General features: G+C 42.7%; 1 protein-coding gene across 1 annotated transcript; it reads left to right on the top strand.

Moving 5' to 3' along the window:
• Positions 1-20390: 20390 nt before the first annotated feature.
• On the top strand, positions 20391-52107 carry APCDD1 (APC down-regulated 1). The gene is made up of 5 exons (XM_075084685.1): positions 20391-20811; positions 29993-30176; positions 31517-32048; positions 45389-45710; positions 47707-52107. The coding sequence occupies exons 1-5, from the start codon at positions 20754-20756 to the stop codon at positions 48156-48158; spliced, it is 1548 nt and encodes a 515-aa protein (XP_074940786.1). The 5' UTR covers positions 20391-20753; the 3' UTR covers positions 48159-52107.
• The last annotated feature ends 10166 nt before the right edge of the window (positions 52108-62273 follow it).

Below are 62273 nucleotides of genomic sequence, written 5' to 3' on the forward strand. Positions count from 1 at the left end.
TAAGGGGACATTGTTAATAGGTAGAGATAAGGGTCTTATTGCACATTCAGGAAAACATTCCTAATAAAATGTAAACTATATGGCCATAAATATTGTGCAGTAAAAGGACTATCATATAAAAATATTATCTTGCATGCATAGAAAAATGCACCATCTCCCTTTCTAATGCTTTAATATTAATTAAACATCTCACCACCGTTTTTACATGCTTTACATTAGCTTCTCTATTAACACAGTTCCAAAGGAAAATATGAGAGATTATTTTACTTTCTCTTTATTTAGACTGAAAAACTAGCTGCTTTCTGGATTCATGAGAACGGCACATATAAACAAAATAGCTATTAACTCTCATTTCTTATGCATGACCATTCTCACAGAGAAGCTGGTCTGGTGCTACAAGACTGATTTCTAAGCTCCACTGGTTGGTGTGTGTATATGATTATAGCTTTGCTGAGGCAAGTTCTATTCTTTGACTCTAAATGTCTCTCCTGTGGCTCAACCCTTTCCTGTTGCTTTCATGAAAATGAGAAATAGTCCTTGATCACAAAGTTCCCAGGTTTTTCCTCACATTGACAAAGGAGATTGTTGTTAGCCTGCTGGCAAGTGTTTTGAACTGTACGAAAGCAACGGGATTCAAGTGAATATTCTCATGGATCAGGAAGAGTTTTTTCAAGCGTCTGTAGAAGCATTAAGGACACAGTGATGGGAGCATGTAAGAGAGGCCAAGGGTGACTTTGCACTAAACCCAGATCTTAGAGCAGTTTCTTGAATTTTTCTACTCATGACCTCACTTCCCAGTGCACTTCCCCACTCATAACCCCACTTCTGACTGCAAGCCCAACTCCTGCAGCCAAGTTCCCATCAAGCGACCTCTTAAGGACCTCTTGTTTGTAAACCAGTGTACAAAGGGACTGGTAAGCAGGTAACTCCCTTGTGATTCCCCCAGCACAGCTACTGCCAGCAAACCACAGAGATCTCAGGCTGCCTCCTCCTATACTCTATTTGCTAACACCAGAGATGAAGATATTCCCACCAAGATTTTTTCTTGGAGAGTAATGGTCCTGACATCATGCACCCCTGCCCTAAAACTATAGAAAGAAGACATTTAAAGCCTCAAAATACATGTGGACCAAACACCCACACAGCCTCCCCCTGGCCAGACTGCATCTATGGCCCGTGATTGCTCAGAATCAAGAGGACATTTCTGTGGACCAGCCAGACCTCCATGTAGGATGCTGCAGGGCTGAGTGCAGCCACAAAGAGGATGTGAAACCACACCTTGCCACGACTCATTCACTATCACTTCACCCACAGTTTACAATGTCCCTTGTGTCACTAATGGCTGGTAGGGGAGACTAAGCCACCCTGGTAAACCTCCCTTCATTTTTGATCCTCCTCATAAATCAGTTCCTTTTCCCCTGACTCTGTGACTGTTTATCTCTGGCTTCCCTCCATTTTACCCTTGAAGTGGGAGATTTTTCAGTTGTGTGATCTTTTTCAGAGGCAGCCTTTAAAGGAGAATACACAGCTAATTGCAGAAGAACTATAGACTTGGGTCACGATTTAGGACTGAAACTGATGCCCAATCAGCCTCACACACGCTCTCCTCTTCTTGGTATCTCGTCTTCTGAACTGCCCAAAATCCCACTATGTTTCATTTGTCAGACTGCAGATCCCACTGCAGATTGATAGAACCCCACCAGGATTCACAATCAGTTCTGCATGGACTATCCATATAGGTCATCTTCAGGTTCATGTGTGCAGGTCCACTAAAGCAACAGAGGGGAAGATGCATCCTACAAAATTATTTTTGTTTTAATAGCAAATAATTCCTTACAAGGTATTGGAACACCTGCCACACACGAAAAATGCCGTCTCTGACTGCGATAACCATATAGGGAACCTTGGATTGAACTGGAACTTTCAGATGCATGTTAGCAGGAATGCCACGTGACTCCCTCTCTCTGAGCCTGTCTTTCTGAATATAGGGGAGATCTAGACACCTATGCACAAAAGCCCAGAAGCATGGATTGATTTTTTTCCTCTCCCTTAATGAACAAGCTTGCCAGAATGCAGGCCAGGAAATACCAGCTTCCATAGGCACTGCCGCTGTGGGTGGTTTGAAGCTGGTGCACCCATCCCTCTGGGGGAACAGATGTTGCCACTGATTCACTTTGCAAGCATGTGAGTCAAAGTCTACATCTGTGACAACTTACAGTAAAGAACTGTGTGCAGCTGCAGAGCAAAAAGCAAAGAGTGAAAAGTCAATCAAGATGTAAGGCAAGATACTCCATCAACCCTGAAAACTGACAAATGGAATCCATTTGATTCAAGCTGCGGCAAATCTACCTGAGCAGAAGAAAGAAAAAGAAAGAAAGGAGAGACAGGCAACAGTTCGCTGAGTGCCCTGTGCACAATCCACAGTGACTTCTCTTTGATGCCTTACATGCCTCCTCCTGCATTAAAAACAGCTGGAAGGGGTCTGTACAATACTGCAGGACTTCTGACCGACTCCTGACCGAAATACTGCAGCCCTCTGCACCTCCTCCCCATCCCCTCTCTGACCCAGTGGATCACTCAGAGGGTCTGGGAGATGCTGCCCCTTGTCATTTGCAGTCACAAAAAGACCCAGGGTGTTCTTCATTGCAATGAAAGTGTTAATTCAAGTCTGCTTGTCAAACCAATTTCTACCATTTATTCTCCCCCTTTGATACAATATTGGCACACTATAAAAATCGAGGGAGGTTGCTTCGAGTTGGTATGCCCTGCATACTTCACACCACGGGCAAGTGCAGTTCAGATGACAGCAATGTAACACTGAATTGAAGTTTATTTATCACTTGTTGTTTGTAAAAGGGGTTGGAATTCTCTAGGTGAAAATTATTGCCTACGTGAAGAAGTAAAGCCACCTACATAGGAGACAAATACTGAAAAGAAAAAGAACAAAAAAGTTGCAAATACTTGATCAGATTTCTAAACAAATGTTTCACAGCTGTTTTTTACTCTCTTATATTTGCTTTTTCTGGATATTTATGATATCAGGTTTTACTAGTTCAAATGTTTGTAGAAGGCAGAAACACACAAGTTTGCATATTGAGGAAAACCAAATTTTAAATGTGCTTTATCCCCTAACTCTACAAGAAACAGGATTATATTACTACAGTGGTCAATCACAGAATAGAAACAATTCCATGAGTCTTAAGTAAACTAACCCTGTGATGTGAGAACTTTCTCAAACTTACTGGTAGTATCGGTACACCAAAAGATAGTTATCTTTATAATCTTCAAACAACTTATAATGATAATTAACCTAATTTAGTCAAAGTGGGGGTTTTGGCCAGTCAGAACACTTTTCTAGCAGTTACCAAGACTATAATTTTGCAAAGGGAAGCAGCATCTTCAAATTATGTGCTATATGAATGTTTTGTCTTTCAAACCTGTGTGATTCAGGGACTTCTTAAATTAAAAAGGAGTGATTTGACTACCTGAATAGTTTCTATTTCTTGTGTGGGTAGGACTTTCCCTACTGCATATGCAATTTGTAGCAGCTTAGTAGTTGCATGCTGAGTAGAGATTTTTCACCTTTTTCCTTGAATTCCTGTAATGTAGAACTGTCTACAGCGTACAGAGCACTTCTGTACATTTGCACTGCATTCATCCATTGTTTCTGTAACTGCTACTGCATTTATAAATTGCATTTAGCAATACTGAACCTCATTTGCTGTGAGCAATTAATTTATCTAGATTTCTTAAGGTTCACCAAATTTTTCCCAGTCTTTGTCTTCCTAGCTACTTCTTTCACCTTAACTAACCTGAATTATTTGGGGGCCATCTGCTGACTTACCGCCTCTGGGCTCGCCGTCATTTCCCAATTATTACTGTGTACACTAAACATTGGCCCTAATGTGGAAACCTGTCAGACCCTGCTCTTAGGATTTTGCAATAATGCGAACTGATCTCTCATGGAAATTGATTCCTTCCCGCTTTTTCAGTAAAAACAACTCTTTGATGTTTAGCCAGGGACTACTTAATTTTTTAATAGCTGCTGACAAAGGTCTTTCAAAGTCTAAATAAATTTCACCAACTCATTTTTCTTTATCCACTGACCACTTCATTGATGTACTCAGAGAGTCCAAGAATTTGCCCAGCACAATCTCCCAGTACAAAGACCTCTTATGTTCTTCCAGATTCATTTTATTTCATTAGCAAAAAGTCTCTTGCAAGGTCTTAATGTAACGTTCATGGCCTGAAATTTCCTGAATCATCTCTAAACCAATATAATATTTCTTTAAAAAATAAAGAAACATAAATAAAACTTTCACACAAAACTTTTTCAAACAAAAGTGTGAAAAGAAAATTCAGGTGAATTGCCCTAAAAATGTTTATATTCATTCTGGATTTTTAAAAAACTCATCCCAGCCTGTTTTTCTTAAAACAAACTTTTTTCTTTTTTTTATTCATACTGTTCAGCTAGGATGGTGTAGTCTAAAATGATGGCCTTGAAGCTGATTACCCCTCTAGAGTACAATCCTTTATGTAGATATTTTCACATAAATACAGGTTTGGTATCAAGAATCCATCAGTAAGGAAAATCAAAGAGTGGGGCTTTTAAAGAAAAGACCAAAACAAGTTGTTATTATCATGCCACTGTGTGTATTTCTCATGTGCCTGCACCTCGAATACCTTATGCAGTTTTGCCCCACTGTCCTCAGAAAGGATATATTTGAGCTGGGGAAGGTTCAGGGAAAGGTCACAAGGATGATCAAAGGTGTGGAACAGCTTCCCAGCCAGGAATCACTAAACAGAATAAGCTGGAAATGAAATGACCAAGTGGGGATATGACAGAGGTCCATAAATCACGCACGTATGTCCTGGGGGGAGCAGGCTGGGCACAATGGGAGCACTGTCCCCTCCAGGCAGGAGCCAGGGGCATAGCGTGAAGCGAGAAGGTAGCAGGTTGAAAAAAAGGGAAAGGCAGTGGCTCTTCACACAACATATTATTAAGCTCTGGAGTACTTTGCCTCAGGATGTTATGGATACCAGCGGTTTCAAAAAGCAACCAGAAATATTCACAAAACAAAGGTTCACAGGGGACCACTGCATTTTACAGATGCAACTTCTAGATCAGGGGTGGTTTGAGCTCCAAATCACTACCTGGCCAGAGAGCATACCAGGCAAGTACCACACACTAAGCCCTGTTCTTCTTTTACCTAGACATCCATGGCTCGCCACCATTAGAGAGAAGGCCTTAGGTTAGATGGGTGCCTGGTCTGACCAGCACTGCCATTCCAACTTCCCTATTTTCTATCTCAGGCACTGAAAACTACTTTGAGTGATAGATTTTTGCTAGCATCTCAACCATCTCATATCCAAGTTACCTGCCAACCCTTTTGTGAGAACAACAGCTTACTTTAGACACCCTTCTTCTAACACTTCTGTCCTTCACCTTTACCACAGAATAGGACCTTTCTGGAGATAAGTCTTCTGTGGAGTCATCTGAGGAACACCCCAGCCGTTGAGGAGGAACTGCACCCATACTGAAGTCAAGGGGACCTGCACATGCTTGATGACAAACAGTCTTTAGTATTTAGACTGCAGTGTACAGAAGATATGTAAAAAAATTATATCTGATTCCCCATGCTTTGGATACTTAGTTGTCATGACATGTCAGAGCAGAATGACTAAATGTAGGTTAGGCTGAACCTGATCTGTAAGTTTAAAGCTAAAGAGAAGTATTTTAATTGAAAAAAAAAAAAAAAGGAAAAAAAACCTAACAAACAAATAAAAACAAAACAAAACAGAACAAAACAAAACAATCCTGCTTTACTGATGTCCTGTGTAAATGCCTGTATGGTATTTCAAGAGCTACATTGGATTATCTTGTCCTCCAGGGTAAAGAAAAGTAATTTAAGAAAAAAAAAACTTCTTACAGAGAAAACTTCAGATGTTATGGAGAAAATGGGTAAATATATTTTATTTTCAAGATGAACAATGATATTTTCAAGCTTGTCTAACTGTAATTAAAAATTCAGGGCTGTGAACTTTTTATCTTGTTTACTTACGTGCAAACATTCCCCCATTTGTTCAGAATAGATATTTTTTAGTTTATTTATACACACTGAAAGCATAAACACTAATACAGCAATAACAGAACATCCAACAACAATACTTGTTGCTAAATTTGACGGGGTCAAGCTAAAGCTCCTCTAGGCTTGCTTGATAAATATTCAGTCTAAAAAGGGTCAGTAACACTCATCCTGGACTCATCCCAAATTTCAACATTTCAGAAGACTCTCAAAACAGGCCTTCCATACTAGTGAAACATCCTGCACTAGGAATGGGCTGTGTCTGGAAAAAGAATGGGGATAGGGCCTGCTCCACATGAAGAACTAAATTTTCTGGGTTTCATTTCTGGAACTGTCACCAAACTGTTGTATCGTTCAGTCAGCAGGATGGCAGGCATTTTTTTTTTCAATTAAAGAGGGTTTTCTTCTATCGAAAAAATGTGATTTTTCTTAACATAGAATTTTGATGTTTGTTTTTTTTAAAAAGTCCCAACTGATTTTTTTTTTTAAAAGCTTTGATATTTGCTACCTTAAAAGCACAAGAAAACTGATCCTTTCTCTGTTATCTTTGTTTAAGGTTTTCTTTGCACTGGAAAGAAAAAAAGTCATAAGAAGAGATTAAAAACACAATCAATACTTTTATCTTTCTATACTCAACTCTGGAAAACTGATGAGAAAACAAAGATGTCATCCAAAAATTGTTTAAAATGCAACTTAAATTATACAAATTTTTTCATTTCACCTAACATACATACAACATCCTAGAGCAGAAACAGTCAGACAACAACCCTGGCCTCAGCTGTACATCCATTTCACCTGGACCTCCCCACAGTCCCGGACTCATGGCACTCTGCATCCCTCATACCTGTTTCCAAGGAGCGTGCCCCTTGGGAGACCACCTAACCCTTGGCCAGTCCTTCCTAACGCTCCTGGCACTGGCATAGCCATGATTGCCTCATGCGAAAAAGTGACCGGGGTGAGCAGCGGTTATTTTGGGGCCAGATCAGTTCCCTGCTCAGGGTCACCAAGTGACCAGAGAGCAGCCTGTGCTGACCAGAAGAAGCAGCTGCTCTCCCAGATGGGAAGAAGCATCCAAAAGCAGAAAATCCAGCAAGGTTCTTCAGTGTCTGTTTGTTAAATTACAGGCCCCCGTCTCCAGGAAGGCTGGGCTGAACTTCCCAGCTCCCACTGCAAGGGCAAATTTGTTCTGGCCCCAGGGATGCCAGCGGCTGTGCGTGGGAGACAGGCAGCCCCTGACCAGGCTCCCCAGGAGGGTGCCCTGAGGGAACTGCCTGTCCCCCCACAGACAGGCACAGCTCTACTCCTTCCACCATCGCGTAGTGTGCTGGCCTCCCCGTAGCCCAAAAACCCTATATAAGGCAAACCCATCCTTCCGTGAGCGCACAGCTGATGCTGGCCTCTGTAAATGTTGCATGTCCATGTGCTGCATGCCCAAGTAGTTGTTATGTCAGGAATAGTTATGCTAGAAATTGATGAAATTTTGCACAACGTTAGGAGCTTCCAGAAAGGAAATAGTAATGTTTGCAAATATATGAGTTTTCATCAGAAATAAACTATGGGATCTTGCTTCATTCTGCATAAAAACCACATATATTACACTGTTGGATCCAATACACTTAACAAAGACAGGAAATAGACCTCAGTCAAAATTAATTTAGCTGTCTGACCTATAGAGTACACGCATGAAAATATACAGTGTGCCTCACCTTTTCCTGTATGTATGTGATAATGCTTACCTACTCATTAAGGTTATTACGAGAATATTTTAATCTGATTGAATTTAATTCAATGTTTCAGTGCCACTTACCTACAGCTCTAACAGTGAAATAGATGCATCAGTTCATTCCACACAGCAGGGTTTTTCACACAGAGCCATGTCCTCCAGACACAGCTACAGATGCTCCCCATATACATCAGATCATTCAAGAACATACGCACAGAACAGAGCCTAAACTTTGACTCTAGTGCCTAGCCAGTACATTAGTATTCGCTGGACACTGATGGTTGTTATTATTCATTGGTTCTCCTTTTTAATTCTTATTCTTTAATAACCTGGTTTATTTTGCACAGTGGTCCACCATTTCATAGAATAATGTGTCTTTTCTGAAAGGAACCACATTAAACTTTTTTCTTCATTTCTTTTCAGTATTGTACCACTATCTTAAAATTTCAAATAAAAGCATGACTGGAATAAAAGACTGTTAAATTACATCCACATGGATGCTAATAAGCAGTCTGTAAAGTCTTAGCCAGTTGCCTAACCAAAACACGAAGCATATGGGAAAGAAGGGGACCTAAAATTAAAAAACAGCAATTCCGTACTTCGATTGTTTAGTCTGCGTGGTTGAGTGGACATGAACGTAGGGATAAGAGGGTAAGAATAGGAAGCCTAGTGCAAGTATATCTATGTGTAATTATGTTAAAGAACCCCCACCAGCACGTGTAGACCAATATGGTACACATTTACGTCTCTTCTAAAAGCTTCTATTCATTTTTGTTTCCTCTATATCTGTACATCTAAAAGGTCCAGGACCTGGTCCAACGTCATTGCATCCAGAGCCTCGTGTGGAAGCCTGAATAGTCTTACTCTTAGAAGCTTCACTAAGAGCTCGGAGCTGCTTATAAATTATCACCTTTCCAAGACCCAAAGGTAGGGTACAACAAACAGGGTGCAAAAACACTCAGATAGAGTGGAAATAGCTACAAGGGTCCCTCAGCCTGGCGGAGCCTATTTGCAAAAGGCAAAAGGCACAGTGTGTCACCATCCAGCCTGCTCCACTCTGAAACACCCACAGAACTGGATCCATCATGCTTCCCAGTTTCTGCATTTTACTAAGGGACAACTATAGTTGGAAAAATGTGAAATCTTTCACAACTGCAATTTGCTGTTTTCCTGCTTTCATTTCTACTCAGGCAGACAGAGTGAAAAAATTTCCTTTTTCAGAGCCCACATTTCTTTGCTCTGACACAGACTGTGGTATGTTGATAAAAAGACAACTGTTTTCTCTGTCCTTGCCCTGCTCTTAGAACAAGCATTCAAATCCGAGCTCTCTTACCTGAGATGAATCTAGAAAGGACTGAGAAACTATGGCGCAACATGAAGTGATCTGAGAAAGCTGGGTACCAAATCCTGACTGTAAGACCCGGAATAAATCATGTAGATTATTTTTTAAATGCCCAGTAATTTTGGATGCCTCAGATGGAGTCATCTTTTTCCGTATGTTTAATAAATGCTTTTTAAAGATGGACAGTTCTCTTGTACAAGAAGAACTCTGATCCCCAGATGCCCTGTTTTAGCCCCGGGCCTCTTTGCTAGGTTTACAAAAGTCATTTTCTGACAGGTAAGGTGAACTTTTTCTCTTGCCTTTCACAGAATTGATGAAAAATCATTATTTATTGCTGAAATATTTGAAAAATGTATTTCACCTTAAAGTAGGGACCCAACTAAAACAGCTTAGAAAAGTGTGAGCCAGTGAAAACAACAGATTACCATAGAGAATATTATGCAAACATAATGACTGCAATTCAGGAGAAGCATTTGCTTAAGTTCAACAGACCCTTCAGCTTCAGTTTCTGAATGTATGTGATGAGATTATTTGAGTTGAAATAATTATAAAACCTTATGTGGCCTAATGTTCATTGTATGCAGACACAGCCTGCAAAAATTTCTTATAATGCCAGGGCTTTTCCAAACAGATGTTTTATTTTAGTTTTACAAAACCATGCTGTTTAATCTTGTGACACAATCTACAGTTTAGACATAAAAGGATTTGGCATAGATGTGTGTGTGTGTATAGATATGTGTGTGTGTGTATATACACAAACACATCTATGAACAGACACATACTTAAGATATAGTTGAGGTATTTTAACACTTATATTCATATGCAGAAGAGAAATAGTAACAGGAGAATATAATGTAGTTGGTATGATAAACCATACCTCCTTCTGCTTAGTCTTTCTTCAGCTGCAGCTATTTATCAAGTGTCCTTCATCAGCAGATAAATGTTTCTTTACAAAAAGGCTTATAAAACTTTATTTGTTACCACATCTCTCTAAGTGTTAACTGTCACCATATCTCTGATGCTGTTACTTCCCTATATCACTATAATAAAATATTTTGTTGTGAGTGTTTTGAATTTTCTCTGCTCTGTCCAAGTGTCTGACACTGTTTAGCTAAATTGTGGTTTCTTTGATTTCAGCAACAAGTGACTGTGCTATTAATTAAAAGCCTTCTGTTATGCAAGAGGTCAGGCTGGACCAGTGAGCCCTCGGTGTTATCATCACAACCCCTCTCTTCAGGAGAGGAAAAGGACCCTGAGCTCTTATAACATAGAGTCAAGGTATGAAAAAAGAGTGGAGGTACAAAAGCAGAGGACCGTTAAGGGCTCCATCCACTCTTAAAGTCCGTGTTGCATTGCTGTAATACAGGCAAATTTCCTTGAAACTTAGACTGCAAAAACATGCCTCCGTTCCCACTCTTATTATTCGTACCTGCTTGGAGGCAACAGGCAAAGCATACATTAAGATGTAGAACTTCAAAAATGAACACTTAAAGCCATTTCAGACCCAAAACAGTTCCTAGCCAATATCAAGGAGGCATAAAAGTGGGTTAAAGACACCCACCTGTTCACTTAACATAAAGAACTAAAATGCTGGCATTTTTTTCTTACACTAATATTTGTACAGACAATTTTTTGTTCCATGACAAATGTGACAAATTTTAAATGCAGCCCATCACAACTCATGCTCAGGCCTGAACAATTGCCACCTCTCCTACAGTTGAAGTGAACACTTTTAACTTTTGAATATACAAACAAACACCAATACAAGAGCAGAGAAAGTTGAGGACAGGGCCTCTTTCTTTTGCAGGCTAACACCCCAATAATATTTCTTTGCTATTCCATCACATTAGGCACGATCAAAAATTTCTACAACACCCTCAGGGAGCATGTCCTCCTTTCCTTTTAGTGGGAATGAATCTCCTTCTCTACTTGCAAATTATTTTAGAAGCAGTTAATTTGTGGTAATTTAAATTTTCCATAAGTACACTTTTCAAAGTGAGATTCTGAAAAGTTTTGCAAGAAATAAGTATGCCTCTGAGATTTATGATTAAGCCAAGGCCCACAGAACTTAAAGGAGATAACCAGCATAATGCTGGTTCATGGCTGAGCTAGTACTGGAACTTGAGAGTCCTGCTTCTGAGGTCTCTGATGTTAGATTGTATGGATTTTAAAAGATAGACATCTTGGGCTCCCAGAGGAAAGTGCTCCAGACGAAATAAATCACTGTCAGAAGTGGGTGAGATTCCACTGAAGTCATGCCAGGGGTGAGTTAAGCAATTCGTCTTCAAAGAAATGCATTGCATCTTATCTCCAGGAAGATATTAATGATATTAATGGCACATTTACGCAACGTAAGTTTCAACATGCAAATTATCTTTATTAAGACATTTCTTTTAGTTGTTTGCTCTTGCTTTCAGACTGAACTATAAAGGATTTGTCACTAGTCCTAAAACCTATCCCAATTCTGTTGAAACCAAAGGTGAAACTCCTACTGACTGCAGTAGGACACTACTGAACTGTATAAACTTGGACAAAACCTGGAACAATGTACATGGTGGTAGAGGTGTGCTTGCAAATTGAAAAAGCAAGTAAAGAGATAAATATTTTCATCATCAGGGTTGGTAAAAAGCAGTCTAATTGTCATCCTTTATTTAAGGACTGGTGAGCATCTCTTTGGTCCTGGGATATAAGTTATCCTGCCTATCATGCCATAAAGCATTCCCAGTGCTTACATCTAGGATGTTTCACCAGTGAATAAGGAATACATCGCTCTTCAGAGTAAACTTCTGTACTGTCAAGGTGCCCAAAACCATGTATAAGCAAGTAAAAGTAAGTTTGAAAAGCTCATAGCTATAGACTCATGTCAGACAGGAATGAGATGAGTAATAACAGTTTGGTAGTGGCTGACCATGAAAGCATGTGAGCAATTAAACTGCACTTCCCTCAAGTTCTTGATTTTCCCAATCCTGATGTTCAAGAGAGGAGAGTCTATGAGCAGTGGAGCATGTTACAGAGGGCCCTTTACACCCAGCCATCCCTACTCCTCTTCCCCATATGCCCACAGGCAACTCTGGCCTGTGGACCCTGTTGTGGTGGCACCATCAGAAGACTTAAAGGTCATTCTACTGTCTATATTCATAACATACAGCAATGAAAACAGAAAATAGCTACAGAAAGGCACTCTGTTTTACACTCTCTGTGTGAAATGTTAGCGCCTATCCACTGCTTGGGTCTCTCTGTGCCCCCCATGGAAAAATGAGAATCCATGGGCCATACCTGGTATGACCTGAGGAATTTGTATGAATTCCTTTTCCTTTCAAACAGCTCCATTCATCACAGGCAGCTTGGTCCTATTTCACACACAACATTGCTCAGAAGAAAATTCTGCTCCCCACATGTGCGTCAATGCAGAGCCACCAATCAGCCACTCACTCTGACCACATTAGCTTCCTCCAGATCTGGGAGAGTAGAGACCAAAGTGAAAGCAGCAACAGCTATCTGCCCCTTGATTCACAATGGAGGCAACCTCTGCAAAATGCTCCTTTGAAAATATCTCAGGGAGTTTACCACACTTGCATGATGAGCAGAGAGCTCTGTGTGTACACTCCTTCACATCAGACAATTACTACCAAATGTACTTTTTCTGTAACATGATGGGGAATGGTTCAGTAATTAAAGAGAGAGCTGAAGGGGATATATTTAGTAACTTGATAGCTTTGAGATCACTGAATGATCTGCCAGGAGCAAGCCGCACACACGTGCGGTTATAATAAGCTGAGAATATTCCAATGGGAAAAACAGTTCCACAGGTCACCCATACACAGGGTGTTTATCTGTGTGCGCGTGTTCCAACAGAGGAAGAGCGGTGCGAGGGTCAGCACGCCTTGGCTGCCTTCTGCATGCATGGTCCACATCTCTGCTCTCTGTTTTCCTTCTCAAGCATCAGCCCCTTACTGTGCAAGGCAATGGAGATGTGAGTATGTCCCTTTGGCCAGGTACATGTACCGTGCTGGTGTGAGGCTAGGCAGCAGTGTGAAAGGAAGAGGTTGACAGGAGGGCTGGGGAAGGGGCTGCCAGAGCTCCCAGCACTGCAGTGGTTGGGATAGGGATAAAGGAATTCTGCACTGCTGTGAGTTCCTCCCACAGCAAGAAGAGAAGGTACCTCTATGTGCTGTTTGACACTAGCAATTGTAACTTTGCCCAGCCCAAAAATAAAAGGCAGGAGGGGAGGTGTGAGGTATCTTCCAGACACAGAGACCATGCGACTGCTTGGCACAGTTGTCTATAATAGACAAAGACACAAAAGGGGACAGAGCAACTCTCTCTTACTCTGGATGGTTACTCACTACCTATGTTCTGGAGCCTGAGTAGCATCAGCCCCAGAAAATACAGAGACATCTTACACCACCCTGGCTGTTATACTCTTACTTCAGAAATGGGAGAAGAAAGAAATGAGCCAGAATTCAGCTGGTTAGTGTCTTTCCTTCTCTTCTCTTTTTGTTACCTACAACTATAATTTAGCCACTGTTCTGAGAAACTTGGAGCTTCTCTCCAAGAAGCCATGGGTAATATTTTCTCAGCAGATAAGCAGCTTTCCTACAGAACCTGGCACCTTTAGAGTAGCCTAGAGAACACCTTGCAGCTGCAGACAGAATTGTCTGGGAAGATTGCAGTTTAATTCAGCAGTCAGCAAGCTGGCTGGCTGCACACAGTCTTGAAATGCATGTGCTTGGATAACGCACTCTCCAGATGTTTCAAAGACTTTATGCATATAGAAAATAGGCATATTTTATACATACATACTGCATATAAACATATACCACCTATACAAATGTATGTATGTAACATACATTTTATTTTGGTAAATAGATTTAAATGATGGAAGGAATTCAAAACTTATTGCAGTTGACTGGGAATACCCAGTCACCTTGGAGACATTCAAAAGCCATCTGGACATGGTCTTGGGCAACCGGCTCTGCATGGCTCTGCTTGAGCAGGGGGGTTGGAACAGATGACCTCCAGAGGTCCCTTCCAACTTCAACCATTCTGGGATTCTGGGACATATCTTATTTAAAGTCATTTTAATGCCATTCTATCTGTGGGTGAACTCCCACCCTAAGTTACTGTTCATACTGTACGTGTCTTGCTTGTAGTCCATGAAGTTATCCACAGATTTGTACTTTTTTCCCACTGTTGGGGAAACTGATGCCCTGAGAAACCAAGTGATGTGTACTAGCCTTGCACAACAAGCCAGAGCACAGGCTTGCCCCTGGCCTCTGTTCCACCCCTGCTGCCAAGACTAGAAACGGTAGCTCTGCAAGACTTCTGTTGCTTAATTTTTTCTTCCTCCATATTTTCAAACTGCTTGGGAAAACATATGCTTCTATGTTTTATTGGAGCCAACTGTGCCCTCAGTGGCCACGATGACACTGTGATTATGTCATTGCTTGAAAGTGCATGGAAGTCATATTCTTTTGCTGAAAGATGCTGGTTAGCCCCCTTTGGGAAGGATCTTTGATAACATGCACTAGTGCTTGAACATAAAAATGGTTTTGAGAGCCAGGACCCCAAGTCAAAGTTCAGTGAATGTTTTGAACAAGAGTCAGCTTTGTAACAAATGAAGAAAAAACACCTGCGAGTATGCTTGACATATACAGACCTCCAGTACTGTGATACCTGTGATTTGAGATCAAGATTGAAAGTGGCTGCTGTAATATCACACTGAGAAATAACCAACCTTAGCGTGAGAATGATACTGTATACAAGCTGGCCAAAAGGGACACTGAGAGACAGGATCATACTTTCAACTTGTGTTTGCCTATTTGTGTATCTAAGGCACATTACAAGACACCCATCACCGAATACAACCACTGAACAAAACCATTAAAGAAAACTTCCTACCTGCTCCCTCAAGGCAACACTCAGGGTTCCACCCAGTCCAGCTCACCACTTGGGTCAGCTACGAGCAGAAGGGCAGGAGGGTTTCCTCCTCTCCTTGCTGAGGAATGGCTCCCTCTTTAAAAGGGCTGCCTGGAATAGGTTCAATCCCCCACTCTTTGTCTCTCCCTGTGTGCTTCCTGCTGCAGAAATTTGCCAAGTGGAAGGAAGACCACGGGCAGTGCTCTGCAAGGGATGAAAATCCCATTTCCCCTTGGAGAAGCATTGGCCCCAAAGGGACTACAAGAAGAATATACACTAAGAAAGGTAGCTCCCAGGTGCATTAGCTGCTACCTGAGACTCTCACACAAGCCTGGCAGGTTACATTAATCAACTTTTCAGTTTGAAATCTGCTTCTTCGGATGGTTTCTAAAAAATTGCAAGAATTTCCATTTACTCTGAGAAATCAATCAAAATCAAAGTTCAATTTCACTCTGAGAAAATATAAGCAGCAATGAACAACACCATACATGTGTTTAAATATTTCCAGAACTTTTTTCTTTTGTCTACAACAATGGAAACCATCATTCCTCCGAGCAGTTGCACGATGGTGCAGAGCAAGAAGATATATGGAGGGCATTTTTGCCCAGACTGCAACAGATTTGCAATCTGCCGGTTTGGCTGGGTGGGGGTTGGTATTTTTTTCAAGTCACAACATCAGAAAGTCACTGTGCAAACAATAGAAGGCATAAACAACACTTAGGAAGCCATTTTTACCACATTCATTTTCATGGTATTTGAGTGCCATGAATGAATGAAATCAGCAGCGCTGGAGAGGGTTAGGATGGCTGCTCGTATGTACACTGGATGAAGAAATACCTTTGCCCCAGTTTGCCAGCTTCCAGATGAATACCGTCAACAAACAACAAGCACTCGCTGTTCCAGCTGGCCTTTCCAACAGCCTCCTCCAGGGCCCGATCCAGCCCTCACTATAGTCAATGGCAAGACCCCCGCCAAGCTCACTGGGAGCTGGACCCAGCCCTAAAGCTCTGGTTGCAGCAACAGCACCGTGAAATTGTCCGTGCTCGTAGTAAAGTAATTCTACACAGAGAAGTTCCTCCTTGGCTCTGAGAAATCAAATCACAAGCACATTTTAAACGCCAGAAACAAGTGGGGAAACAAGGAGAGAGCTTATTTTACGGAAAGCCGTTTGCTTTGTTTGAGTTCTTTACGTCTTTCTTTGATTTCTTTGTCTGGGATGGCCCAAGCTCTGGAGGGTCTACTCTTCATGTCATTTTATACCTTTATTCCCACCTACTTTTCAAACTGTTCTAGGAAAACAGAAAGAACTCCTTCAGATAACTACATTTTTGTGAAACCAGTGAGTCTATTTTAGCAGATGGGCTCTGTGTGTGTGTATGTGTGTGCGTGCATGTCCCTGTGTGTATCTGAAAAAAAAAATAGAGGGAAAAGAGCCTATCTTGACAATGGCCACAAGACCTTTGTTTTTACTATGTTAGCGCTATATTTTCTATGCCTGTTACCAGGTAGCAGAACTTCAACATGTGCATTGTGTCTTAGATGACTAAAATAAATTCATTTCCAAAATATACTTCTCAGACTAGTTATCTACCTGAGCAAGGAAGAGCAACAACTGATAACCTGCACCATCTCAGAGGCACAGTGTGCAGGTGAGCATTACCACAGGTACATGCTTGAGAAAACTAAACCCAGATTCAGCATCCCTTAAAATAATAATAAAATCCCACTCTCTTCAGTGGCTGCATTGCAGATCAAGTCTCTGGTAGGGGAAGGTGAAATATTCTTCACAATTTGGGAGCTGAACATCAAGAAAATCTTGCCAAAGGCTCTTTCAGTCACTTTTTTTTAGCAAAGAATAAGAAAAAAATGACAGCTTAAACACCTTATTCTAAAAATGTAAAAATGATAGATGCAGTAACTGATAAACCCTGCTATAGCCCATAAACTTTTCAGTCCATATTGAAAGGAGAAACAAATGGACGAGAAACAAACAGTTTAACTTCTCCCTCTAAAAGCTGAAGAAAATAAGAAGTCACAAAGTGCGTATTTCTATGTATCAGACAGGCTCCAGCTCATCTTGCAGATTCTAACTCAAGCTGGACACGTACAAAAACCGCTCCCCAGATCTTCACTTATTTTGATGAATTTGTCACCCAAGATTCACAGATAGAAATCTGACAGGCATTTGATTCTTTGTACATTAGTCACTCCACTCCTTTCTAACAAATCTTTATGTCCCGCTCCTTTGACTTATTCAAGAGAACATACTGTCTTTTTAAAAACACAATACAGCCGTTAGCAAATCATAGATGTGGCACCGTCAAAGCATTACCAAGTTGAAGAGTGCTGCCCCATCCCTTTCTTCTCCATAGCATAAAGTGTCCTGCATGCTCGCTGCCTCCATTCTTTCCCATCCTCTCTCTCTCTTCAATGTCTTTCACCACCAGATTGGCATTGGCGGCCAGCCAACCAGCCGGCACTTTAGCTAGACAAGTGCTATGCTGATATGCCTAGATCTTTGAAGTGTCACGCAACAAGTCCAACAAGTTCGTTTTCTTCCTATTTTAATACTTTTTGCAGAGTGGCCCCAGCCACAAAGTACATTTCCCATCAGTTGTGGGTTTTTTTTTTCAAAACAGATCCTTTCTGTGCAGACTTCTGCTGACGACTTCCTTTTTGAAATGCTTTGACCCCTATGTGATTTTTGAGAATATGGCTGAGAGATGCCTTTGTAAATGATTTTACATTATACCTATATTAGGTACATACCCTGCCCCAGGAGCCCAAGTTCAGAAAGTCATGGTTGGGTTGGTTAATACAATTTTTAATGAGCACTGATGTGACATGCTGCTTAGATCAAAGTGCAAAGAGCTGTTATTTGTCACCGCTTCCCATTACAGCACATTCTGAACAGGGTCACAGTAATGAAACAAGTAGGACTGGGTATATTTTAAAAAAATATTGTGCATAAGGCTGAAAAACCCCATATCCTTAAAATAACACAAAATAAAAAAGACGAGTAAAAGACAAAGTATAGTCTATGTTGGTTTTGGCAAGTTCACCTGTCTGAACCCATTGGGTATTTATTTCCTTTTATTTCATTACCACATCTGAAGCTGCACTGATAGTAAATCACAAGCAGAGCCTCATTTACCAAGCTGGCCAATGGAGCAGTAAAGTCATTCCCCTTTCCTCTTACAAAAAGCTGTTAGTGATGCTGCCATGGGGGGCTGTCACTTCCCAGGGGAGAAAACATGGGCTTCTGGGGTAAGTGACTTTTGGGATAAATGACCTTTTGCAGGCAATCCTCAGTCTCATCTTTTTGCAGATAATTATGTTGCTCAATTTGGGGGTGGTAAAGCAGGTTGTGTCTATAGAAAAAGCCTCTCCTCCTGGATGTTGCTGCTTTTATACAATTATACTTCAAAACCGCTAGTCCTTCATTACTGCTCATGGTGATGCTGGCCTACCTTTTACACTCAGGTAAATAGCAGGTGACTTACATTAAGAGCCTTCCTACATGCCGTATTTTCTATACACCTGCCAAACACGCAGGACTGTTCAAGCTGGCTTCTTCCATCAGGCAGGACCCTTCGTAACAATCCGGTGCTTATGGCCAACAGCAGGGTAATTTGCTTTCCCATACTCTGCCTTTCACTTCTCCTTATATCACCCGTTTGCACACCCGGCATTATCTCACTGATCACCCTGGCAGGAATGTCTCTTAGGAGAGGCAACCGTCACACACATATTTGAAGCACGTCACGGGACCCCAGGACTCAGAAATGCAGACACTTGTACTGTATTTAAGTGAACGTTGTTGTTTTCCTTGCTCACTGGATCTGTCTCACTTACTGAACCTGCAGGTAAAGAAAAACCGCTTGGGTGTCTCTGCCGCTGTAGGATCGTTACAAGTGGTGAAATGAGAATTTTGCCTGGGATTAGTCCTGGGGACAGCCAAGCGGATACACAAGGCTTTTTCCAAATGCACTGCGTCTACAGCAAGAATCACCGCCCTCCACACACATGCCTGACAAACACCTCTGTGGCAACTACAGGAATGGGTTGAAGATGAGCAAGCAATGTTGTGTAAGGGTATTTTTACAGCTTCACCCACTGTTACTTGCTCATGTTCACGGACACATTTCTCGAAGGATGTTGCTTTTCTCTGTGCATCTCTCTCCAGGTCACTGACAGGATATCTGACCGCTACAGGCTTGTACAGACCGCCACCAAGTGCTCTGGAAACCATCCTTTCTGGCTTGAAAAACATTTGTGTGAAGGCGCAAGTGTAACCCTGAGAATCCAAAGCACCGGAGCTCTGACTCTGACTCACCACTTACTTGTTTCTGTCTCAGTTTCCTCCCTATATAAGTGAGGAAGATTAAATTTATTCTTTCTTCTCAAGGGAGTTGGAAGGAATCATTATTGTTTGTATTTCTTTTTAAGCACACAGCGTGTAAACACTTCAGCTCAGTTAGGCTGTTCAAAACACAGTTACATCGATTTTCTCAAAATTTCCTCCCATTTGTTACACATTCTTTGCCATGAGGCCCTACAGCTGAGCCCACAAGTCCAAACACAAACTAGAAAACACGATGTCTCTGTCCAGAGGACATGACAAACTAAAGCCTCGTGCTTAAACTCAGGCACGAGTCACTCACATGCACGACGTTAAGCACATGCATGAAGTGTTTGCAGGACCAAGGCCTAAGATCAGAATTAAAAGGAAAACTAATCCACACCACACGTGGGGGAAAGTGTGCAGGAGAACGCAGCAACAAACAAGGCAATCTAGGCATCTACTTTTAGCTTTTTTAATGACCGATTTACATGGAAAGCCACACCACACAAAGGTTTCTTTTTGAGGCAAGGGCACACGCCAACCTACTTTCCCTCCAGCTCACGGGCGCGGCGGCGAGGAGCCGCTTCGCACCCCTTGGGCAGTGGGATTCCGGCACCGGGAGCCGCAGCCCCGCCGGCACCTCCCGCCCCTGCTGGGGCCGCTTTCCCCGCAACCGAGGCAGGACCGAGCAGCCCCGCACGCTCTCCCACGCCTCCTCCAGCCCCCCACGGGCACACCACCCCCCCGCCTCCCGATCTCACAACCCCCGGGCTGCCCGCCGCCCCCCTGCCCGGTGCTCCCGTCCCCGCCACCGCCCGGTGCTCCCATCCCTGTCCCCGCCACCCGCGCCCCTCGGAGGCGCCCGGCGGGTCCCTTCCCGCGCCGTGGGAGCGCTGTCCCGCCACCGCCGCCACCAGCCCAGCGGCGGGGCCGCCCCCCTCCCCGCCTTGGGAGGAGTCCCCACCTCCCGACCCCTCCTCCTCCTCCTGCTGGAAGGGGAAATATGAAGCGGAGCCACCGCCGCGCTCCGCGGAGACGGCGAGGGACGCGGCGGCGGAGGGGGGGGAGGAGGAGGAGGAGCAGCAGCGGGCATCTTCGGGCACCGAGCGGCGGCCGAGCCGGAGCCCTGCCGGGGCGGGAGCCCTGAGAAGCGGGAGCCCCGAGGAGCGGCGGCAGCGGCGGCCCCCGGAGGGTGCCCGGCGGCCCCCGGCCCCGCCAGCCGCCTGCCCCCCAGCGCCGGGCCGTGGGCTGCCCGCGGCGGCGCTGAGGCGCGGGCGGCGCGGCGGGAGGTGGCGGCCGGAGCGAAGGCGCGGGGAAGGGGCGCAGCGAAGCGGGGAGATGTCCGCCCCGTACGGCAGCCTCATGAGATACCTGTTCCCAGCCCTGTTGCTGCACGGTGAGTGCGGGGCCCGGGGCGGAGGGGGGCCGGCTGCCTGGGGGTCCCCGCCCGCTGGGTGGGTGGGTGACTACTCGTGGTGAGCCCCGAAAGCCGGCTGGGTTGCGAGGGGGGCCCGTAACCACGCTGGTGGGGGGAGAGGGTCGCCCGTCGTGGCCGTGGGCTCCTTGGGCCGGGGGTCTGGCAGAGGAAAGGTCCGTATGGATGCCGAAGCGGGCAGAGACCTTGTTCGCTCTGCCTGAAGCCTCTTGCTAGCCGGACCCCTTCGCAAACCGCGTGGGCGCAGCGTGGAGAGGCAGCCAGCCCGTGTGGGTAAAGTCATGCAGAAAGCGTCCCGCTCCGAAGTTCGTATCGGCGGTCGTAGCGTTGCACGCCCGTAACTGCTTGGATGGAGCAGCTGGTCCGGGCACCTCACACAGGGATGCTTTACTCGCCTCTGGGCAAAGGGCTGGCTCTACCAAGCCCCCGGCATCTTGGCCGAGATGTTCCGTGGGACCCACGTTTCACCTGCAGGCGAAGAAGAGGTTTTTGGCGTGGAGGTGTTTGCTGGGACGTTGTAGGCAGCCAAGTTTGCCAGCACCGGGTCTTGTACCCAACTAAAAATGTTTTGCTGCAGAGTACCGAGACTCTGGGTGTCATTAGGTGCAGTCCTGCCTTGGAACTCTCTCAGCTTAGCCCTAATGTTTCTCTGAAACTGCACAGTACACAAAATTTTAGTGAGAAAAGCCAGTGTATTTAAATTTAAACTTACAAGTTCAGTGTGTAAATCCATATTTAGGCACTTGAACAGAAAAACCATCTTTCCAGAGAGCCAGTGTTCTTCAAGAGCAACTTCTGAAGAGGAGGCTATTTAATGATCTGCGTAGGTATGTCCAACATTTGGCAGCCAGATTTGAAAAATCCGGGCACAATATTGTTCTGAAAGAGTTATTCAACCTACTTGGTTACAGCATCGTTTTGACGAGTGTTCCTAATTCTGAAGTACTTTGTAGCATCCAGCCTTCTTCAGTTAAATTTCTTAGGACCCCAAGCTTACTCGTAAAAAGAGGAATTTATTTTAACTGTTACAATGCAAGTGACCTACATGGATTCAGTGTGAGATCTGTGAGCTGGGGTAAAGATCTCAGAGCTGTTCCTGGGGTTGATTTTGTGGAGCAGGGATTGTCTCTCTCTGTGTTTGTACAAGTGCTAAGCACACAGATGGTATTCAATAAATAATAAAGAGCATGGGCTTCTGATTGTGTATTTTGTCTTGAGAAAGAAAGAGCAAGAGACCTTGTTCCCTAGGAGGGGGTTTTATACCCTTCTCACAGCTCAGCTATGAAATCCGGAGAGGATAGAAATGTCTTTAGTTGAGCCAGACCTGCTGGAATGCCAGAGGTGTTCTTTAAAACTCTGTGATCTGAGATGTAACAGTTTAAATGGGAGGTTTGAAGTTAGAGGGTAAAGAGAGGAGGTGTAATTACAGGGTTGGACTCCCCGGCTCATCTGCTTGGAATTACAGAGCAGAGCTGAACCCTAGCTGGAGCAGGAAACAAATCAGGGCCAGTGATCAGATCAAAACAGCAGCTGCCAAAAGACGATGAAGGAGGAAAATAATCTATTTCTTCCATCTGCAGTTATATTTCACCAAATAACATAAACCTAAGTTCTTGTAGAAAGATGTAACTCGGCGCCTTGTATATAAAGATATACAGCTCGGTAATGTAGCAGTGCACGGTTTGGAGCTGAGCTTCAAGCATTGTGTAACTACTGCCCTCTTACAAACTTGAAAATGACATCAGTAGCATATAATGCACTGAAACGTAGCCCGTCTAAATGTATTTACCCTGTCCTAGAGCTTTTGCCCTGTGCCTTAGAGTGAATGGGAACATCCTTCGGCTAGCCCAAATTGGTAATATGTAATAACTAGCGATCCCAGGGGATCGCAGTGTTAAGCCTCTTTACAGCAGGTGATATTTTCTTTTGCATTTCTATTGCACATGGCAATTTAAGGGTTAAAAGCGAGTGAGTGTGGGTGGGTGGTTGAGGATTTTTAGGGCTTAAAGCTTTAGAACATGAGTTTAAATGTCCAGTAAAGCTAAAGCTTCTGCTTTCATTACATTAAGAAATGCCTACTTTAACATCACTGAATTGAAATTTGGAAAAACTTGTCTTCATTAATCAAAATAAAACCTGTACAATGTCAAAAAAAAAAAAAAAAGAGGTTTGCAGCTGGAAGTTGTCCGTTATCACTGTTTTCTTTGCTTAGACAAAAAGCCACAGAAGTTTCAGATGTCAAATGCTAAGATCATTCAGCTCCAGAAAACCTGATTAATAAAAGCTACGTTCAAGTGGATTCAAAACAAATTTGGCTAATTTATTTTGTAAATGTAAACTTTTTTTCACAAATACAGATGCTAAGAAGAAACTTCAGCCTATTTCTCATTATGTCACTGTTAGAGTAATGCATTAGAAACTTTAAGTGAAATGATTTGTAGATAACATCATGGAAATACTACTAATAAAGATGAACACAGGACTGCTAGGCTTTTCAGAGCAAAACTGCTTATGCTTTCAAATGTTCTCTGGCAATATTGATTAAATCAGTTACATAGAAGTGGTTTATTTCAAAACTTGCTCAGGAAAATAATAAGTAAATGTATCAGAAGATATAAATACCCATATCCATAAAATGGACAAATACTGCGCTCCATGCTAGAGGCGTATATGATCTGTTCCCTCAGTAAAATACTGCATTTGGAAATCTCAAGACAGCAAAGAGGGAAAGAGGAGAAGACACACTGTTTAGCATAAGACTTGTAGAGTTGGCAGGGAGAGTCAGAAGATGGGCTCAACTTTATTCACAATTTTGTCAGCGTAAATTCGATTTCACTCATCTCTGTAGCTTGACTGTCAGCTAACGGGTACAATGTAGGTGTCTTGTACAGGAAGGGCCATTTTTGCGCTCTGTAGGGTGTCCGTAGGAGGTGGGCTGCCAGGTGATGAAGCCCAAAAGTAGCCTCAACCATGCTGAAGGTAAATACCCTCAGCTATCCAAGGCAAGGCTAGTATTTTATTACTGATGCGACGCTTTGATCAGGGCCGATAGAGGGTAGGATTATATGTAGCGAGTTTGTTTAGCATTGTCTTTACTCAGTCACAAGTCCCATAGGCATTGGAGGCAGTTCCACCTGAATAAATCCTGGTGCCAAGGTGTGGGTGGAGGCCAGGGCAGAGGTCTGCCAGCTGCATGGCAGATGTCTCTTACAAAGAACAGATATTTCCTTCAAGGAGGGCAAGACCAAACTACCGTTGATATTGAACTTATGGCCCAGTGCTGCACCCACTCATGCCAGCAGCAGATTTCCTGCTACCCTGCAGGGAGGTGAGCTTTAAACCTTCGGGGCTTCATAAAGAAGCCCATGCTCCGGGCAGTGGCGTTTCACCTTGCATGGGTGAAACCTAGCAGCAGTCATCCCAATGAAGAGCCGAACTTCAGTTTAGGAGAGGCTGTTGGCTGTGTAACTGCTTGGCGCTTGGTTCTCTGACCTCTTCCAAGATGGGGCATTGAGTAAGGACCGAGCTGTAGCATGACAGAGGACCTCAGTGCTGGGCCAGTCAGGCTTGGAGGACTTTCTTTTTAGCTGTCCCATCTAAACATACTTTGGTTCACTCTTCAGGATCTTTCACACTCTGAAACATTCATTTCGCATCTCTTTGAAAGCTATACCTTGGAAACTCTGTATGCACAAGGAAGGCAACAGATACATGTGAAAGGAAATCATTGTCCTGTCTGCTTCCATGGCCATAAAACCCAGCTTTCCTTTCCCGACCCTTTTGTTTGTAGTAGCTAATTTAGGTCCCAATCCTGCGACGAGTCTTTGAAGTTTCAAGCGCAGGGAAAACATTGGTAAACACAGAGCGCGGCTTAGTAACAGGACATTATATTCTCCATGGCAATTACGTAAGTTTGCACTGTAGCTAAAAGCCTGTCATGGGCGTTATCTAACACTATCCCACATCAAGAAAGAGTGTAATCCAAATGTCTCTTTATTTAATTGTGCAGGGCAACTGCCCAGATAAGGAGAGCTATAAACTTAATGCAGCCAATTATTCTTTATCTGTTGTAAGGTTTTTTGAGTTTCAGACAAGTTCTAACTTGAAAAGAGTTTGCTGCAAAAATAAAGCACAAACGTTAAAACATTTCTATCAGAGATGAAACCATCCCACATTTTGAACTCGTACTATCACTCCAGGTTGTTTTAATTCGTAATAAAACAGTGCTCTTCTGGATTTGCATTGCTATAAATGACAGAAAAAATGAAGTGGTTCCTGCTGAGAAATCCCAATCTAAATCCAGTTTTGAATTCTATTTAGGTATTCTCCCATTTAGCAAAGGGTGAACCTGCTGAATGCCTAGTAGCTTTGAGTTTGGTTTGAAGCGCTACACTTGGACATGTCTGAAGCTATGGTTTAGATTCTGGGAGAGGTGTTCATTAAACTGATTAAATCTAAACAGTTTAAGATTTAATATTATTTGAGCTATTCTTTTGCAGGCTGGCATAGCTGAGAACAGAATTTGGCCGGGGTGTTTAGGCACGGTTTAAATTGTAAGAATTTGTGTTCAAGCTCAACTCTACTTATTATCTGTTTTGCAATTGTACATTATTTGCATACTGTTTTTCAGAAAACCAAAACATTTGCTCTAGAAGCTCACAGTTTTTTTGCAGAAATGTTGGTGGAGAGCTTCGTCATAGCCATTTTTGAAACACGTTTGGGTAACAGGCTGCCAACAGATTGCCCTTTTAAGATTTGTATTTTACTCGCAGCTATGCGCAGAAATCTTTGAAGAACTTGAAAGTAACCTATCTCCCCTTAACAATTACTTTTATCTTGAATCGTTGTTCCCACATCAGATACAGGTTTATAGGTGAACCTGAGAGCCAGAAGTCCTCTGTCTGGTGCAGTGTGTGCTCCTATCCACGTTTTGCTGGGGTGGCAGCTGTGCAGACCTCCACTTTCCCACTCAGGTGGATATAGCATCTGCCCCTTTCAAGTGTGATCTGTGAGGGCCTGGGCAGAGATCCCCAGCTAGCTGTAGCACCTCTTAATCTATTTTTGGTTAGTTTGATGCTAAAGCTGTGATCTACACATTTGTTTTGCTTAGGTTTTGTAGCTGGCATTTCTGGTGGATTCTGGAATTTTCCTTTCCCTTTGGACTTGCTCCTGGGCAAAACAGCCGCCATGGGGTGGGTGATACAATCTTATGACCTCTGGTTGTCGTGTAGCTAAAGTGAAAACCAACCAGAGGTTTCACAGAATTATTGCTATTAGCCTCATGCAAAGATTGGTTTTGTTTGAAGTCTGTAAAACTTTTGAGTCATAACATGGTAGATTTTATTTATTTATTTGTTTTTAACAAGTGGGTAGGATTCCTTAATAACACACAAATATTTAAAAGTCAGTCAGAGAGAGTCTGAGATACTCTCAGCTGAGTCTGAGACACTTACTTACATGGCTTGTCGTGGAGGTACTGAAGCCTACCATCTGTCTGTGCTGTAGAGAATAGCAGACTTGGATCTTTTTGAATGAAAGTAGTGGCTCCAACTATGTTGCAATAGCATCGAGGCTCCAAAGCAGGCTTTTAAAGAGCTATGAAATTCTTTTCCCGGTTTCATGAAAGCACATTTTAACCTTGAGCCTTCCAGCAATTCCCCATTTAACGTGGCCAAATGGACCTTTTAAAATTAGTGACATCATCCCTGCAGGACCTCGGTTTTGCAGAACACCTCATTGTGCACTGCCAAGGGTGGAGAAGGGGGACACTGCGCTGCCTCTGAGCACCTGCTGCAAGGAGAAGCACAGGAAGAGGGTGTCCGGTTTAATGCCCTGTGTGGGAAGCGTATCACCGGTCTTGTGTTTGATCTTAAGAAGGAACTAGAGGAAGTTATGGCACCTTTGTACGGTAGTCATATCTACAGGCATATGTCAGGAAATATAAAAGCATTGAAATGATTACTCGTCAAGGAAGGAGCCTGTGCTAAATTATTTCCTTGCCCCAGCAACACAAATATATGTAAAGGTCCCATCGCTGCCTTTTAATTTTATACCGTAATTCATATTCTGATAGTCACGTCCTGTTTATGTGATGTTGCCTAGCACATGTGTGTTTTCTACATCCCTTCTCCTGTCTCTGCAGCCTATGTTAAATTCTCATGCCTGTCATGATTACCTAAGCTTGTTCCTGCCCTCATTTTCACAGCTGGATGGACAGAATCCGGAACAAGTACCCACTCCGCAGGTACAGATCTCTAGACCTATCAATGCAAATCCCCCTTCTGTCTGTCATTTGCAAGTTGCAGACAGAACTACATGCATGTGCCAGGGAGAGCTGGGACCCCCTTGCTTTTGAGCTATATCAAAGAAAAGACACTGTGTAATACCACATAGTTTGACTCCTTTTGAAAACCCCTTCTTTTCAGTATTTACTCCAGGGAATAATTGGGAATGTATAATGTGGTTACTGCATTTTCTCCTTTGATAAGTGCACATACAAGATGGTATCCTCCCACAGAAAGATTTTTGCTTGGAGAAATTAAATGCCTAAGAATGTTTAAATGAATAAATCGTTCATTTTTAAGTGCGTCTGTCTTCATGAATCATATGACACAAGCTAGGCAAAATACAACTTCTTAAAAGCAAATGGAATAATAAATATGCCTTGGAAATAGTCACTTGAACCATTTCAAAACCTCCTCTTGATGGCGGATTTCAAACACTTAACAACGTCAAGTGGAAGTGTAAATTTTCAAAGGCTGTTTCAGTGTGAGATAATTTGTCTGCAGGAGACATCCTGACAGCTATGTTTCTGTTGAAAGTTAGTACTGATGGCTACAGCCTCTACTGGGTACCTTGGAGTAGGTGTTGCTTTCTGACCCAAAAGATGCTCTGAGCCCATGGACAGGAGTGCTCGCTCCATTTCAAAATGAGGTGCTGAAGTAATGTGGGCTTTTTGAGTGTGTGGAGACTTAGAGATGGAAAAGGGTGTTAGAAGGCAAGCTCTCAGTCACTAGCTGTGATTTGTAATAACAAAAATAAATATACTGGTAAGCTTACCTGTACCTGGCTGAACTTTTTCTCCTGGCAGGGTGAAGGCCTGTGATATCTGTCCCATAACCACAAGGTTTCAGATAAACCAAGTAAGCCCAAGTTTTTGAGAGTGTCAAGTGCTGCTCCAGGTGAGGTGGGCTGCAGGCAAAGCACAGCACAGAGCTGCTGTGCAGAGATGCTGGCTTCAGCCCAGGAGGCTGTGCCATGAAGCACTCACCCTATCTAGTAAATCCTGCCTCTCTAAAGATGTAGTCAGCTCAAGCGGAGAGTCACCCTGCTGTGGCCATACCATTTCTAAAGCAGCCGTACCGTTTCTGGCTGCAGAACGGGAGTCGTTTGGCGCTAACGTGAGTGACTCTGCTTGCCGATGTAGAAATACCTGAGAATCCTTGACTTCCAGAAAGGGAGAAGTATTGACTCTCTGGAAATCAGGCTCCTTTAAGGGCATCTCAGACGACGTGCTCAAATATCAAAGCACCCTAGTATTTATTACCCTTTAGAAAGTAAAGCCATAAATTCTCATTCAGATGGAAGAATTATTTGTAACCTTCCACAAAGCTACCAGATTTTCCAGTAAAGACTTTGTGAGGTTGTATTCATTAATCTCATTAAATCCTGAGATCATTCAGTGGTGAGCACAGTTTATGTTCAAGTATTTATTGTATTCTTTCTGATCATTCTTTACCCTGCCTACTGGATAAGTGCTTCCTTTTGTTTAGCTTAGGAATTGCTATTTTTAAATGGTTGGCATGTATTTATATTTTTAGCAATGCTATTTTCCCAGGTGTTATCCAAGTTTCTTCTGGAAGATCTAAGATCTAGCCAACATAATGAATCACTGACACTGTTTTCTTTTTGCAATAGGAAATGGCAAAGGTTTGAAACAGTGTCTACCTAAAAACAGATAATACTAATTTTTCTTGTAATTTCTTTAGTGATTTTGTGCGCTGCCCAAGGATATGCCTAAGCGTTAGATGGGGCCTGGGGAAGAATGAGTTGGATCCTGCATTAGGCGGCTCAGTGAGGTGTAGGGTTGCACCATGCACTGGTGATCCTGAAAAGCCTCGTTCCTGAGCTGGGTCAGCCAAAAGGGCACCAGAAATGATGAGGATGAATCCTAGACCCTGCCCCTGGGAGCACATGTTAGCGAGATACCCCTCTCCCAGGATGGCCACCCCGACTTCCCGGGCGCACAACCAGTGCCTCCACCCCACCCCATATTCGTTTTCTAGCCCACTGTTCTTAATTTCCTTCTGGCAAAGCAGTACGGTTTCCAACCCATTATATAAGGTTCATGTGTTTCACCTCTTAACCTCTAGATGTGTGTTTTTCTTTTGATCTATGTTTTCCAACATATCTAAGCAGGCAGTGCCTAAAAGAGTAAAGACGCATTCCTTCTGAAGCTACGTACTCATTTTGTTCAATTAATATTGTGTAGAGAGAGCACTGGTGGGTTTTGTATGTATACATTAGTAGAAACCAAAATTACTGTGTGCTGGAGATAAAATTAGCTTTTGAAATTCTTTTTCCCCTTTAAAATAAAAATAGCAGAATCTGCCTTTAATTGACCACCTCAGTCATCACAGAGGCTTCCTGTGTGCAGAGGCTTTGCTTTTAATATCTGTTTTCCCTTGGCTTTAAAGAGTAGTCTTTATTTGCAAGTTTATTATAGAAGCGTTCAAATTAGAGGCGGGCTGAAACCACAGGGTTTATGTCCGGTTCTGGATGCAACTTTCCAAAAACCACGATCCAGGTTTTTGATTGTCCTGACCGGAGATTACAGAGGTGTCTATAAAATTCAGGTTCAAAGCCCCATCTCCTGGGTGTGGGAACGCAACATTTTGGTTCAAGCCCTTCTCCCCAGTGTATTTCATAAAGCAAATTAATTTAGTGGACTGTTAGTGGGCTGGAAGAGAGGAAGAGCTTCCCTTTTTTTTTTTCAGGTAAGAAAAGAAATGTAAACACTACTTTCCTAGACACACGACATTGCGAACAAGTGTCATTCAACACAAGACGTTCACAACCTCCTTTATCGTGTTGAAGCCCTTCTCAGCAGGGTCTCATGATAATTTACACTTTTCTATGACAGGGCTGGGAGAAGGTTCTGCTCTTCTTCACCCGGACAGCAGGTCTCACCCTCGGTCCTTGGAGAAGAGTGCATGGAGGGCTTTCAAGGAGTCACAGTGTCATCATATGCTGAAACACCTTCACAATGGAGCCCGGATCACTGTGCAGATGCCTCCCAACATTGAGGGACACTGGGTCTCTACTGGGTAAGGAAAGATAAAACAAGTTGCTTGAGTGATATATGTGGAAGAGAAGGGGGGAAGGATGAATATTCCCACTTTAAGCAGCAGGGAAATATTTTCTTTAGTATGGTGGTGCTCTAAATTCCAGATGCTTTCTATATGTTTATGCATAAAAAGAGAAGGAGCGGCGTTATGTACAATAGAATAGCGTGTTATAAAGCTGTCTTGACAAATTGATTTATAGTCTGGATTTTAAACAACATGCTGTGAAATATCTTTAAATCTCTCTTTGAATAGGAAGGAGCCCAAGTTGCCAAAATGGATGCTTATTCAAACATAACATTGTACTATCTTTGACTACATGCAGTAGATCCATTGAATGGGTCCTTGTTTTCAGAGCATGTGTCTAGCACAGGTTTTATTAGCAGAAGAAATTAAGAAGGTGTATTTCACCAGTTCTATTAACATGTATACATGGTGACTTGTAATTCAGAGAGCTATTTTGCTTTCTGTGTCTCAGCAGGCAATATTCACATGCTTATTTGAAGTGACTTGTAGTAGGAAAGACTGGGGTATTTTAACAGAAAGGAGTGTGCTTATGTTAAGCAATGCGGGTGTGACAAGGGGGACAAGTCTGAAGGCACAAAAGGACTTTCTACAGGAAGTGGAATTTAACTGCCACTTACACCTTCAGGAAAAAAAAACAAAAAAACAAAAAAACAAAGAAACAGCACAATATCTGAATATTGCATGGTCCAAATTCAAGCCAAACAGAAGTTAGTTTTGCATTAATGGTCAGAAGTTTGCATTAACTGCCACCTCTGTTGAAAGTTTGAGTGGAAAAGCTGAGGACACAATCCTGCACATCCCCTGAGGATGCTCCACTGAGAAGCTTTTACAGCACCATAGAAGCCAGTTCTTTGTACTGTTCTGTGGACGTTTGGCATTTCACTTTCTGATGTTATCAGTCCTTTTGCTAAATCTACCATGCAAAAGAGAAGAATAGATGTTTACTATGCTCCTACTTTTTTCATAGAAGAATTGAGTCACATGGTGGTCCCTAGGCAAAAAGGAAAAGTGAAACATGACTCAAAGTATTTAAACCTACAAAGATAAAGCCCTTAGTTAGATATGATGACCATGAAGCAGTATATTAATAACAGCATAACAGCAGGGGAAATTGTTGGTTAATTGGCAGGCCACAGATGCCAAGTTCCTACTTAGCCTCATTTATGCCAGGGGGACATTAGCATCCCAAGTGTCTCTGTGGACCCATGCAGGTTTGGTCAGTCTTGTTACCTGTAGTGTACGTGATGTGCCACCTTGCTAAAATTTCGTTTCCATCACTTTCTGTCTTCCCACAGCTGCGAAGTTAGAGCAGGCCCAGAGTTCGTCACAAGATCTTACAGGTTCTACCACAATAATACATTTAAGGCCTATCAGTTTTATTACGGTGGCAATCGATGCACAAACCCTATCTACACATTAGTTATACGTGGCAAAATACGTCTCCGCCAAGCATCCTGGATCATCCGAGGGGGTACTGAAGCTGATTATCAGCTACGCAACATACAGATCATATGCCACAACGAAGCAATAGCCAAAAAATTAAGTGAGTTGGTGAACCATACATGTCCTGGATTTATACAAGAAGATAGTCCCTGGGAGCAGGATGTGAGCTACGATTTGCTGAGAGAAGAGAATGGCTGTGAATGCACCAAAGCTCTGAATTTTGCCATGCACGAACTCCAGCTGATCCGTGTGGAGAAGCAGTACCTGCACCACAATTTAGACCACCTTGTGGAGGAGCTATTTCTCGGAGACATTCATACCGATGCTACTCAGAGGAGGTACTATCGGCCCTCTAGTTACCAACCTCCTCTTCAAAATGCCAAGGTACGTGCGTGTGTATATATGCCTCCTTTTTAAGATACTAGTGACAAAGCCGTCAGCTTTTCTGAGTCAGTGCACTAATGTAACCTAAAATGTAGATGTGGTTCTAAAATAAGAGGTGGATTGCACCCCTACAGATGATGCAGCCAATTAAAAAAAGGTCACATAGCATATTTCATGAGAATAGTAACTCTTCTGTGGTTTATGAGACTTCATCAAATGTGCAAAAAGTAGTCTGAACTAAGGTCAATAAAGGCCACTCTGAAGATGGAATCAAAGACTTTTATGCAGAGGTGGAGGTGGTTGGCTCACGGCCATAGGCTAGCAGCCGAGAAGAGAGGAAGTTTGATACAGGACTGAAAAAGGACTAGAGAAACAGGTATCAGTAGATGCTTGTGTAGCTGCGGGAGTGCCAGAGAGAGAGGAAATCAAATTGTATTGGCCTATGGAAGTTGGGTGATCCATAACCTGAAGAGAAAAAGAGGAAATTGGAAGGTAGGCACATGAAAGGGGCAGCATGAAGGGGAAAAAAAACCTGATGGGCTGTGCAGGTAATGGATCCAGACACAGGCACACATATTAATGAAATTAAAAACAGGTGAATTTTGAATGGGGCTCTAATTCCATTTGATAATTCATTTTTCAAAGGGGTCTCAAAGTGCTCTCAGTTTCACTGGGAACTGATCAACCTGAGTAAGTTAAATAAAAGTCGGACAGGAAGAGTAGACACTGATGGCCTGTAGCAGGAGGGCTGTCTATAGATCTTTCCCAGTGACGTTTCAAAGGCAGGAGGTGGTTGGAACCACATTGCCGGCTGCTGCTGCTGCCACTGTTCTCCAGCTGGGCACTGCCGCAGCATCACTTCCAGCTATCAGGTTATCACCATTTTTGATCATCTCATTGTAACCAATTCAAAAACCAGCTACAGCTTATCAGTAATAGCAGGAAACAACAACAGGGGAAAGGAGACATTTGATGAGAAAGCCTTGGCTTTCTCTTCCGTTCAAAACCGTCCGCCCTGGGTCGCATCTGTCTCCTGTGAACATCAAAGTTCAGTGGTTCAGGACTTTACGTGATCTGTCTTCCTTCGTTTTAACAGCCTGGCCCAGGGATAATTATAATCCACAGTCAACTGTCTCTCTGTATGAAATATGCTGTCATTTCTGTCATTCTTATGCTCTTTTCAAGTGACCAGGGACAAATTTGTATTTTCTTTTTAAACATGTCTTCCAAAAATGGAGTTTCAGCAGCTGCAGACGAACAACAGCATATTCCTCCTCCAAATTTTCCTTTTCTTTAATTAATTCAAACAAGCACATTGACTTTCTCTTTGCTTATTTGGGAGTGAGGGTTCTTTCCTAAATCTTCCTTGCAGATATCTGAGGTACAAATTATCTGACATGAGCTATTTGTTGTATCTGTTCCAGAAAATATGGTAGATCTTTTTCTGACCCTATGAAACAGAGACAAAAATCTTAATTTAATTCACCCTAGCTGATTATTTTTTCTGGTCAAGTCTAGCTGTCTTATTATGAGCTGATAGATAACATAGTAAGTGCTTACACTTCCACCTTGTAGTAATTTCATTACCATCAGAATGATCAAGTGTACTGTCAATCAGCTTTATAAAAATAAGATTCTTTTGTCCAGATCTGCTGTAATTTTAGGACATACTGGTAACAATTTTCCTGCTGGTCTTTTCTGCTACTGTCGTATCACTTTTACCCTCTAAACTATAATGTCTCTAAAATATAATGCTCAAATTGAATGGATCAAATCTTGCATAAAAGGTCTCTTTCTTGAGCTGCGTTAGCTAAATAAAATGTGAAGCACTGAAAACTCACATTTAGGTTCACAAAGTCCATTATCTCAGGCATGATCCAATCAATTCTGACCTGAGTGGGTGATATCTCTATGTGGAAGATAAGAGCCGCATCAGCCTGGCTGCCTGGGTCACCCTGCACACCGTTATCCCACAGTTCCACGTGTCCGGACAGGCAGATCCTGCCGGGGGGTACCCACGTGCTCCGATGATTGGGAAGGGTCTGCCACGTGGCTCCCAGGGGAGGCTTCCATATCATATATTTACAAGAACTGGGGGAGATGCAAAGCAAACAAGCCAACTAGTTATCCATTGGTATTCATGAAGTACAGTGCTTCCAAATAGGATTTTTCATAGCCAGGTCTTGGCAGAGTCTGAATCTCGAGGCTGAATTTATGACACTGGAAGCCCATTCGTAAGAGTACTGTTGGCTACAGAAAGTGCTGTTACTGTAGAAAGCACAGGTTAGCTCTGAGTACACCAAAATATGTACAGATTCCAGCTCTCCCTGATGAAACCACTGTAGTTTAATAAATGGGGGCCCCAGGTCCTGACTTGCAGGCCACTGTACGTCTCCCAGTTTGGCCAGTTATGACTTCTGGAGAGTTACAGTACCTCTGTTGCTCCTCCAACCGTTGCCTGCAAGGCCTGCTTGGCTCCCACAATGTATGTATACAGCATGTGGATTGCTGGGACACCGGTCTCAGCTGAAGCCTTCAATGGCAAAAGATGTGTAGGTTTATCACAAGTTTAAAGAGTGCAGCAACAGCACAGCTTCTCTTTATGTTTTTTGGTAGGTTCCTCTTGCTCAGATTTGATGTGAGATTTCTTTTTTCTCAAGAGAAGTTGGGCCAGCTGGTACTGGGCTTTCAGCGTGATATGAAAAACTGTACCCCTAAAAATGAGCCTTTGCCTCAGCTGCCATGAAAGACTTCTGGGTGTGGGTTTGTACCTAACCGTGAAGTTCTCTATACCAACAGGTTCGCAACCTGGCTGTCTGACCTAGTGTTTGCCAAATGTAGGAAGAATAGTAACAGAGATGCTTTTTTTTTTTTTTTTTTTAAAGTCCGGGCAAACATACCGCTGAAAGGTTATAACCCTTCCTCTTTGAACTCTTTTCCTTTTCTAATTGTTGCTCCACTGGGATCCAGCCGAAAATGAGTTTAAATGCTAAATTGAGTTTAAAACTACAAGTCACAGACTCCTCTGGAAACTGGACACCATGAATAAATAGAAACGTTAAATCAACTTGTTTTTTTAAGGTTTCTACAGTCATACCAAGAGGTTGGGGAGGCCAGGAAATTGCTCCTGAAGTGAATCAGGTGTATTGTGTGGAATCTTTCATTTAAGGCTTTTTTCATTTCCTTTTTATTTATTTTTATTTTAAACTTATAAAGGCCTGCCTAAAATAAGTTAAGAGGATTCACATTTTGAGTTAAATTTATAGTTAAGCCTCTATATAGAAGAAAGTTCCACCCAGCTCAAGAGTTTACACAGCCTGTAAGTTCGATGTGGTAGCCACATTCATTACTTATGTGGTTGAAATGAATGGTAATTAAAAGCAAATGATTGCTGGATATGTTAGGAATGCCAAAGCCACATGATCAGGACTTTAAACAAATAGAATTGGACCTTCTCCAGATTCCTGCAGCGATTTCACCACAGGATGGTAAATCAAAAGGGCTGTCCAAAAACCAGACAGCTTTATGCTGAGCTACAAATCAATAAATTCACAGATTACCATATCTCAAGTGTTCATACAAAATCAGGGAGCTTTTAAAAATATATAATATGTCATCTCTTAAGGCTTTACAAATTCTCATAGATAAGATCATACCTTACACGAATTCCTCCTGTAAAATATGTGGAAGTTCCTGAGAGCAGCTGATGAATATGTCACTGTATCGATTTATCTCAGCAGTCCTCTAGCCTTGCTCAAGAAACCAAATAGAACTTGCTGATGAGAAGGGCTGAACAACTTTGATGTCTCTTGACATTGTGAATTTATCAAGGGATTCAAGCTATTGCACATGCAGCTCCTTTAGCCAGCATGGAAGAGCATACGGGTGAACTGCCTGGCCATCGTCGCACGTGTTATACAAAACATTCCCGATCAGGACAGCACCAAGATGCTCATTGGTCATAAAATCACACCTTATTTACAAAGGCATATAGGGACTTGTAGCGTGAAGGAAGGCTTGAGTGCAGTATTCATTCAGTATGCAGAAGGACAGAAGATGTTTTCAGAGATATCTGCTCTAAAACTACAGGAAATGTGTACAACAGCGATACTGGGACACTTATTTTGCCTCAGCAAAAACTAATTGCCTCAGCAGTAGTGCTTTGTAAACAAAGAACTCCTTGTGCTATTTTATCATCTGACAGAGTAATGGGAACGATCAGAGCAGGGCTGTGATGACCGGTCATTCTTGTTAGATCATTATTTAGGAATAAGGCTGGAGTGGTCTGGAACATCACAAGAAGCCTAAAATGTGCTAGGATAACCTTCCTTTTGCCTTTGCCATGCTCAAAATTTGCTGGCCACACACTTTCATTATGACATTTTCCCTTGAAAACACAATTCCAATAGACTGATTCCCTGTTACAAGTCTATTCACCACTGGGAGCTGACTTCCAGCAGGACCTGGCATTTGCAGTTAATACAGATTTAATGTACGGAGACTGGTGCTTGGGCTTCCCTTTAGCAAGGTGGTGAAAGAACAAAGTGTGCAAAATTTTTCATCCTTTTCAAAATTTGAGTCTTCATCTCTTTGAAACTCAGTGACTTCGTCTATAGGGGAATGCAAGGTACTTGAGGACTTCCCAGGAAAACGCGAGTGTAAGTTAATAAATAGATGTTAAACATGTGAAGTGCCTCAGAGAAATATGTAAAACATTATCTCAACCAAAAAGTTTAATTTTGGAGGACAAAACCCCTTTGTTTGCCAGAGTAGTGCCACTAGACTTCTAGTTCAAACCAACACTTGAAGGGTTTCTTTTGTTCATTATTACTTGCAAAAGACTCTTGGTTAGGGAAATTATGAGGGGAGCAAAGAAAGAACATTCAGAAGAATGTTTAAATAGGTTAATTCCAGGTTTATGAACAATAACAGTGCATGCGATGCACGGCAGAGATAAGAAGAAGCAAACAGCTTCTAGCTGAGGCTGGTCCTTGCTGCGCTCCGCAGCGCTGTTGGCTGTGGCCGGGCAGAAGAGTGTTCCTTTGAAGGTGACGGTCTGCACTTACTGCCTACACCAGCATTAGTGCCAGGCAAGGGCTGAAGCAAAAGGGTGCTTTTCGCTCTCTGTGTGAACCTTCAAAAGCTAAGCATTGCTTTTAAACCCTATTCATCTTTGTTAACCATCACTGTCTGTTCTGCAACTGCAGTAAAAGCCTTCCCCAACACAAACACAGTATCATGGATCAAAATTAACTATTTAGCCTAGCAAAATAAAACATGGACCTTCAGATAGATATGTATCTAAACTACTGACACCTTCCTTGCTGTTGGCATCTAACCACGATTGCTTCATCTTTTGTAGGAGGGGAGGGAGGGCTCACTAGTAATACTGCTACGTGGTTCAGAGAGCTATATAGGTTGCTTTTTAAAGGCGTAATAAACACATAAGGCAGCTTTATTTTGGAATATTCTGTTCCTCAAGATGGACATTCAAGCTGTCCCTTTGGGTTTTCCAGGAATTTTTTGTTGCTACTTCCCAAAATACTCATGTCACCATACATTAATATAATTTTAATGGGATAGATGACATGCAAGCACATTCATCTGAGAAAAAGGCCAGTTTTCTCTTTGTTCTTGTCTTTTGCCCAGACAAAAGTAGTTTATATCAGAAAAGAACAACCACAAGACTTTTGTATTTCAAGTTGGTTGTGTTTATTTCAGTTTTATGCTGGGTTGTGCAACAGAGTCAACATCATAGATCAGACAATTGTGTAATGGTAGCGCCTTTGGATTCCTTCACTATCTTTCCCTTCATGGGAGCAGTTAATAAAAACCATTCCTCAATATCTTAAAATATATGGTACGCATTTGTAGATAAATCTGAACCTATCTCCACCCTCCTTCCTGTTTGTTCCCCAGCAAAAGAAATCCCAAACTGACAACCCTGCAAAGGAGTTACCACTCTCTCCAGCATTTCACTTGCTTCAAGATTTTTAATTAAAGTTTTAAATCTTCACTATTCTTCATTCCTTTTGGCAGGCTGAATTATAACTGTGTCAGCCGTGCTTGTCAACTCCCCAGAGCCAGCCTAATGCACATTAGCCAACTCAGCTTCATATGAGGTCATGGAAAGCCTGCAAGTTATCACTTTTGCGGTGCAGAGAGATTGTAGCCATTTGTTAAAGCGTTGTCTTGGTCTGCAGTTATCTAGAGCGGTGGAGGAGCGGAGCTTGATACTATACTGAGCAATTCATAAAAGAGTCCTTTCTGTGGACTCAGCTCCTTGGCAATGCGAGGCAAAGCCATCCAACATTTTTTGTTGCGTTGGAAGCATTTCCTTGCATTGACATTCTCCCAAGGGTTTCCCTTTGTACTACTCCTGGGAGCACTCAGTTACTAACACTAAAACCTGGCACCTGGTTTTCTCAGGTGATGAGGTTCAAAGCATCGTGACCAGGCATGCCTCATTCCAGTCCCATCTAGCCCTGCCTGTGACACACAGTATTCAGGAGGGTGTGAGAGATCATTGCTAAGTGCGTCTTTCCTTTCCCCTCTTCTTCAGTACTTTCGCTCATGGTAACATGTGCATTCACATGTCAGGGGTTTCCCACCCCAACTTCTGTGACTGTCGGACCCTGCAAGACCTCAGGCCACCGGTTAGGTCTGTACTGCATGCTTTGTTCAGGCCTGAGCCTGCGCTTGAGGAAACCTGGCACCTGGTCCCTCATCGCATGCCTCCCTGCAATGAGGCTGTGCTGGGTGCTAGCCCTTGCTATTGCAATATCATATAGATGCAACCTGTCCTCCTTTTCATCAACCTTGAATAAAACCTGCTTTTTGCCATGCACTGGTAACCAGTGCAAATCAGGGCTGGCCAAAGGTGGTTTTATATCAGCTGAGATCCTGGCTTTTCCAAACAACCCCCCCTTGCTACAGCCACCAGGCCAGACCCGGGGGCTCAGACAGCAGTAGAACACTGTAGAAATATTATTAATGTCAGTATATGACTTGATAAGGCAGGATATTGCTACAGAAATTTGAAATCAGTGACTTCACCAGCATGGGGTTATTGTAACCGAGTGTGGCAGTGCTGCCAGCAGCCCTAGAGGAGGGACCAGGTCTAGCTGGCAGTGGCGTGGGGGACAGGGAGGGAAGGGCATACTTAGAGTAGCCACATTGAATATCTGGGTTTGAAGAAAAGGTGAAAGTTGAAAGGCCTGAGCCCCAAGGGAGGCGTTACAGAAAGGAGCCACCACTCTGCCAAGGGTTTGAGGCTGGGTTTTGGATTCACACTGGCATTGCTGGAGGGGGAAGAGGAGAGTGAGGAGGAGTCCAAAGGTGGCTCACCTGATTGTGAAGAACATGTGTTTTTTCATATTGCTGAGGCAGAGCTGCTGCTTGAATCTCTTAACCTGGTTGACGTATAAGAAGGCTGTGTCCACTGTGCAGTGGCTCCAGATAAAAGTAGAAGGAGAAATGATTTCACAGAGTAGTTTGGGAAACTGCTGTGTAATTTCATGCAAGTTTACAGACCCTGCAGATGTAAAACAACCTGCTACTGAGAAAACTAATCAGGTTCACAACTTCTCTGAATTGTCTGCTGCTTCTCCTTAGCCCAAGTCAGCTCTAAACAGCAGCAGTCCCATGCCTGCCCCTACCCCAGGCCTCCTGTAACAGGAGTTGCCATATTTTTGGGTGAATTAAGAGCTTACTGTGCATCGCCACCTTCTGTGCTTTTGTCTTAATGTGTCTGCTTTGGTAACATACCAATTCTTTGCAACTATAAAAGATGAGAAGAACCTGTCAGAAAATGGTCAAAATTCTCCATTAAAGATAACAAAAAATCCCCTAAAATTTTTTTTTTTCATTTTTTGAAAAGAAACATTTGCTTTTCAGAGAAAAATTGAATACCAGAAAACAAAATTTTGCTTTGTATTTCTTCTCCTCCAGACTGTCTCCTCAATGAGAAATTTTCCCATGTCCTTTTTGAAATAAGAATCTAATGAAAAATGTCACATTAATTTTTCAGTCTGTTCTGCTAAGAATACACAGCATCTCTCAGACTCTAAGTAGTCTGAGCAATGAGTCTTCCTTTAAAAAACAGTAAGTTGTAGTTGAGATAGTTAATTTTCCATTATGTAAATAACCAAATATCAGAACAGTCATCTATTGTAATTCTACAAGAGAAGGTTTGAGTTACAGTTTAAGCTGTTTCAAATAGTGGTTTAAAATTTTTGGATTGAGATACAGATACATTTTCAGGATCTAAAAAGTAAATAAATAGATATGTGAGAGAGCAAATATGTTTGAACAAGGTGTTTAGTTGAAAATAACGATATTTTCAGCCTCCTCTTTACTGTTAGTGCTTGTTTGCTTTGTCCCTAAATACAACTTGCAGTATATCCTGCAGGTCCTCTCCTTGATATTAAGCATTGATTTCACCTTCTGCTTGAACCATAAGGAAAGGGTAGATCTTCTGTACATTTTGAAAAGGGTTTGGTCCATAGATGTCTTATTCTGTAACAACAGTATGAAAATAGAAAGGTGGTCAAAGAAAACAACACCTTCCAAAAAAGATCTTTCTATGCGTTATTCAATGCTCATTTCACCATTGCTCAGAGGGCATCCCAGTTGCATGACAGTTTTTTGGCCTAGGCCATAAAAAACACTATGAATTGATTAGAGGCAAAGTAGTTCTAGGCAGCCACAGAATCCCGTAGAACGTAAGAGAAAATTAAACAGTGCTGAGAGAGTTTATGTTTCTGACTATCCACAGCAATTGGGAAAAAGATCAAGGAACCTCATACTTGTTTGCTTTTTTTATTAGAAACCTCCCTGCTTGGCTTTCAGAGCTCTCTGGCCCTGTTACCACTTCAGCTGAGGCAGCAGGAGGGAGGGATAAGGAAAAATGTCGGTGGAAATTTTCAGATCACAAACTGTTTTCTCCCCAACTACAAGAACTGAGTTTCCAGCCAGACATTCAGGCTTATTTCAGCCCACATGGCCTCATGGATTAATTCAGAAATTGGCTTTAAAGAAACACCCGGGAGGGCAAGGAGCTGGAGTGCCATCGATTTGGCATTGCAGAGCTGCAAGGAGGCACCCTTCATGGGAATGGGAAGGGATGCTCTAGTCATTGGGCAGCAGTCATTTCAGGGGCTGGTCCTTCTAGCAAGACCTCACCATTAAAAATATTGCATTGTACACCTAAGATGATCAAAACATAGAACAGATGTTCATCCTGCCCGCTGCTCATTTTATTGCTTTTTAGTTTATGTCATGCCCAAATGAGTTTTTTATTAGAGAGTACTTAATCATGTTTGGACTCAAATGTCTTCTGCCTCTGTTCCCTATTTTCTTTGAATGTCTGTTTTTAGAAAATAATCTTTCCCTGAGACACATGGAAAGGGAATGATTTGCAAGGCCTTAGCTAGTGTAATTAAGAGCCAAGAGCAGCCGACCTGAAAAAGTAACAGTGAAAAATACAGTCAATTGTTAAACATAAATTAGTCCATAGTTAAGTCCAATTGCCTCATAACAAAACTAGATCTTTTGTCCATTACTTGGACAAAAATCATACTGAGGGAGTTTCATGTGGCATATCCTTCCACTAAGAAGTTCGTAACTCTGTGAAAGATAGTATCACAGCAAAAAAGGGTTTATGAAGGCTTAGAGTCGAGCACTGGTCTCAGGGAAGTGATGTGTTCAGGGTACATCTGAAAACAGGACTGATTCCAGACCTCCTTCTTGTCCATTCACTAGACCTGAGAAACAACAGAGGAATCCCACAAATAGCCATGGGTGACCAAGAAGACAACAGGCTGGGTTTCTGTTTGGTTTTCTTCAGATTTTGAACAAGGGCAACAGAAAACACTGGTTCCCAGGTTAAATTGCCTTGGCTTACAAACTGACTGTGGAGGACAGGCTCCTGAAACACAAATGTGAATATAAACGAAACCACCCTGGCTGCCCCATGCTGTTCTGCCAGGGTCTCCTCTGGGGGATCATGAGAGCTTTCAAGTTCACTTTAATAGAACAGGGACTGTAGCAGAAATTGTCTCCTACTATTGACCAATCCAGCATATATAAGCTATGTTTAGTTTTATAACAGTGTCTTTTCCTTGCTTTCTTGCTTCACTTCATGCAAATGGACAATCACAGCAATAATGTTACTGTCATCAGTGCAGTTAATTAGCCCTTAAAGCATTAGTGACGCCAGTCTGCCCCATGGCAGGACAGCCGTGCTGGAGAAATGAGTGCTTGATAGACACCAGCATCTTCCACAGAGCAATCCCTCCGCCTGGATCACTGCAGGTGTCCATGCAAGGCAGAGGCAGCATCTTCTGGATGTTCATCTCCAAGAAGACAAAGTGTTATTTCTACTACACTTCAAAAATGTGCCTTTCTTTGGTGCTTTGCTTGGCACTGATGGAATTGCACACCTCATCCAACAGTCTTCTTGCAGCACCAGCAGTGCTGCCTGGGACAACGTGGATGCTCAGCTTCTGGCATCCCCATTCATGGCTGGAGCTCAAGGGAAACAGGGCGACTCTGCTGCTGCCTGAGATGTGCAAGGCAGTCTCCACCTTTCCCCAGCACCAACTCATTTCCTAGCCATTTATAAGTCAACTGCCCCCCCAAGCAATCCTGAGCCACAAACCACCCAGTAAACCAGACTGCTTTCTGGTGAAAATGACTGACGTCCTCTGAAGAGAGCTAGGGATTCAACAGACCGGTTTTGTAAGTTGCAAACAAGTTTGCATTTGAAATCTGGTGCGATTCTGTTGCAGGCAAGAGGAAGGGGGACACTGGACTTCTGTCAGATTGTATTTGAAGGTGTATTCTAGGAATAGAGCTACACACATATTTTAAAATAATAATTATTATTTTTAATCAGATCCAAGTCCCTGAAATTTCTGTCTGCTTTCGGACAGCTCAGTGTCTTTATTTAGCCTCCTACCAGTCCTGTCCCAGGCAGAAGAGCTGTAATTGTCTGTGTTGCTATGAAATGAGGTTAAGTCACACAGGAAGGTCACACAAGAAATCCAGAGCAAAATAGGAAACATAACTGGTTCTTCTCTTGACCATCAGAAAATCCAAACTGAAACTTGCAATTTCAGAAAACAGCTCAGTTTCAGAGCCCTTATGCATTATCTGTGCTTTCAGTGTTCAGGAGAACCAGATGTTTTGCACCAGCCTCAGCTGTCAGTTACTACAGCACAAATCTGTGCTAACTTCACCAGTTGCAGTTAAATTACTCAGTGAAATGTTCTTTGTATTTTCACTAAGATACTAATGGCCCTTGCACCTGCTTGCAGAATTCAGCTGAAAAATGTATCTTAAAATTAGTTAACAAGCTCCACAGGGGGAAAGAACTGCATCCACTTTAATAGCATGCTGACAAATGGTTTCCAGAAGACCATGTGTTTTAGGATGGAAAGACCCTCCAGAGGTCACCAAGTCCAACCTCCTTCCACCTCAAAGCAGGGCTGTTGGCCAGCACTGGTTCACATCAACCTGAGTTACATCATTTGCAGTTATTTTGCACAGACGATTATTCTACATCCCAGGGATGTAGAACAGCAGACTTCATTGATTTCACTGACTTCTGGTGTCTGTCTGGCCCAGGGTGGAGGCATATATAAATGCTGTTTAATATGTGTAAAACGGATATATTGTGGGAGTTGTACATTGATTCTCTGAAGCTACCTACGGTCATATTATTGGAGAAACGCGGGGCACTAGCGAAGGTTGTGTAAATGTCACCCCTGAAGTGTGCCATGAGCTGAAGGCAGTGAGTGGAGAAATGCTGACTCCACTGCAGCTCACGTGGACTTTAGAGTATGAGCGATGAATATGAGCATTTACATTACGGAGGGAGCTCACAGAGATCTCAGAAAAGAATGCTGGAAAGGGGTGCAAAGAATAAGTATTTATATAAATCTGTCTCCCTGACAGCTGTGTGGGGAGCTTCAGTTCTTAACTCAGTGCACTCTGAATTACACCTCAGGAAAACACCTTGCAGCTTGAACAAGGATGTCTGTAACCCACCCCATCATCCCCCTCTCTCCAGGAAGGATCAAGTGTCCTTGAAAGATGAAGGAACAAGTTGTCTGTGTGGTGCTTGCCTTTCACACTGAGTATGAGCCTACATACAGCTCAGACTGCAGCCCCTCTGCACGTCACCAGCCAACTAAATAGAGATCCTGAGATGTAAACAAACAGTACATCGCCATCCCAAAACAGGCACTAGTAGAACAGAAAACACTGCTTTTACCTTTTAGGGCAGCATTTATTCTTCTTGATCTAATAACTTTTCACAAATTGAGCTAAAAAACCTAGTTTTGTAATCCTTTATTGGTCCATGAAATTTACTTCAAGTTTTAGCAGAACAGAGACAAATGCTAACGTTGCCATCTCTCTTGCCATTGAAAAAGTGAAAAATACAGTTTGAAAAGAGACTAGCTAAGCCAAACTCTTTTGCCAAGAAGATAAAACCTTGCACAGGCAAGGCCTTACCAACAACGTACAGGTCTCTAGTTTCAGTTTCTGATGTCAGGAGGTGGAAGCCTCATCATGAAATTCCCCTCCCCTCCTACCACAGGCATGGAGCCTGCACACCCCTCCTAAGACACCCCCGGCACTCATGGATGAGGCTGGGGGTACCCGGCTGCTTGAGGCTGGTGCTTGGCTCACAGCGGTGGGCTGCTGTGGAGCCTGGCAGGCACCACAGACCCCATTCACCGCGGCTGGTGGCTGCCGGCTGTATCATACATTTCACAAGCTAGTGTTAAGGCTCAGAAAAGCTGAAAAAGTTTAAAATCCCTGGTTACTGTTCTCCTAGGCTGCTACCCAACTGAAAAATGTACTTAGGACACCTGTGTCCACCTATGGTACCCAAAGTTAACAACTAAAGGGAAAACAGATGCAAAATAAGAGCTCAGCAAATGTACTCATTTCTAAGACAAGGGTTGTGAAGTCCCTATCACAGTAAATTACCATCTGCCAGCTTCTTGTATGATTTGAAGGATAAAGTCAGCCTTTTCTAGGTCCAATAAAAAGCCGAACTAAAACATTCATTTCAGACAAATGCAGATGAGGGAATTAATCTCCTAACTCTGCTCCTGCTGTGCAGTATTACCCATACAAAACCAAATGGCACCATGTTTCAGGTGCTTTGAAGGGTGAGAATCTGCAGGAGAACATTAAAAAGATAAGAAATAACAACATACTCCTTAAAATGTTGAGCTGGTGTCACTGCAACATGAAACAGACAGCCTCATTCTTTGCCCTGTATCACAGATAATGCCTAATGAGGGTTTCTCTCTGCTTCATTTCAGAACCACGACCGCACGTGCATTGCGTGCAGAATCATCTACCGGTCAGACGAGCACCATCCTCCCATCTTACCTCCCAAGGCAGACCTGACTATAGGGCTACACGGAGAGTGGGTGAGCCAGCGCTGCGAGGTGCGACCGGAGGTCCTCTTTCTCACTCGGCACTTCATCTTCCATGACAACAACAACACCTGGGAAGGTCACTACTACCACTACTCCGACCCCATCTGCAAACACCCCACCTTCACCATCTATGCCAAGGGACGCTACAGCCGGGGAGTGCACTCATCCAAAGTGATGGGCGGCACAGAGTTTGTGTTCAAAGGTAGAGTGGCTCGCTACAGTGGGGGCGGAGGTGGTCACATAGTTAAGGACCAAAGCAAGAGTTTGCTCGTAATGATTTGGTTGCTGATGATTTAGTTCTGTTGTTTTTAGGAGTTAGTCATTTTTTGGGAAGTTCTCAGGCACTGTGTGAACATCCAGCCAAACTCTACAGCTGCACGGTATTTTGCACCACTGAAGCAATACTCAGTTGAGGCAGAGGTCTTTAAGTACAGCACAAGAAGACAAGATTTCGCATAATTAAGTCTTGCAGTCCAGTGGCCAGACTTCAAGCATCTAAGCAAATTGCCTGAGATTAGATCTGTGTCCTAGGGCTCCTTCAGCAGAGAGAAAAAAGCACCTTCAGAGGGCATGTCAGGTCCTATGTGGTATAAATAATTTTCTGGTGAGGACAGGTACAGCAGCAGCACGTGTCTTTTCGTCAGTGTCCAAGGGACCCTAGAGCAAGTAAGGATGTCCCTAAAGAGAGCTACGATTAATCCCACCACAGTGACGACTAGATGTATCTAACCAAAACCCCTCGAGTACTTTGGGAAGCAGCGCTCGGTGATGACGCCAGCTGGGTCCCTGTGGCTGAGAATTCTTCCTTTGCAAACAGCCCCCTAGCACCCTGCTTAGGAGGAGCTCAGTCAGTTTAACCACTCATACAAACAAACATCTCCAAAACACAATGTCCCACCATGGCACCAGCCCCAGCAGAGCCTCTGGAAGCCCCAAGCACTCTGTGGGCTCTTCTCCTTACTTCAGTTACCATGTGAGAAGCATATCGCTTCTTGCATGGCTCCAATTTAGGAAAGTATCTAACTATAAGAAATACTAATCTGGGCTTTTCATAGGAGGCAGGAGCCTGTCAGAGCTTTTGCTCTTTAGAGAGGCAGGCAGCATGCCCCAGCTGAAGCTCCTGGGGTGAAATGCAGTTTTTGCTTGAATTTCTTGTTTATGGTATCCCAACTTACCTTACAGATCAAGGTCACTAATTTGGTTGTGGCAAAACTTTTAGGTTCAACTTCTGTAAGTTACATTTTACACTGGCTAGGGTAAATAATGTGAACCGTGGAGGTATCGAGTTGGATATCTGTTTATAAAGCCTCAGAATAAAACTCCCAACAAATCTTACTGTAAAATGACCTGCAAGAGAATTTGGGATTTTGGTGTGTTGAAAGGCATGAGGCTGGCTATTTGCTTCTGCTTTGGTCAGTAGCAATCCATTCAGATCCCCTTTTCTTGATATACAGTGTCAAATGCACACCAGGAAAAATCTCTGTTCAGCTTCCATAGGTTCATTCAGTTTGGCTTTTCCCAACTTCTTAAACTTGGCTGAAAAAGAAAACTTTATGTGCCTTAAGCTCCTTTGATATACAGGCAATTTGGAACTGCAGAAGCTGCAGCCACTGTTTAGATATGAGAAAAAGCATATCTCCATAGTTCAGCAATACTTTATAATTCATGAAAAAAAGGACAGGTCATATAGGAAGGTAGCACAGCTGCGGTGCTTTCCAAGTTTTCCAGTTGGAACTAATTATGTCATTAGTTTTATGGGATAACAGATATTAAAAAATGATGAAAAATACATTATAAGGAGCCCTTCTTATGGATTAATAGAGATGGTAATAAAACATAAGTAAAGTTTTATTGTTTCCTCTTTTACCTATCTCCTAATATAACCAAAAGGCTTCAGCTGTAGAGGATTGTCTGGAATTTATGAAAAGCTCTGCTTAATCTCTAGCTGAGATATGTGGCCATCAGGTTTTCTTCAGCTGAGTTTGTGTATGTGCGCGCGTTCTGTGCGACACGCAATTAGGTCAAAGACATAAAATGATGCAAATAGCTTTGCTGGCCGCACCTGCAATATGAAAAAATTTATTTCAGAATGAACAAGGAGAGAGAATTCTGATTTCACAGGTACACCCCAACCCACACGCTGTCTTTGCTTTTGTTTTTTTTCCTCTACTAATAGCTCCTCTCTTCCTCTCTTACAGTAAATCACATGAAGGTCACTCCCATGGATATATCCACAGCCTCCCTGCTGAACGTCTTCAATGGGAACGAGTGCGGAGCACAGGGGTCCTGGCAAGTTGGGGTTCAGCAAGACGTCACCCACACGAATGGCTGCATTGCACTCGGCATCCGCCTACCTCACACCGAGTACGAAATCTTCAAAATGGAGCAGGATGCCCGGGGCAGGTACTTACTGTACAATGGCCAGAGACCGAGCGACGGGTCCAGTCCCGACCGACCAGAGAAGAGAGCCACTTCCTACCAGATGCCTTTAATTCAGTGTGCTTCATCAGTACCCAGATCTGAAGAGTCACCAGAGGAAAATAAAATAAGGCTGTACAGCAGCAGGGCACCGGAAAAATATCCCAGCACCCCAGCTCTTGCTTTGGTGTTGTTTATTTGTACTGTGTCATATTGGGACATTCTCAGCTAGAAGTGAAAAAAACCTTATTTTTCATGACTACAAAGCCAGGATTCCACCAGACTGGGGGTTGTTTTTCTTCCAAAAAAAAAAAAAAGGGACATTTATTTTCTTGATGCACTTGAATGCCTGAGAACTGTTGTTCTTTTCCTTATTTCCCCCTCCTCCTTGAATCCCGAATGGCACTCGTTTGATGTTTGTGCTTTGAACTTCATCCAGTCTGATCCCTGGCCTGACATGACTGCACAAAAGTAATTGCACTTTAGGACTGCAGACTTTTGGGGGGAGGGAGGGGGGTCTCCTTTTATTTTTATTTTAACTGCTGGGGTGAACATTATGATCCTGCTTCAGTCGTCTCTGCCATTTTACCATTGTGGTACTCTTCTCCCCAGTGCTGGGTTTCTCATCAGAATTTATCTCTGGGGAAGGGCTCGGTGTCGTGCCAGTACTGTGACACCGGCTTCCCCCTCTGACTTCACAGCTCTGATGTAGATATGTATATAAGGAAGAATTCCACAAAGATTTATCTTGTCATTATCTCACAGCTCCTAACACAAAAAGAAACAGCAAATCAACAGCCCTCCATCCAGATAGTGCTGAACGGTTGATATCTCTAATTTAAAAAATATTCCGAGTAATTTAAGCTATTTTTACAATCATTAAGTTGTAAAAATAACCAGTGGTTTAATATTCTTCTCATTCAGTTTCCTTAGTGATGTAATTGCTTCAAGGCCTCCCTTTGTACCTAGCAGATAGTTACAGCCAAGCCCCCTTAAAGCCAGACAGAAGTAGCAGATACACACAGAACAGGTAAGTTGCCAATACAAGGCTGCAGGAACTTCTGTTTTTGTATTCCTGAGGCCTTACATACTCCATGTGCAGTATTTGTGCCTTGGATTTTGTGTCAGCCAGGTGGACAAAGTAAAGAAGCGAGTGGGTTCTAACATGTTCTGCGACCCTATTTAGCAGCATATTTTTAGTAATGTGATCTTATGTAGGAACAAGTAAAGCACACGTGGCCCCTAGTAGAGCAAGAAAGCAGGCAGAAACAGACCCATATCTATCTGAGACACTGGCACAGTCATACCAAAGGGAGGAGCAAGAGCTGCACAAATGCAGCTGCCCCCTCCCTTTTCTCCTTGCTAGGCTGTCCCAACACATACCATGGTTTCACTGAGCTTAATTCATCTTTGGTTTGGGGAGACACAGCTGGGAAGGTGGACAGGCAGAGCTCCTCAGAGTATTCTTCAACAAGAGCCTGCCCCGGAAACCCTTGGGTTTCCTCCTGCCTTGCAAACACATCCTTCTGTGCAGTGATGTGAATCAGAGCAGTCTCTGGAGCCAGTAGGGGAGATATTTAAGGCCAGCAAGGAGATACAAGGTCATAGACGAACCATGTTCTCCTGCTTTAATGGAGAGTGAGCTGAGGGCACAGCTTAACCTTGAGGCATTTGGGCCATGCCTTTTAATGATAGACATTTGGCTCGCAGGAGGAGCAGGAACCTGTGTAAGAAACATAACGAGTAAGGTCATAGCATTTCTTCATCAGTATCAGCAGCCTCTAGCTGCCCAGTCCAGTACTAGGGGAGAAAAAAGCCTTTAATATGTAATTTTCAGCATCACAGGAAAAGTATGTCTTGAATGAGAGTCTTTCAGCTTTACATAGGTGAGTCGCCATACTGTCAGCTATAGCAAATGCATTCTTTGAAAACATAGTGACAGCATGGACCTTGCTAGCAAAAACGGCAGGAAAAAGCCATTCAAGCAGCAAATGGCTCTGCTCAGGCTCCCTACCTCCTCAAAGTCTGTGCCTTCCTGACAGTTTTTCCAAGCTAGTATCAGCCTCAGATTCACCTGGTTTTGAGACAGCAGAAGGAAGGGGAGAAGGAACAATATCATAGGCTTACTGCTAGATCAGATCACATCTTTCACATTTCTTCCTCAGACAGATGAAAAGTCACAGAAAACTCAGTCAGGAGCAGAGCTCAGGGTGGCTCAGTGGTCACCAAAGAATGCTCATCCATCCACCTGATGTCAGATCCTCCTTCAGCCTGCTGCAAGGAGCTGAATGCCAACTCCCCATGACAAACTGAGCCATAGGAACAACAGCTGCTCTGATCAGCATTTCTTGATGGTTTTCTACGCCACACAGTCAAACCTACTTGAAGAGTCAGTTCTGGATTAGTTGCTGGTAGGGAGGCATCAGGAGCAGTTTTTACTAGAGGGTCAAGAAGGAGACACGATGCCTTTGAAAGAGAAGCTAGGAACCAGTAAGTAGTTTGATTTTTCTCTAGCTAGAATTGAGTTTTTTATTCAGCAGACTTACATCTGCATATCTCCACCTGAGTTACTGAGCTATTACAAGATAGTTAAGTACTTTCAAATACTAGCTTCATTTCTGACTTCTGCTTGAGACACAGTGGCATGAGTGAATTCATGTTAGTCTTTATTTATGAGGAAGGGTATGGCATCATGCTCCTCAGATCACGTGAGAGAAGCTTCTTGCACCAACATCGACCATTTCCACATTAGGTGGTCTCATCTCTGGAAAAACTAACAGTAGCTAGGAGTTGTCAGACCCTCTTCTTTCCCTATGCAAGGGCCTCACACGACTCAGTCCCAGCTGAAATCTGCACATGCTTGCGATGCAGGATTGGAGCCGAGAGCAAAGGAACTTCTCCACAGGCACAATGTTCTATACTCATCAGGGCAATGGTCTACAGTTTATTAGTGCTCTGTGGCTCCCGTGTAAATTACTTAATGTCAGAAATATTACAACAGTTTCAGGAGAAAGACCTAATTCTTGCCTCTAAAAAGCACGTTCATGTCTCAACTGTGTTCTGAATCACAGACCTGCAAAGATCTACGTTTTCCAAGGCTTACCGTTACATGAAATGCAAACATGACACAATGTACAAATTGTACAAGAACAGCGATTTTTTTTTTGTCACCTAGAGATAGTTTAAAAAGGAAGCACTTGAAAAAGGCCTTCATAATGCATCGCCAGAAATCTGATTTGGGACTCCTCTAGTTTATTTGTAGTGTTGACCAGAAACATAATTTTATGATCTGGGTTCTTAGTATATGCTGTACCAGCTTCCCTCCTTGTGCCTATATGTATTTTCTTTACTTTTCTATTAGCCAACAGAAGGAAAGTTGGACAAAGATATAAGTAAGTCTTCAGAGTGCACAGTTTATTTGCCAATCTGAGCTCTCTGCAAGGCTTCTCCTAGGCTACAGGCACAGAACTAGGAGCTAAGCTTCCTTGATCTTTTAGTTTCATCACACACTAAATTAACTGCTGCGCAGCACCGTATATATTTGTGACACAATATATTCCATTCATTTTATTTCTCCAACCTGACCTCATAAGCTGTCAGCCCTGGTGGCTAAATAAGTTAAGCCGCAAGTAGTTTAGCAGTGGAAGACCTACAAAATGAGTCATTTGTCCCATATCAAAATGCAGAAGCTTTAAAAAGAAAATAAAATAAAAAAGAAACAATTCTCTTCAATAAGTGCCAATGTTGCCAGGACAGGTGAAAGTTTTTCCTTCAGTAATATCCTACTCGAGGAGCCACCTGACAGAAGAAATGGTAATCTGATATTCTTGGGCAAATTGTTTTAACAGGTTGTACTGCAGAAAAAGGACAAAAGGGCCCAGGAAAAAAAAAAAAACAAGCGTTCTTGCTCTGTTTCTATGCCATTTACATATTGTTCCTGCTGCCCTGGGGTAGAATGTCATTTTTATGAACAGAAGTCCGTATTTTAAGATATAATGTCTGTCTTGCTTGAGTTGGAATGTGCTTGCTTAAAGTGCAGAATTTTTAAAAAAACCTTATTTTTGTAAAGTTATGGAAGATATTTTTCTTCTCAACTATGTTCTAGACTAAACTGCCAGGGAAGTTTAAGCACTTGTTAAACTATTAATTGAAATAAAAAAGCCTAACTGAAACACAAAGGATTTCTTTGCCTCCTATACATGTTAGTTTTTTGTGTTGACTTTCGACCTGTAAAAAATTATAGATGTCCCAGAAAGCAATAACCAAAAATCCCTCTGTTGAATAACCTGTGCACAGAAAAGCTCATTCCTTACTATATACACAACAAGACGTTTCTGCATGAGTATGCATCACTAGAAGCAGCTCTGATGGATACAGCTGGGATGATTTAGGTTTCACAGCACATCTTCAGGTTCTCTGAAGGAAGTGGGGCCTGGAAGTGCCCAGCGAGTAACAACTGCATTGGCTTGCAAGGAGAGTTCAGTCAGAGCAGCTGTTTCAGGACAAAGGGTGTGGTTCAATAGAAACAAAACATTTTTTATAAATGAGCTGTAAGCAAACAAAACAGCGTTGCTGCTCTGCTATTCCATCTCTCTTGCTCTAAGGGCTACAACCTGGCAGCGGAGCAGGGAGGGATTAGAAAGGACACTTCTCAGAGGAAGAAAAATCAACTGAGAACAGAAAGAAAGCCACAGGATAACAAAAAGCATCTTTCCTCAGTGCTGTGCAGTTTCACTCCTGCCTCACTTGCATGAAGAAAGAGGAGGTGAAATGCAGTCAGTGAGACTTCCACCACCACCATCAAAAGCTTGGGAGTTGACCAGTTCCTGAGTTTTCAGAAGTGACTCAGGAGATCCCTGAAAGATGAGCTCAATTTTCGGGAAGCGTGCCTTAAATTACAAGGCACTCCAAATACAGTAGCCACAGCCTGTGAAGAAGTGGCATCTCTTCCACACAAAGTGGTGGGTATGGATGAATTTAGGCATAAACAGATTCTACATGGCATAATTTATTCACTCCTGACACAACAAGGCAGGCTAGGTATTAAAAACTAGCACCACTCATTCTGAATTTTATAGGTTCATTAGTTTTCCATAATTTTCCCTCTTACTACAAGTATTTGGCAAGAATTTTTTCCTTCTGGTCTTCTCTTTAGTGCAATCACTGTTGAGGTTTTTTTTTTTTTAATTACTATTTGCTGCCAGCAATCAATACTAATAAGGAAATGAAGAAACGAAATACCCACTTCACTGCTGAATCAGGCAGAAACAAACACGGCTGTGAGGAATCAAACCACGAGTACCCTCAACAGTTAAGGAAACAATGCTGTTGCCCTGAGCAATTCTTTATCAGGCACCTTCTCTCCATCCCTTCGTCTTCCCAAGTCTGCTCCAGGGTACAGGACCAGTCCATGAGATGGATTCTAGCTATGGTGCTACCAAGCCCCAAGGACAGTAATTAACTCCTACGTGCCTTCCAGTAACGGGAACCGCACGTGACCGCTGCCTCAAAGCGGACAGACATGATTCCCAACATCCTTTTCCCACGGGAACATCGGTCCTTGTCCACTGCCATTTCCAAGACAGTCTATTGGAAAACGAAGAAGCAAGCTGTGCAGGGTAGTGCTGTCTTCAAATAAAGAAATGAAAAAAGGTTACACTTGGAGTTGTTTGGAATTCTATCTCCTAGATTAACTCTGCTGAATTCTGCAATCCCACCCACAGGAAAAAGCCCCGGATCAGACCTACGTACCTTCGTCCAGGGGACAGACACTTGCTAGACAGGCACATGCATTATGAATTTCTTTAAACAAACACCAACTACTGGATCGCTTTTCTCCTAGCGCCAAACAGTAGCCCGAGGGGCCCCAAAGATAATCAAAACAATATACAGACATCAGCTTTATTAATTGCCCTATGAGGCATTGCTGGAAACAACCGTATCTTCAGGCAAACACAATTAGGAGTTTCATTGCCCTAACCAAGAGACCCCGAGCTCTCCCCCACGGAGCTTCCGCAGCCCCCCGTGAGGGCGGCCGGTGGTTTGGGGGCAGCCACTGGAGCCGGGCGGGCGGGGAGCGCTTAGGGCCGAGGAGACATTGCCATCTGGCGGCTGGAACCTGCTGAACGTCGGGTCTCCTGCCAGCTTCCCCCGCAAAAAACCAAAGGTTATGCGGTTAGGGGAGCGGGGAGACCAAGACCGGCCAAGCTTTAAAGTTCAGTCCCCTTGATCGACAACAATAAGCAGCAGCAGCGCAGCTCAAGTTAAACAGAGGCCAGGCGTGCTTCCCCTCGGGCTGATTATAGCATCTGATTTAGACTCCTTGAGAGGGGTGAGGTAAGAGGGTGGCACCGTCACCCCTCATGAAAGACAGAAAGGATCATCACAGCCTGGGTAACTGGGCAAATTAACAGGAAGCGTGTATTCCCTACTGAGCCCGTGGTTTTAGCACACAGAAAATAAGACATGTAAAACATCTTTAAAAGTTTTCTCTGAGGATTAGACAAACACTACAGTTTCATTCCACATGATGCTCTTTTCTTACACCATCGGTGGGAGCCGTAGCAATAAGAGGAATTACAGGAACTATGCTCGGAAGAAACCTGAAGTTACTCTTTCAAGAGTTAAGAAATGCCAAAATGAAGCTTTGCCCTCTGCAGCTTCCGCTGCAGCCCCTTCTGCATACCCAGTGCCATACGATCAGGGCAAAACCTTTGCAACCTATACAATAAGCACTAAAGGAATCTCTTCTCCACACTCCGTAAGGGATACCGGGGAAATGATTTCATAGCCTAAGCTGTACCAACCACTTCTGCAGGTTTTGTTTTAAATTAATACTAGAAGGAAAACATTGTTACTAAACTGTAAAATTTGCATTGCTTCAGCGTATTTCTATCTGTCCAAAAATGTATATAAGTGGCAACTGGAAACAAGATGATAAAGCTTATATGTAAGTACTTTATTTATGGAACTACCATAAGATTTAATGAGTAGCATCACACATGCATGAAAACCGTTCTAAGAGCTACATAAACTCTCAAATACACTATATATGCTAAATAATAATACTACTTTTTGTCAGTCTGATTTTAAATCTTAGACTATTATTGTCTTACCCTACTATAAAGAGCAAGTGCTTCAGCTTCCACAATCCGAACCAGGACCAGGAGATAACCATCAATGTACAGCTACACAAAAGGGAGCACATAGGCCTTTGTGGCCGTGAGGCATGAGACAGAGGATTTCCTATAAAAATAGCTTCGTTTCTTTAAATCTAAAAATGCTTTTGCATTGACAGCTGAGATCTTTGCACTTCACAAAGGCAGCAGCAAATGCTTGCGGATGTTGGAAATTCACCTTGTGTCAGCATCCTGCCGCTTAAGCCTCATACCTCTTTGAAGGTCTCTAATACTCGCAGAGGCTCAGAGTGCATCTGGCAGAGGGTTTTGGACAAGGTGGCTCCCATTTGCCAAGAACGAAGGAAGTGTTTCTCCACCCAGTCGCTCTGAAAATTAACAATTTTAAAGTAGCTCAAAAATTAGGAACAGTGAACTGAGGAAAACAGATCAGTAGGGGTAACTGAAGCAGTTACAAGCACATGATACAACGTGAAGTCCTATAGTAACCCAGTCCTCTGTAATCACCAGTTTGCATGCAGGCACCCCAGAAATATTTCTGTTCACAGATCAGATGTAAATATGAATGTACACAGATGCATACAACAGTTTTGCCTAACCCTATTATTACATCTGCCCACAGGGGAATTAATGTTTGTGTGGCTCACCTGATGAGCCGCACTGCATGCATAGAGTGCCAGAGGTCATGCCTTGCTTTCCCCACTGCACTCTCAGAGCAGTGGCCAAGGGGATCAGGAGGCCCCTGTCATTGTGCTGCTGGTTATGTTACCGAAAGTGTTTACTTTTGGTTAGCCGCTTCATTTCTACACCTCTAGTTCCATAAATGCAACTTCTACATAGCTCTAGAAGTGGGCTCATAAAACCACAATTAGCTTCCTTTTTAAAATTACTTGTCTAAGAGAAGCTTTGAGGTCAGTTACAGCTCCTCTGAAGATCAGATTCCTTCTCCCACCCATCTGCAGTCATGAAATATTAGTATTTCCGAAGTGCCTGAGCAGAACAGGTGGGAGAAGTGAGGATGTATATATGCAGGGCTATACTTTCTTCCAACTTCTTTTAGCATTTCTTTTTTAGCATTTCTCATCCCTTCATTAGCATTTTCTTCCTGTCCCGCCCCACAACCGCCCCATGAGCTTAATCTGGTGACAGCTTGAGTTTTCCCACCGCCATGCCTGCTACCTGCTCCCTTGTAACACGCTCATCTCAGCCACGTTGCTGACAAGTGCTTGGCTACTGCTGGCAGCTGCCACAGTGTTTGATCTATGCCCATGCTGAGAGTTGGCAAGCACGCCAGCACCAACTGGTCCAACAGCAGCAAGCAGGACAGGTATCTTTCCAGCTCGCTGTGCAGGCTTGCCCTGGGTGGGAGCACCAATTTAAATGCCTTTCATCTCAGCTCTAGTTTTCCTTGCAAATGGAGTTAGCTGGTATCTGTGAAACATCTACCTCTCTATCAAATGTGGCTTGAGTTAGATTTCAAATTCACACAGGGAGAAGGAGCACAAAGATGCTGCAATCACAAAACCTTGTCTCTTCAATAAGTTACGTTTTTCCACAAACACACTGACCTTCCTTTGCCATTGTAATCCAGTTCCTGTGGAGGCACGATGAAGAGATAATTTCACCCAATCAGGAAAGCAATCTGTTCTGATTTTCTTGAAGCTGGGATATGAAATGAGAGGCCCAAGGGATAAAATATTTCAAGGTATTATGCAAGTAAAGTCTGAAAGCAGTGCCATGAGGTTGAAGGCTGCATTGGAAATCCGAGGTTAGACAATCCTGGGCATGAATATAATGAAAATCTTTCTCCTGGCATTCTCCTGTTTATAAGACCGGTCACTGTGTTTGAGGCTTTACACCCTGAGGTTGGAGAGAAAGTCCTGTTCCCAGAGAAGGCCACAGCAGTTACCAGCATATGTCTGGAGAGAAGGCAGCACACGCAGGCCTTTCTAACAGCCCAGCTGTCCTGGGAAGACACAGCCATCACCAAAGCCGCTTCTGAAGCAGTTTAACTCCCTCTTCTCACAGAACCACAGAAACACTTAGGTTGGTCAGAAAAGACCCTTAATCATTGAGTCCAACCATTAACCTAACACTGCCAAGTCCACTGCTAAACCATGTCCCTAAGTGCCAGGACCACCTTTTCCTACGATACTCCCTTTTTTTCTTCCTTCACTTGACACAAACCACTCCGCAGTTCCCACGTGATATGTGGAGCAGGAGCCTCACATTTAAAATTTCAGAACTTCAAACTAACCTGAGCTGATTATGGCAATCAAGGAAAATTAGCCACCGCATGAGCTTCCACCTTCTATGAAGTACTCCATTGTCAAAGCTGCACTCTTTTAGTACCTCCAGTTGCAGCCCTAGAGGGCTATGTCTCTATTTGACCCAGGGTTCAAGTTTTGTTTTCTGTGGACTTACCTCCTAAGCCTCTCCAAAACATGGTTCTAATAAACTAGACTGTCCTACGTAATGATTTAAAGCAATGCCTCTCAACCATTAAGAAACAGAGTCTTTATAATTAAGGTAATGACTAGATTCTCATTATTAGTATTCCTCAAATCAGCCCTCATACCAGTGCAGAGGTGTACTGCAGTCTGAAAAGCAGTAGTAACAGCAAAGCATTTACTAATTTGGAATGAAAACACATCAGTGAATTTAACCTCTGTAAGAGTCTACTATTGCTGCAGCACCTTTGCTTGCAGGAGTCAAACACGTTTAGGTTTTAAAAAAAGAAGTCCTTGGCTCTTCTAAAGAGGCGCCTCCAAAAATCAGAGCGTAGCTGTCTCTATCATCTGTATTTGGACTACCAAAGTAGCAATGAAAAAATGTTTTACCACTCCCATGGGTAGAGCAATATATACCACCACCACCACAGTAGTTGTACAGATTCAGGACTGTTTGTTTTCTTTTACTTGAAAAGTACAAACAGCACTGGCTCCACACAAATTTTTTTGCTATACAGACACACTTTTATGTTCTAAGACTACAAATGCAACATGCCCAAATGTTTAGCATCTTTCTTCCTCCCCGCTACTGTCTTTAGCAGAGGCCAGGCATTATAATCCCAGTGGTCACAATCTACCCTTCAACACCCCTCTAACAGCCACATTTTCTGCCTGTTTAACAGGGCTTCAGGAACAGACAGGGCTACAACTATCTTTAGGAAGGTCTTTTAAAAGCCAAACTTGAACAAGGCTCAAGGAAGGCCTGATGGGAAATGGGATGGAGCATGTGCTAGAGAAGAGGAGCTGTGCCTAAACCACCCCTTCCCAGTCATTTGTCCCAAGACTTGTGCCTCAGTTTCCCCATCTCTAAAGCCAGGATAAACCATCCTTACAAGGCAGACTGAGACACCCACAAAAATTGCTATTTAATTATATCCACTCTGAGAACAGCCTAGACAGTGATCACCAGTGACAATCCCTCTGAATTCACCTATGCACATGAACCTGCACCAGCATTAGTGGAAAGATAAACTTTCAGGAACATCCTGAAATAAATCATTCCCAGACTATGGCATTTTTTTTACACACACCCCCAGAACTTGGACGATAAGTAGACTAACTTAGAAGTAAAAAACAACTCTCAATGCTTTTTTTCTTAGACGCAAGTGTAAGAATTAATAATGCAGAGTAAGAATAACTATTCCAGTCACCTTTCATTTAATTTTTCACTTACTTCAAGTGTCTGACTACTTAGCTATAATAATAGCTGTCTGTCTCACGCCTCTGTGCCTCAATACCGTAACACCCTTTAAATCTTTCCTAAAGAAGAGGGAGGGGGAGAGCAGCATTCCACCACTGCCATCAACAGAAGTAGCTACTATTCCCAGTATAAACAGGGATTCAATACCCCGCTGGTGGTGTTATCAACATTACATAAACTGGTACCAAGCTTTAAATAAAATGGCACTTTTAGCCACTTTTAGGTGGGAGATGCTTATACAACGATTTAGTTAAAATCTTTCATCTGCTACAAATTATATTTCATCCAAACCAGTTCCTAGATCCAGTTCACCATGCAAACACACAAACCGTTGTCCCAGGAAAGGGGAAGAGGCACTGACCCTACCATTTAGCAGTAATGACAAAGCCAGATAAAAGGTAAGAATCAATTGTTTTGCTTTTGCACAAGACCTCATTTCTACACAGCTATTTGTCACCTAGAGTGCAAATAAATAAAGGTGACTGCATCAACATTACCTCTGCTTATACACCCCTATCAGAATAAAAAAACAACAAACCACCACAACCGACCAACTTCAATCATAACTTGGTTACGTTATTTGAGTGCCCTGGAAAAGTACAGACAGGAAATAAAGAAATCAGTCTCATTTAATCGTCATTAGTTTCAGTCCTTCCTACAGGAGCTCAAATCCTTGTGAAAACTCACTCCTGTATATAGCCTCCCCTCTTGTCCAGTGTTGACATGTGCCACCAGATTAAAGCTGCCACAGAAGCTCAAGATCAGCAAAGACAGCTTTCCTGTCAGCAGCGGTCAGTGCCACACAGGGACATGCCTTCCAGGACGTACCCCACAAAGCCACTCAGCAGGAACCAGTGCAGAAAGCAAAGCGGTGAACTGGTAGGTTCACAGCAAGATGGCTAAAAAAGCAAGCTAGAGAATTTCATCCCACCTGTAAACATGAAGAGCAGGGCATTTTGGCATTGCAGTAAATGTTTATTAAGGTTGCTCTATAACTGTGGAGCTCTCAATCCATCTTTTGCCACAGACTGAGGCAAGCGTTTGCCCTGGCAAGTCAGTTCAAGCATAAACACCTAGGGACTCCAAACAGGGAAAAGAAAACACTTTGTCACGATGACTATTATAAATCTGGCAAACCATCAGTATTCCTCAGTGTTGCCTGGATTCAGGCACCTGCTCTTCATTCCAACACTGAATCTTCATCCACGACAGCTTCATGCTATTTACTAGCAGTACCTGGAAGCAGGGTAGTTACACTGCCTGCGAGGTGGCCTAGATACATCTATTCACTACCAACAGTCTACAGACTTGTACATAGTCAGGGAGAAGTTCCAAAATAAAAAGGACACTACTGCATTTTTAGCGGTTTATTAACACTTCAACTTTTAATATCTTTGAAGAAGGCCTGAAAGATAAGTTTTGCTTATTGACTTTGTCTCTCCCCCTTTGACAAAATGTCACCTTCCACCTCCTCCCTCCACCCTCTCTCCTCCCAAAAGGAAAATGAAGTTTCAGGCTAGTGTTTGGTTGCTTCTTATATGTAAATTGGCTTCAATCACAGCAGCAGAAGCATGCAAGCCTGGGCAATAGTGTTTGTCAACAGCTTTTAGAGAATGAGTAGATGTGCACAAATAACTTGTGCATTGAAACAATTAACTTTTTCTTAAATGAAATCCATATATATATGTATATATTTTCAAGTGGCTTAAATTTGGTATGCAGAATTACTACAGAAGCTATATTTTCTATTTAGCTAGGCTTTTTCTCCCCCCCAAACCATCATACTACCCTTTTTTAAAGTGCTATATTCATAAAAACTTTAAAATACTACTTTGATACCATATATTTGTTCCATCTTGCCCTTTTCAGAAATCAGAAGAGCAACCTGCAGTGAATATTTAACGGAAGTTACACATTTAGCCTCTCATGACTTTATGGGCATCATCGTCTGATCGTATTGCTAGGAGCAGCGGAGAGGCTGTATTTCCCCATGCTTACATACACAAGTAAGCAGGCAGACAAAGCAAGAAGTTCTAACCATTTCAGGAACAAAGACAAACAATTTAATCCATATTACATAATTCACTGAATACAGTTGATCTCATCCAAAGTGACTCCTGAGAGCAAAATAGTTTTAGCATTACATTTTATATACAGCTATGAAGGGATTACTGGAAACCAAGACAGTCTCCTTATACCATTAGTAAGTACACTGATTGAGACCGCTGCACACTTCCACTTTGAAGACATGACTTAAACCATGACCAAGTTTTGCCACCACCTGTTTGTTATTTATGAAAAAAGTTATTTCGATCTGAGTTTATCATTATTTTTACCTTCTTTCTGCTGCCAGACATCAAAACTGAGTCAGATGCATTGAGCAATGACTCCTTTTACTGCTCTCAAGTCCTGAAAGTGCTAGCTACCCTTGAAAACCTCTGTACACTACACCGTAAACATTTTCAGATCTTCCAGAGGTTTTTTTTTTCCCCTCCCCTTCAATGCAGGAATGACTGCTCTCTCTGAAGCAAATGACATCCTGCACACTATTGCTTTTGTAATTTTCCACATAATTAGTTTGGAACAGGTTATGAAAGCCTGATGTGGCCATGTTCTGTTAGAAGGTGGAGGGGAGAAGAAAAAAAAAAATATATATATATAATCGGGAGAATTATACCATCCTGACCCAGCGGAACCAAAATAATCACAACCTTAACATAGTTTTTCCAGTCACTAGGATGGAAGGAGACTTGAATACAGACACTGGACAAGTAATTGGAAACACCTGTGCTTGCATGCTTAAGTGAAAAGATAAGCAGTATTTGCATTTTCTTCATCATCTTCCTTGCACGTATGCAAGACTTTATAAAAAAAGTTACCAAGAAAGCAATGACAGAACATGACGTAATTATAGAGTGATTGTTTGGTTGTTTTTTTTTTAAAAAAAAAGCACTAGAAATCAAAGGCAACCAAGATAACATACACCTTCTCCAGAACATTTTTCTCAGCTACATAAGGTCTAACACACTTAGCTGCACCACATCAAGTCAAGCTGTCCATGAGCATACACAATTTTGCTTACAGGAGTATATCCCTTCTGCAATTTTTCAGTTTACAAGTAATTCCCTGTATTGGATTTCGCTTAGTCAGAAGTACAGATAATGTTTTGTTCCAAACTCCTCTTTTGTTTTCATGACATATTCAGAGATGAGGCAAGACATAAGATTAAGTGCAGGGAAGCATTTCAGACCCCCAAAAAATACATTCTTTAAAACTTAGTCATACATGGTTAACACAGGTAGATCTGCCAAGAGTTGCATAAAAGTTATTTTCATTTTCAAAGGGTGAGCAACTGAGGCTCACTCAGCAAATATCAACTCTTCTGCGTCATGGAATTCACTATGGGTGTCTGAATCATTCAACTGCATTTTTTAATACCTGCTAAAACAGAATTACAGACAGAGTAAGTTAGTATATGTGAATTAAGTACCCTTTTCAAA

This window comes from Phalacrocorax aristotelis, chromosome 2, assembly GCF_949628215.1.
Source record: "Phalacrocorax aristotelis chromosome 2, bGulAri2.1, whole genome shotgun sequence".
Taxonomy (NCBI): domain Eukaryota; kingdom Metazoa; phylum Chordata; class Aves; order Suliformes; family Phalacrocoracidae; genus Phalacrocorax; species Phalacrocorax aristotelis.

Excerpts from the sequence above, each read along its gene's own strand:
- APCDD1 (XM_075084685.1), top strand. The coding sequence starts at position 20,754 with ATGTCCGCCCCGTACGGCAGCCTCATGAGATACCTGTTCCCAGCCCTG. Across the intron at positions 20,812-29,992 it reads CCCAGCCCTGTTGCTGCACG|GGCTGGGAGAAGGTTCTGCT; the intron begins GTGAGTGCGGGG and ends TTTCTATGACAG. Across the intron at positions 45,711-47,706 it reads CACAGAGTTTGTGTTCAAAG|TAAATCACATGAAGGTCACT; the intron begins GTAGAGTGGCTC and ends CCTCTCTTACAG.